Below are 72,089 nucleotides of genomic sequence, written 5' to 3'. Positions count from 1 at the left end.
TATCCTGGATGTGAATTATTTTTCAGACATAGTTATTTGGTCTATCTATCACAGTCTGGTGCATCTTTTCATTCTTTCCCAAGAGTCTTTTGAAGAGAAGTTTTAAAATTTCAATTATAGCCCAATTTATTAATGTTTTTCTTTTATAATTTTCAATTTCTGAGACTGACTAGTCTAAGACAAGTCAGTTTCAGAAATAGTTGCAAGGTGTTTACCCTAACCTCTGGCCCCTCAAATTTAGGCTTTCACTTCTGGTCATGGTGTAGGAATCCAAAGCAGGCCAACATGCCCACTGCGAGAACCAGAAAATCCAGTTACCAAAGACCTATGTTTGAAGATATTGGGGAGCTACAGAACTAATGAGGACTAGATAACCTGGAATTCAGATGGGGGTTAAAGGGACTTCTGATGGGAGCTGAGAATCACTAGTAAATTTTCTTCCTGGGATATTTGCTGATATAGGCTCCAGAGAGGCTAAGATTTAACCCAGAGAGAGAAATTCTACTTGAGCAAAGAGTAAACTTGAACATTTTTTTTTTTTTTCGGTGAGCACTTGATCCTGGCTGATGGAAGCAGGCTCACAGATGGCCCAGATATGGGAATTACCAAATTATGATTCTAAAATAGCTATGATGAGTAAGGGAAAATGGATACAGTGGACAAAAAGATTTATAATTTCAGTAGAAATTAGGAAAATCATCCAATATCCTAGAAATTAAAATAAGTCAATTACACAGAAACTGAACAGGCTTAATAGCAGATGAGAGAGAACAAATAAGAATAGTGAACTTGAAAATGACTCAATAAAAATTGTCCAAACTGAAGCCTAGAGAGAAAACATAATTAGAAGAAAAAAAAAAAAAAAAAGCTTAAGAGATGTGAGGGACACAGCTAAAGTCTAAACATACATTTGGAGCATTAGAAAATATTAGAGGGGGAGACAAGAATGGGTCATAGAAAACAGCTGAAGAAAGACTAGTAATTTTTCAAAATTAGTGAAGAAGCTCATTTCAGTTTCTATAAACGCAAAGACTCGCAAACAAGATAAATAAAGAATATTTTGGGACCTATTATTGTCAGATTGTTGAATGTTGAAGAAAAAAATCTTGAAATCATCCAGAAACACACACACACACACACACACACACACACACAACTTTTAGAAGACAAACAATAAGACTAAGTGCTAATTTTTTAAAAAAGTTTTTATTTATGTATTTTGAGAGAAAGAGAACAAGTGGAGGAGGGGCAGACAGAGGTGGGGAACAGAGGATTGGAAGTCGTCTTTGTGCTGATAGAGAGTCTGATGTGGGGCTCAAACTCACAAATTGTGAGACCATGATCTGAGCCAAAGTCAGATGCTTAACTGAATGAGCCACCCAGGTGCCTCAGAGCCAACTTTTTAATAGAGACTATTAATCCTTAAGAAATGAGGAAAATTGCAACAACCCCACTGATCAGCATTTTCCAATTTGGCAGGATTTTTCAAATTGAAAGTGCTCAGGTCTTTCCACTGAGCAATTCCATCCTTCCTTTGAATCACATATGTGAATGAGACCAAAAAATTGTCAACAAATTATCATCAATAGGAGAATGAATAGTATTATATACTGTGATATAAACACTCAGCATCAGTAAATCTAAGTTGCATAAACAAAAGTGCAATTACCCTGAATATTCATTTATATATATAATTTATATATGAAACAGTATAACTTATACAGTACATAATGCACTACTATATTGTATTTTATATATTATATTAACACATTTATATAATTTATAGAATATGTATTTTGTATAAAATATATATATGAAAATATAGGAGTTAATGTAAAGATTATAGATACGTGAAATATGTGTCATATAATTTATAAAATCTGTATTTATATATAATGTTGTAAAATGTCAGAATACTTTGTAATGTTTATCAATATAAAATCTTCAGTCTAATTACAGAAAACATACATGGATCAGAGAGGAATTCACAGTGAAAGCTCAACTGTATCTTTTTAAAGTTTATTTTGAGAGACAGAGATAGAGAGCAGGGGAAGGGCAGAGAGAGAAGGAGGCCAGAGAGAGAGAGAACCTCAAGCAGGCTCTGAATTGTCAGTGCAGAGATCATGACCTGAGCCAGAATCAAGAGTCAGATGCTTAACCGACTGAACCACCCAGGTGCCTCTTTATCTTGTCTAATTATTTAAAATAATGAAGAAATGAAATAACTTGACAATGCTGATTGGTGGAACACAGGCATTCTTTTTCATTTTATTTATCCTTACCAGTATGTTTGAACTATTTCACTCTAACATCATTTAAACATAATTAAGAAGCCTTAGAACACAGAGGAAATTAAACACAGAGTGTTTCCAGAGATTTTTTAAAAATTTTTGAATGTTGAAAAGGAATGGTGTAATTTAGGGCATTTCTAGTTTTTTGCAAATCCATCATAAACTCAGACCACTACCTGTTCAGTAGAGCCATCTATACCAGTGAAACTTGGCTGCAAAAATGAAACATAGTATTTCTGTTTCTACTTGATCTAAAAAGCAAGCAAAATATGTGAAATACTCACCTGAGAAGAAAAAAAACTGTACCCAAATAAATTCCTTGAAAACTTATGGGTTATTTGTTTATGTATTTATTTATGTATTTGTGTGTGTGTGTGTGTGTGTGTGTGTGTGTGTGTGTGTGTGTGTGTAACATTCCAGAATCCAGTTACTTTTTCCTTTGGACTCTGTTATGAAAGGAAATTTCTTCTTATTTACTGCATGACATTTCTGCACAGCTTATCAGCCAATGCCCTCTTTACTCAGAAATGTTTAGGTATTACAAGAAAAGGCCGCTTACTGGGTGTCATAAAACCCATTTTCAGATGTGTTCTTTCCAGATGCCTTAGCTTAACCTGACTGCATGGGACTGTTTAGCATGATGGATGGCACCTTGTAACATCTGCAGGCTGCAATGATTATCTGAAGTTACGGTCAAAGCCAAACCCCATACCAAAAAATGAGTAACTTGTATTCATGAAAGTGGTTTTACTTCTTGCACAAATGGCCAACAAGCTGTTATGCTAAAGGGTTTTGTGTATAAACTCATGAAGGGGAAAAGGTCACTTAAAAGAAAAAACCCATCCTATAAACTTGGAAATCTAAGTACGAGTAAGGGAAGAGCAAGAATTAAAATATACTATAAATCAAGCAGCTTTTGAATTTACATTCCATGCTAAAGACTTCTACAGTTCTCCTTTTATCAATAGTGTTTCCAAAATTTAAATTATTACCTATCCAAGTTTTAAGTAAAAGGTAGCGAGATTACCTATTTTAAACGAGCGGAGAGAAATTCTATCATTCATTTGTGATCTCTCAAGGAATGAGATTAAATATTTTAATGATTTTAACAGGAAATCAAATAAGATTATGCTGCATTTATCACATCTCTCAGCGAAAACAGACTAGAGGTACCTAACTTTTTCTTTCCTTCTCTTTTTTCCTGCCTAGAAAGAAAATTTTATAGTGAAAATTTATAGGTGAAGACATAAAGTTGCAACCTAAGCAGATGGCATGATAGTTTGACCTTAACTTTCATTTTAAATCAAGCTCAGATCACTTGCATTCCAAAAAATAGTAAATTGCATTTTTTTTCCCTGCTTGTAACAGTGGTTCACACATACATCTCCGAGTAGTTTCATTTCCTTGGGACACAAGGACAAGCATGTATGGATTGCTATTTCCTTCTTGACTTTGAGAACAAAATGGATGGCATTCTTATTATGGAAAAATCATCACCAAATGTCACCAGAAATCCATCAGAGAGGTACGTTCTATCTCACTGGGCCAACCAAGCACTTCTTCCTATCAACAAATAACCAGTTGGACAACACGGGGCAAAGAACCAGTGGACTTTATCAAATCAAAGGTAGCCTATATCAAAAACAATGGGCTCTTTGATACCTTCAGTTGATGATACCACAGGAGGCAGAGATGAAGGAAAATGAACCCTCTCAGTCCATGCTGGAAGATACCAAATTATAAATAAGAAATTTGCTACCAGAACTTGAAAGATGCCTAGAACTTAAAGTCCTAGAATTTAATTTTCACATCTACTTCTCAAAAGCCTTACAATGTGGATACACTTTGAGCCAGCCTCCTCATTCCTGATGGTGTTAACAATACTGTTTTAATACATACGCAAAGGTATGCATTCAAAGATCACTTTCACAGCACTGATTATGATACTGAAAGATGTGGACCCACCTGAATATCTACCAATATAAGACAGATGAAATCATTGCATAGCCTTCCAAGAGAATGTCATAGTTATCAAATTGATGCAGATCTGTATTTCTAAAAACCTCATTAAGTTCATAAAACTAAGCTACCTAATAAAAAGTACAAAAGTAAATAAAATGCAAACCCATTTTTGTAAGTATTAACCCTCTGTGCAAAATCATGGGGAGAATGGATTTCAATTTAAGTAAGTCAGGAGAAAGTCTAAGTACTTAGAACAAAATTTGTGGGGCGCCTGGGTGGCTTAGTCGGTTAAGCGTCCGACTTTCGCTTAGGTCACGATCTCGCGGTTTGTGGGTTCGAGCCCCGCGTCGGGCTCTGTGCTGACTGCCAGCTCAGAGCCTGGAGCCTGTTTCAGTCTGTGACTCCCTCTCTCTCTGACCCTCCCCTGCCCACGCTCTCTCTCTCTCTCTCTCCTAGAAATAAAAAAAAAAAAAAAAAAGAACAAAATTTGTGTAGGAGTAGATATCCATGTAAAATAATAGAAGGGACCTTGGCCAGCACTTCACACCAAACACAAAAATCAATCCTAGATTGATGGTTGATCTAAGTGTCTATGATAAAACAATTATTTAGAAAAATAAAATAGAATATCTTCTGGCCTGGAGTAGATAAAGATTTATTGGGTAGAACACAAGAAGTACTTTTATAAAAGAAAAAGTGATTTGCATTACATTTAAAGAACTTTATCAAAAGTATTTTTTTCCAAAAAAAATACCATACAGAGGGTGAAAACATAACTCACAAAATGGGGGAAGAGATACACAAAACATAAATAAAAGATTAGGAACCAGAACATACAAAGGCACTTGATAGATCAATAAAGGAAAAGGCAGATTACCTAGTAGAAAATGAGGCAAAAACATTTGAACAGGCAACTGGCAAAGAGAGTGAGAGAGATCAAAACATAAGAAAAGGTACTCAGCTTCAACAGTTATCAAAGCAACTTAATTCCTAATGAGATATTATTTCATACCACCAGAATGGCTAAACTAAAAAGAAAGACAATACTAAATATTAGTAAAGGTAGGGAATTCATGGACTGCCAGAACAGTACCATTAATTTCAAAATGATCTATATTTACTATAGCTAAATCTAAGCCTATCCTATGACCCAGTGATTTATTTTAAGGTGTGCAACCAAAAGAAATGCATAAATTTGTGCACCAGAAGACTTGTGGTCAATATTCACAGTAGCGCTATTCATAACCCTAAACCAGAAGCCGTCCAAATGACCACTCATATAGTGGATTAATACTGCCATAGCTCTACAACAGAATCTGAGAAAGCAATGAAAATAAATAAATGTAATGACATGGGAAAGTCTCAACATGATGTTGAATAAAAGCCAGGCACAAAAGAACACCAATTGTAGGAGTCTGTTGAGGAAGAGTTCAGAAACAGGTGGAGAAAATCTCTGGTGTTATAAATCAATGGTTACCTGTTGGAGGACACTACTTCCTTGAACAAGCTTGAGCAGGCATTCTGGTGCTGATATTATCTTATTTCTTGATCTGAAGGATACTTCTAATGTCCATTACATGGACACATCCACTCTTAAAAAAACGAGTGAGCCCTATACTTAGATTGTGTGCACTTTTCTGGTACGTATCCTGTACTCCTATGAAAGGTTTCTTTTAAAAAGTGGGTGTAAAGCATTAAAATGTTGCATTGAAGTACTGCTGCCCACAAACTGAAGTATTGTTAGTCCTAAGATAGCAGATAATATATATAGCTTACATGTTAGCATACATTAATTCAAAGAAAGTAAATGCAGCCCTTAAAAAAACAAAACCAGAGAAACATTTCTCACTATTCTAAAGTCCTCATATTGAAGAACATGTATACAGTGAGATCTAATATACATTCTCATTCTTGCCTTTTGTCAATTGCAAGCTCATTTGAGTATTTTTCAGCTTTCCACTTTAGTTTTTTCCCCATAGATCTTTTTCTTCAAGGAAACATTTGACATTTAAGATGATTTCACAAGTTGGGAAATCTCAGATGACAAAGCATTAGCAAAGAAATAGAAAGAGATTAAGGTCTCTCACCACATCCTGGATTTCTTACATTTCTAGGTTTCTTTGCAGTTTTTAAGGGTGATGTCCTATATCCCAGAGGCAGTGCCCGAAATCTAATACTCTGCTCAGTGATTAGCTGCATTAATTACTGGCCTGTGTCAGTATTCCAGTGGGCATCAGAGGAAGCTTTATGGTTTAACACATCAGGGGTCCAAGTACTGAGGAGTCTGAGAATGCAATTAGGCAACAGATAATTCCAGCCAGTTAGAGGGCCAATGACCTCGATTATGACATATAAGAACAAAATTGCAGACAGGGATCAGTGGTTTGCCAAAATGAATAAATAATATTGTATTTCCAAAAATGGCCAGTCAAATTTAGCCATGTAGAGAAAATGATGGTGCTGATGTAGAGACATTTTAAGTAATCTCTTCCTCCTCCTGCAACATTTTCAGCTGTGAGCCATCAGAAAAGAAGGTGGTCATTCAGACAATATGTTTTGGTGGTGCTAATTAGAATTATCTTGCAAGCTTAATGGTCCATGAGAAGCAAATTTGTATTTCAGGGGTCTGCTGGTCTGGCAAACATTTTAAGTGCAGACTTTCTTTTTGATAGGAATAATTATGGGAGAGAAAAAAAAAACTTTCAAGTAAACAGACCTATGCTGAAGTTGTTATTTTTGATATCAGTAAGTCATTTCTTCACTTAGCCAGTATCTCATCTTCCTCTGGTACAAAGGATTATAACATACACAGGGATGTCTTCAGTCTTCCAAGTCTAGATACATGGCCACGGCCGTGAGGTTAATTACAATAGCTATTTTTAAAATTGTCTACTATGGTCCAGGTTCTTTATATACAGATCTCATTTAATTCTCCAACAACCCTGAAACTCAACAGTGGCGGGAGCAGCTTTAAAATGACCGCTCCCCATTACTGAGTGCTTAAGCTATGCCACGCACTGTGCTGAAGATATAATTCAATACACTCTGAAGGTGTGATGGCTATTTTCCAGAGGACAATGTATTGGAATCCCATCATTAATGTGTTTAACAGCCATGAATGAAACTACAGCCCCTTGGCAAAATGAGAGAGGAAGAGAAAGAAGCCAGGAGAAGAGGGGAAAGAAGATGACTCTCCCAATGTGCGTGACTTTGCATTGCATTTACAGAAGGATCTCTCATCCAGGAATTGGCATAGAGAGGAAGATGTAGACTTGCCATTTCTTCCCCTAGTCTGTTTCTTTGTTCTCCTCAGTGGGTGAGAATCACACTGGGGTGAAGTCAAGTGTTTAAAGATTCACTTATCTCCCCACACACAAGACCACTGAAACAAAAAGTTTTAATTTACAACTGAAGAAGCAGATATCTTCCGATGCCTGGCAATTCAAACAATTTTCATTTCAGGAATAATTTTAGGGGTGCCTCGGTGGCTCAGCTGGTCAAGCGTCCAACTCTTGGTTTCAGCTCAGGTCATGATCTCACAGTTTCTTGAGTTAGAGACCCAAGTGGGAGTCTGCGCGCTCGCTTGCGCTCTAGCGCGCCCTCTCTCCCCCGCTCCCCCCACCTCTTCCATTGCGCTGCTTCTCTCAAAAATTTAAAAAAAAAAAAAAACTTTTTTAAAAGAATTATTTTAAATACCACTGAATTTGGTTTTATATTCTTATTCTTACTTCAAAACTTCTCTATTCATCACTACTCCACCTCCAACCCACCCCCAGTCTCCTAGCAGGAAGATGCTACCCCACTCACTGTACTAGTTTTAGTGCCCAAGGGGAGAAAGTTACCAAGTGGTGGCAATGAGCCTCTGATGATCTGCTCCAAGCCCCGCAGGTACCACACATTGATCCCTATTATGAGGTCCTCTCCTAGTGGCACCATAGCTGAGAGCAACCGGAGCGCAGCGCTTCTCCAAATTAGCGCCCACCCTCAGCACTTGCTGGAGAGGGATACGCCTCCTGGGGGAAGGGGGGAGTTCTTAATGAGGGCTCTGGAGAAGCTGGTGTGTGGGATAAAGTAACGGCGCTGGGAGGAACATGGAATTCAGGATACCAGAGTCAAGTTTATTAAACTAAGAAAAGATCTCATCATCTAAGGAATACAAACATGTTATTTTGAACACTCCCTTCCCAACTATCAAGGCACCACACTCCACAGAGATTCTGATTTTTCCTCCTACCTCCGGGGGGGCGGGGGGGGGGATGTCGGAGCAGAATCTGCTTTTCCTAACGGAACTACAACAAATTGTCTTTCTATTCATCTAGTGATACCATAGTTTTAGTACACTGTCATTAAGACAGTGATGCTAAGGAAAAATTCCTTCTGAATTAAATCTTCCTTCATCAAAAAAGTGTGAAGCCAGGCATGAAACACAGGAGGCATGTCTGTTTTTCACCTGCCTTGTGCTGTAACATACTGAGAGGTATTTAAAGGTGGACAGATTGCAGTTTGGAGTCAGGTAGTGTGAGCTGCAGAATCTGCACTGCTCTCTACTACTTGTATGACCTGGGGAGGTGACTCAACCTCTCCTTGATACTTCTGGCCCCATCATTCCAACCTCTGCCTCGGTATTAAACGCCTCTCTGTGTATCGAAGTAAGGACATTTGCCACTCAAGTTAGAGCCTGCTGGTGTAGCCTAGAATGATCTCATCTTGAAATCTTACTTTAATTATATCTGCAAATATTGTTTTTTCCAGTAAGGTCATATTCACAGGTCTGGATATTAGGACATGAACACATATTTTAGGGGGCTGGCTTTCAACTCACTGCACAGCATATGTTTGTAATAGAGGCATTAAAAAACTTTCATGTATGTTATTTCATTTCAAATTTATGAGGAATATGAGTAAACACTAGTAATCCAATGAAGACTGAAACAGCTATAAGGGAGGGGGAGAGGAAGAAAAAGGGGAGTGAGAGTTTGCATCATCTATGCAGACAGTGAGTCAAGCTTCATGGAACAAGTCAAAGCATAAACAGAGTTTGGAGGAAAGGTGTAATTTTGAAACTTCAATTTCTTCTTGACCTTAACACTGATATTAATTCACATTATAGGCTTGCACTGAGGATTAAGAGACAGAATCCACATAAAGCAATTAACACATAGCCTGTAATATAGTTAGCATTCGATACTCATTTATAATAATTATGATTAAATGTTGTTGCTTTTTCATGACCTGCCAAATAAATCATCCAAATTGCTAATAACTTTCCTTTTGCTGTGCTGAATGTTGTGCCCATTATAATTTTAAATGTTTCCCTCTATTTTTCTTTGACACACAAACTCATTTTGATTATTCCTTCTGAATGGTGTCAATCATTTCACAAGACAAACATGGACGGTAACTTTTATGCTAGAACATTCTGCCACCTGCAGGTAATCAAGGGCTGCTGCAATTTTCACAAAAACTAGCTTCATCTGTTAACATTAATTAAATGGCTTTTGATGTAGTGACCCTTGCTCAGAATCTAGGAAGGCTCAGGAAGTATTTGTCTTCTTGTTAGTATATTATTTTCTGTGGATGCTAGCCAACAACACTCCTTTAAGTAAGACATTAAAAAATATTTATTCTTTACTCCCATGCCCCTAACTTTTGAATTTCAGAAAAGGCACAAACTCAGCTCTTAATAGATTGATCACCTAAATCAGTGGTTTTCCAAGTTCTCTTCCTGGATCAGCAGCAGTACCTGGGGTCTTTTTAGAAATGCACCACCCCAGGGGCACCTGGATGGCTCAGTCGGTTGAGTGTCCGACTTTGGCTCAGGTCATGATCTCATAGTTCGTGGGTTCAAGCCCCGCGTAGGGCTCTGTGCTGACAGCTCAGAGCCTGGAGCCTGTCTTCGGATTCTGTGTCTCTCTCTTTCTCTGACCCTCCGCTGCTCAAGCTGTCTCTCTCTCTCTCTCTCAAAAATACATAAAACATTTAAAAAATTAAAAAACAAAAAAAGAAATGCACCACCCCAGCCTTGGGAATCAAATACTGGGGATAGGGTTCAGGAATCTGTTTCAACAGGCTTGCCAGCTGGTTCTGAGACACGCAGTTCTAGAACCAGGCATCTGGGTGTTTGGATGTGGGGTTTCGATGGAATGGGGGATACAAAGGCAAACAAGGGAAGGAGAGGAGGAAAAAGAAGCAGAGACAAAAGCCTGACCCAACTGCATGGCTTTATAAATGGGCGAACAGAAAATATGTTTATCTGATAAAAACCGATCTTACATATTAGCAACATTAGGACCCGAATACTATTTTTTCTTCTAGCTAGGGGTTTTTTTTCTGTCAAAAGTTTAAAGAAAATGTTGGCTTTTATTGTTTTTCATTTTCTGACATTAAAGTCATTTGAGATTAAACTAAATCTCTTAAATAACTAAAATTTTATTCACATGCATAGTTAAGCCCAAACTGCAAATCCTTTTGAGTTAAAAAAGACATATTAGTCCACCCTGCCTCATTTAAAGTTAGAAAAAAATATACATGGGTCACTATTATCAAATACATGAAAGTATACAAGGACGTGGGAATATTCTTATTTGCACATGTGGATTTGAAGTCATTGCCCCCTTTTTGGCAGAATGTTAAAATTTTTTCATACTAAAAATATATTTGGGTGTTTAATTCTCTTTAACTACAAAGCATCACAAGAATGACTCTCCTACCCGGTCACGGCTCCAGTGGAGTAAGAACACAGTTCAGTAACACTTATATGCTTCCTTCTGAAGAAGTCAGGAGGGACTGTGGACAAACAGGTGAGGGCTCCCAAGTCAAGCTGGAATCCCATTGTGACCATGGACTTGCTGGCTGAGGGACTGGAGCACATGCTTAACCTGCCCTAAACTTAGTTTCTCCTCTGTAAAATGTGCTAACAGCAAACCCATCTCGCGAGGAGGTAGAGGAGCATCTCAAACTAGTGAGGGACCCAACACCAGTTCTCAAACTTGGCTGAGCAATGGAATCACCTGAGGGTCTTTAAAGACTCTTCCAATAAGGGAGGTCACGAGGAAAGCGCTTAGCCTAACACCTGCCCTAATAAAGGAGTGTGATCCCCATTGGCAATTGCTATGGCCGCACATGAAAGGTATTCTTATCAGGGGCTGCAAGCCTGGCTGCACATTAAAATCACCTGGAAAACATTGACACCCGGGACCCACATGAGGCATTTTAATGTCCTCGATCTGGAGTAGGACCTAAACATTTTCTCAAGCTCTCTAGTGTGGAACCAAGGTGGAGACCAGAACAGCTGTGTTATTTATTGGAAGACAATTAAATTTGGAACTTTCCTCAGAATGTGTCCACAGTCTCATGAGGGAAACAGACAAAACTAAATGGACTATGATCACAGTAGCCTAAGACTTCAACATGTAACTCAGTGCTAGGTATCGCATCTCTTTATGATAACCTTTTTTTTCTAATGGACATTCCATGAAAATATTGAAGTTGAGATCTACCTTCTGCCTTATATTGCTAATTTACCTAATTAATAATCCAAATGAATATATTATGTATCATATTTTAGGTGTCACATGTCTATGACATTATATTCTAGATATCACATTTCTTTTCGATAACACCACAAGGTGGGTACTATCACTGATACAAAAAACTAATTTCTCTATTACTTTCTAAGAAGCCAAAGAATCCCTTGTCTCATAGAAATGGGAATCCAGAATGGCTTGGATGGATGCCAGAATCACAGAGCAGGAAGCTTCTCTGCATAATGGTGGCTGAGCCATATAAAATGTGGGCAGAGAGGAAGAGAGAAGAAACTGGAGTGGAGAGTTGAAGACTTGAGTGAGTGGGTGAGAAGAGCTGTAGGAGGACGGAGAAGCAGCTTCAGCAAGGCGGTGCTGGGCGGAGGGCAGAGAGGGGAGGAGGAAAAAGTTTAAAGAAAACACACATACAAATTCAATAGAAGTATAAACTTTTACTGTTCCATAAAAAGTATAAACTTCTAAAATGCATGGCGTCACCCTAGTTCTTGTAGAAACCAGTTGGTGACCTACTTGATGTGGAGCTTAAATGATCCACTTCCATGGACAAAGAGGCACTGGCATGTAGGTGACAGATTCTTTGGAAAGGTGTGGAAGCTGACCTTTGAGCAGGTTAAACCCATTGCCCAGTGCTAAGTGCTAGTGCATGGTGGAACTGATACCCGGGCCTGAATGCTTAGCCGCTTCACTTCATCAGGTAGATGGTGGCGGCGCTGTATTCAAATGCTGTGGATAAACATCTGCTCTGGGAGAAATCAGGGAAAAATGAAAAAGAAGGCATTTGAGAGAGGAGGATGCCTGGCTTGGGACAAGACAGGGTAGGAGAGAACATTATGGTTGCCGATAGCAACTGGACAAAGATGCAGGCCTGGCAAGTACAAGGCATTAGGCAATATGAAGCAATTTAATGGGGCTGAAATCTAGAACTTCCATCAGAGGACGCTGAGAAATCAGGAGAAAGGGGTGGTTTGAGCCAAATTTTAGAGTTCTGCATGTTTTGCAGCTTGGGCTTAATTTGCAGAGCAGTAGAGAACTCTGAGTGGGGGGTGGCTCAGTCATGATCTCACGGTTCATGGGTTTGAGCCCCGCGTCAGGCTCTGTGCTGACTACCAGCTCAGAGCCTAGAGCCTGTTTCATGTTCTGTGTCTCCCTCTCTCTCTGACCCTCCTCTGTTCATGCTGTCTCTCTCTCTCTCTCTCTTTCAGAGATAAATAAAACATTAAAATAAAAAGAACTCTGAGTGGGGGAAATGACTGTATGTTAAGAACATGTCAAGGAGCAATGAGTTTTCTTACTAAAAAAGCAACCAAAGAGCTTTTAAACTGAAAGAAACTTTAGAATTTATTTGTCCATTGGTTTCAAGCAAGTGGTCCGGGAGTCAGAGCCCAGAGGTGTTTTGGATTTGGTTTGGACCCCATCGTGTGTCTTGCTTTTGCTTTTCTTTTAGCTTTGAGCTGGAACACACAATCTCCGATGTCTAGATTCTTCTCCTGGTGTGCCAATGAAACTCTGAAATAGCCAGGTGGAGCTCAGAGACCAGGAGAATGCTTTGCTAAATAAAGCAAAGTTCTGACCAAAGACAAAGGGTTCTATTTCAAAGGGTGGTCTTTTTTTTTTTTCTTTTTTTTTTTTGGTTGTTGTTGTTGTTGTTGTTGTTGTTTTAACAGCCATGAATCCTGTGTAACTTTGGTCAGTAGGACTCCCACTCTAAGTAACATGCATACCAACTGAGAACCATCTTAAAAACCCGAGACTATGAGTCTTGGAAATTGGTGATGTGTCATCTACCATTTATAACTGTCCATCCTTTGTCCACAATGCACATTGAACAGTAAATGCAGAGCTTGCCAGCGCCACTTTGTAATTATGTCAATCAATGAATACTGGCAAGTTCTTATTTCCTCAAGAGATGGCTGGCTTTCCCACAAGAGTTTCCTATGTTTTCAGAGATGTAAAGCATAGAAGTGGCATGACTATGATGAAAAACACTTTCTTGGCTGTCTTCTTTCCTGAGCCTCTGCCACACCTTGTCTTCTTCCTGTTCATAAGTAAGCCACAGACTAATTGGCCAAAATGTGCATGTAACCCTTCATTTCAGAACACAAAGTACTTTGAAGGAGGGAAAAATAATCATCCACATTTTTAAAATTGAAAGCACTTTCTTAATGATTTTTCCATGGTGAGAGGTTGAAAACCCACAACTTAATTATGTGGAGCAAAGTAAAAAAGAAAGAAAGAAAGAAAGAAAAAGAAAGAAAGAAAAAGAAAGAAAGAAAGAAAGAAAGAAAGAAAGAAAGAAAGAAAGAAAGAAAGAAAGAAAGAAAGAAAAAGTATATATATATATTGGGTTTTTCAGCCTAGGTGCTGTTGTCATTTGAGGCCAGATAATTCCATTATTGGAACTGTCCTGTGCCTTGTAAGACATGTAGCAGCATAATGTTCTTCTTACGCACTGGATGCCAGCCAGTAACACCAACAGCCCCAGTGGTGACAACCAGAAATATCTCCAGTTATTGTCAAATGTGCCCCAGGCAGCAAAATCTCCCCTGATTGAGAACCACTGTTTGATATCAATTGTAATTTTACTTTTCTGTTTGTTACCCCACACTGTCTAGGAAGCACAGTTGACAGAAATATAAAATTTGGCAATAGGTGAATTAATTAAAAGAAACATATTTTAATCTTTTAAAATGAAAAGCTTGAGAGCACTAAAATGAGCTTTCCCAAAGTTGTAAATTGATGAGAAAATGTACTTAACTTCTGTTCATCCTGAATATTCATAGGGGCTGAAAGGGGAAAGTAAAGGTAAAGAAAATATTTTGAAACTGGGAAATTCAATCTCTAAAGGAATTAATGGTTATTTTTAATGTGACTGTGATATTAATATAGCATGGAACATGTGAGTAACAGCACACTCTTTCTTCCTGCCTATAGTAATTACATAGAATGTCCAAATATTAAATCTAGAAAAGGTTTCTAAGCATGATTTAGGAACTAGTAACTAATAAGATGCAAAAAGAGAACATAAAAGTGACAAAGACTATGTATATTTTTGCTCTTACAATGATATTTTTGGAATAAGCAGAACGAAATTTATCTCTAAATTCTCTCACGGCTATTAAAAAGAAGGCATATAAATAAGTACTTTAGGTTCTTATGTGCTGTGTTTCACTGTGTTTTAATATATACTAGTTGTATTGTGGACATAATTTTTATGTAGTAGCTATCTACACATGTAGGCTGGAGTCATGTAAAAGTCAATGATTTTGGAATCATGGCACTGTCATAATGACTTGAATCTAGACAACACTTTGTCTAACAGTTCTTGACCCAGGTTGTGGATTTCATATACTTCAAGAGTTTTTAAAAATACATAGATGTCCAGACCCTATGGACACTTAGACTCTGATTTAATTGGTATGAGCGGAAGCTTCACTATAATTTGTAAACACTTCCTAGGCAATGCTAATGTTAGGAACCACTGGTCTAATCCATGTGTTGCAAACGTAAATCATTACGGCGATGAAGAAATTAAAGCAAATTCATTAGTGGTCCCTGGGTAAGAACAGAGGGTCTGGTGGGGACTTTGATAAACCAGAGACTGGATAATTTGCCTAAAATCATTCTGTTGCACTGTTGTAGCCATTTGGAAATGCTGCCCTGATTTTCGTTAGAAACCAGACATCTATGTATCTTAGAGAAATTTCTCCAACTTTTTAAACTCCCGTTGGGGCGCCTGGGTGGCTTTGTCGGTTAAGCGTCCGACTTTCGCTTAGGTCATGATCTCGCAGTTCGTGGGTTCGAGCCCCGCGTCGGGCTCTGTGCTGACTGCCAGCTCAGAGCCTGGAGCCTGTTTCAGAGTCTGTGTCTCCCTCTTTCTCTGACCCTCCCCTGCTCACGCTGTTTCTCTCTCTCCTAGAAATAAATTTAAAAACAAAAATAAAATAAAATAAACTCCCGTCAAGGGGCCAAATGAAATTTATCTGTGGGCTGCCTGTTTGTAACCCTACACCCAGTCCACTTTATTTACTTCACCAATGAAGAAGCTGAGAACCAGAAATTACACAACTGTCCACAATGATATAATTAGTGGCAGAGACTGATACCAATTGCAGCGTTTGGCTTTTCCAATTATTCCAGATTGCTATGCTACAACTGTTCATGACAATGAGAACATTTTTTAAGTGCCTACAATATGCCAAGCACTGTGCTAAGTGCAACCTATATACATCATTTTTTTAAAAAGTTTATTGATTTATTTTGAGAGAGACGCAGAAAGAACAAGCAGGGGAAGGACAGAGAGAGGAACAGAGAGAATCCTAAGCAGGCTCTGCACTGTCAGCACAGAGCCAGTCACAGGGCTCGATCTCACAACTGGGAGATCATGACCTGAGCCAAAATCAAGAGTTGGGTACTTAACCAACTGAGGCACCCAGGTGCCCCATCTTTCTAAAACCTCTTAGGGAATCTATGGAACAGGGGTTAATATTATTCCCACCTTACAGATGAGGGAAGTGAGGCTGAGAGACATTGACTGCAGAGGTCCAGTAGAGCCAGGCATTGAATTCAAGTTCATCTGATTGCAAAGCTTCCTCTGTTAACTCTTTACACCCTGTTTTCCTGGAGGTTTCTTTCGACGTTGTGTGAGGAGCCTCTCAGTTGATTGCACTTGGAAGATACGCACATAAGCTTTAGTCTGTGGGGCATAAACCAAGGGCCAGCTCACTGGTGCTCTTCCTGTGCTGTGCCCATCTTTCATGTTTATTATTAAAGTTGACCTTGCCTGAGGTAGGAGGTCAGTTCTTCTCCAGGTCTGCTGGAAGCCTAGGAAAAATGACAGCCCTAATGAAATGTGCTCGAAGTGAGACAGTGTCAGGCTTGCTCTAGTTATGCACAATTTACCTGTCTCAGAAGAGATGGGATAAATTGAACATTGGCCTCTCTGTCCCTCCCTGGACTGTCAGTCAGACTGTGTACAAAGACAAAGGCTTCCAGTGAAAGGTACCATAAGGACATACCTGCTTTGCGATGGGAAAAAAATGTTTAAGAAGAATGGAGAAGAAAAATGAAGATGGTTTGCCATTAAAAGCCAGTCAGAATCAATGACCATATTTGCATAACCGAGTCAGCATTTACTTCCCTCTTCTTTCTGACCTCAATCCAACATTATTCCAAAGTCTGACAGTCCCAAAGTGTACAAATATCCTTCCAATTTTGTCCACATTTTAAATGAGGACTAAAATATTCATCATCCTCAACTTATAAGTGTAAGAGTTCAAATTACAAACAGAAATGGAGAATTCATTCATTTAGTATCTTATCTCTGATCTGCAGAGCCCTGTGCTCAGTGCTAAGGAACTGACACTTTAGGGCATGATATGATCTGACCTCAAGGAACACTGGGTGAATTGGCAGTATGTATGTACTGAGTGGTAAAGCAATAGTAGTCACACTTATTGCTGCGGGTTCAGTATTGCTATCTTAGGTTTTAAGTTGTTATTTCATCAGAAATACAGTTTAGATATAGGGGGAAAAAAACAAAAGTAGATCTAGAAAGCTTAGAAGTTCTCCATTATTCATCCATTCCAGATATCCACCATTATCAATCTGGCATTTCTCTTACATACATATATGAAAGTTTCCCTTTCAATGCCAGTAGGGTCATGTAATGGACAGGGTTTCATAACTTGCCTTGTTGCCCATTAGGATGGTATAGAGAACAGTGAAAAGGGTAGCGGAGGAGCAAGGTTCTTCCTTGCCTGTGGCTAATCCACGAGGAAGGAGATGAATTAGAAGCCATTTTGTTTGGGCTGGACCTCCAAGTACTCAAACCATGCATGTGCATGCAAACAGCAGGAGAGCCATAGTTGCAGGGAGTGTGGGTTCTAGAGACAACACAGAGGATCGAGGAGGAACTATCATGTCATCTCCTTCTTCCTTCAGTGGAGATATGGGAGGTTCAGACTAAATTTACCATTGTATTTTAGATTATTTATTCCAGTTAGATCAATAACTGGCATCTAAATTGACAGACAGCAAGCACTCTGGTGGTCATTATTTACCTTTACTTTGATTATCTTAGACTCTTCTTGGGTAAATGGGTATGCAGCGCCTTCACTCACTGCTTTCATCATTTTTTTAAATTTACTTTTTTCGAGCGGGGGGGGGTGGTGGGGAGAGGCGGAGAGGGAGAGAGACAGAGAATCCTAGTCATGCTCCACATTCATGGAACCTGGTGTGGGGCTTGATTACATGCCTGTGAGATCATGACCTGAGCCGAAACGAAGAGTTGGACACTTAATTAATTGACTGTGACACCCAGGAGCCCCTGCTTTTATCATTTATAGATCCATCAACCAATGGGTCCATCCATTTTTCCACATACCCCCACATTCAACAGACACTGAGTATTGACAGTAAACCAGCCACTGGTGAGATTACAGAAAACAAGAGATCATCGTTGGCTTCAAGAAGCCTGTATAGTTTAGTGGGAGCAAGTTAAGGCAGCAATTACCATAGACAGTGATTGAAGTTATTCTAACAGAAGAAACTGGATACTATGGGAAAACAAAGGAGTAAAGCTAAAACAAGCCCTCAGGAGGGGCATCATTTTAGTTTGGCTATCTATAAGATACCTTTGAAAGAGACAGCAGTGTAGTGTTTAAAAGCAAGGACTTGTAGTCAGATGCGAATTTGGATCATACATCTAAATGGCTGAATCCTCACACTGCTACTGGATCATGCCTCTAAGTTCATTTTGCAGTTTTTAACAGGACCACTTGTCTGTCTGCTCCACCTGCCTGAAGTGTATATTCCATGTACCGTTTCCCTTCAGTTTTCCATCATACTCAATTTTATTTCCACACTCCAGTCCCAGGATGCCTACTGTGCTTCCAGACACCTCTTCCTGCCTTGTTTCTCTTGAATAAAAGCATCCCAAATGGTCTCAGTGAACTTGTAGTAATTCCTTTCTAATACTACAGTGTCTGAGATGCTTCAGTTACTAAATGGACAGATAGTTGAAAAGTAAGTGTATCTTATGTGAGTCTCTTGAGCTGAAGAGTTTTATAGATACAATTACCCTTCAAAAATGATTCCTTGAAATCCCAGATTTACCATTCATTATTGCTTCATCAGTCATGAAATGGCATCCCCCCACCAAAGGCAGAATCTTGATATTTTTCTTGTCTATTCCTGGATAAATTAAGTAATGTAAACTTGTACTAGTGACAAGCCTCTGAATATCTTAACAGACCATGGCAATACTTGTTTCTTATTATAATATAGATGATAAAGCTAAAGCTTAAAGGGATTAATTACTCAAGGACATAAGGCTAGTAAGAGAAAGAACTAGGATTCAAATGTAAATCTGAATTTATATCTTAGTTTGCTTTTCATGTGAGAGCTTTCAGATATGGTTTGTAGAAATAAAATATGAGCTTACTATTTAAAGAGTATGCGTTTTAACTTAAATTAATAATAATTATATCCTCACCACTGCACATTTTTTTATTTCCCATTTTAAAGGTAAGGGAAGTAACTGATGATTGGGGACATTGAGATGCCGAAGTTCTCATAGGCATCAAACACAGATCCAGAAAGGTCTGACCTTTGTACCTAGATCTGCCCAAGCTCTTAATCTGCACATTTTTGCTGCTTTTCTTATTTTCTGTTCTGCCTGCTTCTTCACTGAGCTTGGGGCTTATACTCTAATTCCTGAGTATCAGGGAGACAGCTGTTGCACCAAGAAAGTTAATAAAAGGTAAAACTCAGCTACCACTGTTTACAAGCATCTCTAAAATATAAATTAGGAGAGAATCTTTCAAAAACTTCAACGGATCAGGTTCTTTTTCTTTTAAGCTTTTCATCTGGGTACTCCTTTGATAAATGCCACTATGGGTGGGGATGTTTGTCAAGAGCCTTAGTTGGCAATAAAAGAGGTTAAGGTTCTTGAAAGGGGAATAGTGAAGCCTAGAAACAGAATTTTTATGTGTTGTATACAACAAATGCCCCAGAGAGGCTGAAATATGCCAATCCACATCAACTGAAATAATGGCATCTTTACTGTTAAGACCTGTTAGATCTTCAGGATGAACTGTGAGTTAAACTAAGCTATATGCATATTAGAACCACTGCTATAAGGGAAATGCCACCATGGCAGAGTCTAGTGATGTTTCAGGATGGGGAAGGGAACGGTTGGGAAGGGTCCTTTAAAAGGTTGGGAAGGGTCCTTAAAAGGGCCCAGGCTAGAGGCTTTTAAGATGGGTCTTGCAAGGTGAGGAATGGTTGGGATTGAGCATATTCTATGATATATTCTCTGTCATCAGTAGACAGCAAGAGGAGATCTTAAATTAAGTCTTAATGACTTAATTAAATCTTAATAAATAACCTATTTTATGTGGTAGGCAGTCCTATCTTCCATGAGAAAGTATTTCCTTCCAGGAACAAGTAGGTATTTATTTTTGCTTGTTCTCAGTATTGTTTAACATATACTTGGCAAAATATGGCTGATCTTAATTGTTTCAAGGGACAGGCAATCAGGCTGGTTCAGTTCTCAAAAAAAAATATCAGCCATGTTCAAAAGTAAGCCAAGCCTATATTAACCTGTATTCCCCACAGTCCTCTATACAGGGCCAACAGTCCTTCCTTTAATAATTACCTGAGGAGGGGCGCCTGGGTGGCTAAATTAGTTAAGTGCCTGACTCTTGATTTTGGCTCATGTCATGATCTCATGGTTGGTAAATTTGAGCCCTGAGTTGGGCTCTGCACTGATAGCGTGAAGCCTGCTTGGGAATCTCTCCTTCCCCCTCTCTCTGCCTATCCCCTGCTTGCTTGCTTTCTCAAAAATAAACATTAAAACCTTAAAAAATAATTACCTGATGATTAAGCAGGTCTTAATTTGCCTTTTCTTTTCCTAAGAGCTCTGATGAGATATGATATTCCTCCAGATGTTCAACAGTCCTTTTCCTTCCCTTACAATGTAAGCACTTCTAAGCTAAAAGAGGTATCTAGGCTGAAAGGGATGCTCTTCCCCTTTAAAAAACATTTACTCTCAAACTTTTGTCTTTATAACAATCCATCAGGGAACCTCTTTAACATGAAAATTCTGGACCCCACCAAGATATAATTGTGGAGTAGGGCCCAAAACTCCAACTTTTATTTATTATTTTTTTTAAAAGCTTATTTATTTTTGAGAGAGAGAGAGGCAGAGAGAGGGAGAGGGAGAGAGAATTCCAAGCAGCCTCCACGCTGTCATCACAGAGACCAGCTTGGGGCTCAAACTCACAAACTGTGAGATCATGACCTGAGCTGAAATCCAGAGTGGGACACTTAACTGACTGAGCCACCCAGGTGCTCCCCCAAAACTCCAACTTTTAAATGGAGCGCCTTGGTGGCTTAGTCGGTTAAGCGTCCGACTTTCACTTAGGTCATGATCTCGCGGTTCGTGGGTTCGAGCCCCGCGTCGGGCTCTGTGCTGACAGCCAGCTCAGAGCCTGGAGCCTGTTTCAGTCTGTGACTCCCTCTCTCTCTCTGACCCTCCCCTGCTCACGCTCTCTCTGTCTCCTAGAAATAAATAAAAAACAAAACAAAACAAAAAAACAAATAAATGGACATCTCCTCCCCTGCCCCCACACACCATTACCACCATCACCAAATGATGCTTATATAGAAGTCTCAGGACCTCTCTTTTTGGCAAACAACAAATTTGAGTTTTTCCAAGTAGTGTAGCATCTGGAATTGCCACGTGCAATTAATTGGTAGGTGATCTCTGTTGAATGTGGAATTTCCTGTTGGTGCACTGACATCTCTGGGCATTTTAGCATGGCCATGTGATAAGGAAGGATTTCGGTTTACCTTAGTTGTCTGATAGATTATACAAAAAATCAGTGTCCCAGAATCTACAGGATTTGTTTACAAAGGTAATTCGTTCTGTTCATTCTACTAATTATCTTACCCCTTGTCAACTCACTTCTGATGTTTCAGGTGGAAGATTATCATACTGATGGCAACTTTTAACAGGCTATTTTTTCATTTGCATATTTTGGGGGAAAACAATCTCCCTCTTTTGCCTAAATAAATTTATTTATAGACTATTTTTGAAGACCAATACTACAGAGAAGAAAGAAGCATGTAAAAAAAAAAAAACACTGAAAATTCTACCTTTTATTAGGGATCCTAACATTTGTGGCTAAGATTTTGAAACTTTTTTCTCTGCAAATTCAAAATTTTTATAAAACTTGGGTTATACTATAATACCTTTTTTTGCTTCTTTAAAAAAGTTACTCTGTCATGAATAGTGTTTATGTAAATAAATTTAGTTGAATATTTAGGAAGTTTTTGTTATGAGGAATATTCTTCAGGGAACACATACACATTCTTGTACACTTATTTTGGCACAACAGTTCTAATAATTACTTAACATGGAATGACTACAAGTAAAATTAGTGATCCACGCTTAACATTTAAACACATGCTATCCAATTGTCCTCAGGGAAAGCTTACAGGGAAAGTGTCTGTTTTATAGACTCTCAAGTATTGCCTACACAGAGAAGCCTTCCATGATGACATCAGCATAATTGAATGTGTATCACCTTCACTCCAATGCTCTTGATACTATTATCATTGTTCATTGCCTTTTTTTTTTTTTTACTATTTTACATGTCATATCTTTCTTTCTTTGTTTAAATTCTCTCTTCCCCATAGACTATATGCCCCAGAAGTGGCAGGAATTTTGTTTCTTTTGTTTGTTCACTCTCGCATGTCCAGCTCTTAGAACCATGTCTAGAAGATACCGGGTGCTCAATAAATATATGCTGACTGAAATAATGATCTGTTTCTAACATGAGACATCTTTTTGACTCTCCTTTGTAAAAAGCCATATTCCAGTTGAACAGGAATGTAAAGTACAGTCATATGAAAGCATCTTAGCCAATTAGTGTGTTCTGCTACACCTGCTCCCCGTCTGTTCAGCCAGCTCATCTTCAAAAGTCCCAGATTTGCTTACTTCAACTACGAAAACATTACTGCTGTCAAAGTGACAACATTTTTATCCTGCCCATTTAGACCTACCTTTAGATCTGGGGTTGACAAACTTTTTCTGGGAAAAGGCAGATAATAATATTTTAAGCTTTGCCAGACATGTGATCTTTGTCTTAAGACTCAACTTGGTGGTTGTATCATGACAACAGGTAAAAAAATAAGTGTGACTGTGCCCTTACAAAACTTGATTTACAAAAATATGTCTTACCAGGTTGTGCTCACAGGTCCCTGCTTTAGAGTCAAACTCTTTTTATTTATTTATTTAATTTTTTTGAGAGAAAGAGAGACCACATGCATGAGCAGAGAAAGGGTGGAGGGAGAGGGAGAGAGGGAATCCCAAGTAGGCTCCGTGCCCAGTGCAGAGCCCAACACAGAACTCGATCTCATGACAGTGAGATCATGACCTGAGTTGAAATCAAGAGTCAAATGCCCAACAAACTGAGTCAGCCACCCAGATGCCCCTGGAGCCAAACTCAATCATTTCTCATTGAGTCAATGTTATATAGAATCTCGGAAAGCTCTGTCAAATGAAAATGTTATATGAGCCAAAATTTAAATGTAATTTAAATGTTTCCAAAAACACATAAAAAAAAAGTAAAAAGAAACAGGGAAATTAGTTTTAATAATACATTTAAGTAGCCAAATATAGTATATTCAAAATATTATTATAACATGTAAAATTATTAATGACATAATTCACATTTTTATATGAGGTTTTGGGAATCAGGTGTGCATTCTTCACTTACAGCTCATCTCAATTGGTTCTGGACACATTTCAAGAGCTCAATAGCCATATGTGGCTGGTGCCCATTGTGCTGGACAGAACAGGTCTGGAGCAGGTTTTCTTGACCTTGGCCCTACTGACACTTTCAACAGGAACATACTTGGTTGAGGTGCTGTAACAATTCATGATAGGATATTCAGCAGACATCCTTGGCCTTGACCCACCAGCTTCCAGTATTGCCTTGTCAATTGTGCCAATAGAAACTGTCTCCAGGCCTCACTAAATATCTCCTCAAGGGCAAAGCTGCCCTAGTTGAAAATCACTGCTTTAGAATCTGTATTCTAAAGCCAGGTCAATAAATTCCCTGGAACTGAACAGGATAGTTAGTACTAGTGCTCACATTTGAGGGAAGGAGGTGAAAGGGGGAAGGAGGAGATCTCTTTCTTTCTATAGCTTCCTGAAGGTGTCCCTGCCCCAAAACAGATTAAAAATCATTGATCTGATGGGAAGACATGTTGAATTCTGCAGTTAGGTGCATACCACCAGTATGAAGTCACACCACAAATCCCAGCTTTTGCCTGTGCCCTTTTAAAATGAAATCAATTCCCATGACCAACCTAAGCACTTCAGTCTTCTTTAACTGTACTGTTGTTTTGTCATTTTGATCCTCTGGTGTTGGGATACTGATTCTGAACAATTTCCAGCATTATTTAGCAAGAAGATCCATGAAGGGGCAGGTTCTGGTGAAGATATTACAGGAATGGAGAGGGATCGTATGTACCATTTTAGCAAACAGAGAATCATTGTTATTGAAACTCCAAGTCAGCAAAATGGACAGGTCATGAGATGAAGAGTTACATGTACATGCTCTAAACAGCTCTGTGACCTTAGACAGAGGGCGACTGGCCTGCGTGCTTTCTCAGACTGCATGGGAATAGGAGGAGAAGATATTAACATTATTGTATCCTTAGAACAGTAGTTATGATTGATGCTTTAAACTCTGCTTGACTACTTATATCTATCTGCAAACACCTACCAGGGTGGGGGTGGGGAGGTTCTACTATGAAGGTAAAGTCTAATTAGCTTCTCCTATTTCCTCTAGATGCTATAAAATATTGGAGAGAGTTGATACAATTATTAGAATATGAACTATTCTAATAGCAGATATGGGCATCCAAACAGGATTTCTCCATCATCAGCTTCCATTCTTGGTAACGTACCAAGTCTGTGGGGCAGGAAGAGGGGGACTCCAGTATTTTTCATGCAGTGAAAATTCATATGCTTTGAATCTGAATCATCTGAGGATTTTGTGCATGGTGTTCCTAAGAGACCAACTCCCTTCCTTCATGGAAATACTTTCCTCAATTCTGACTTGTTTTCATGTCTGAACTCACTTCTGTGTTTATTTGCACAGCACTAGTCATTCACTTTTTGAGAGAAGGCTGAGCCATCATTTGGTCCACATGTCACATGCAGGGCTGAGATTTTTGATGTTATATAATTTTAGACTTTTGATGCTATCATTTTATCGTTCAGTGAATTTATACTTATTGTTGAAGACATGTATTGACAACACTTACAGATCTTGGAGAGGGCAAGATGGCGGAGAAGTAAGGAGCTCCGTACTTGCACTCGTGCCCATACATCACACAGAAAAGATCTGAAGCCATTGGAAATCTTAAAAAACCTGAGAGATTGGAAGAAAAAAGACACAGAATCCGCTGAGAGAGCCTTCTAACGGCTACCTCAAGAAACAAGCTAGAGTACACAAGGTGGAGAGTCCCAAATATCACTAAGAAAAGGAAAATAAAATAACCAAGGTCCCAACAAGAGAGACCAAGAGATACCATTCAAAAAACACTCTCTGAAAGGATAGGCCCTGGACAGTCAAAGAGTCTTCTTGGATATAGCAGCACTCATAGACAACACTTACAGAGGATGGTGTTCTTCATGCACCTTTTTTTACAGTTTATTTATTTTGAGAAGGGGGGAGCGAGTGGGGGAGGGGCAGAGAGAAATAGGGAGAGAAAGAGACTGCAGCATGGAGCGCAACACGGGGCTTGAACTCATGAACCATGAGATCATGACCTGAGCTGAAATCAAAAGTCGGATGCTTAGCCAACTGAGCCGCCCAGGTGCCTCTCTTCATGCATCTTTAAATTTATGAGTATGTACTAGATCACACTTTCATAGTTCACTTGGAGACAAATTATTTTAAATATTACCTGTAATTATCTTACAAGTAATACAATCATATGGCATTTTTGTTAAAATGATTTATAGGAAGATATAATCCAATTTTTGAAACATTAATGTATGCCACAATTCTGTTAAATCTGCCTAGACATTTCCTTATGTTTTAATATACCAAGATACTCAAGAGTAGAGTTGCTTCAGGCCACTCTTGATGTCTGAGAGGCTTTTGCACTTGCTCAAACCCAGCAGGAAGTGAAGACACCAACACCTGCTGAAAGGAAGACTCTGGAGAAGGGTGGAGGAAGCCAACAGGAGATCAGAAAGGAAACAGAGAGGACCCAGAGACATCCTGAGGAAGGTGAGGCAAGACTTTAAAAGAAAGGAAATAAATGACCTAGAGCTTGGCTAGAAACCCAAAGCTAGACATTTGTCCAGTGAAAGGGTGGCTATCAGCTTCCTCTTGAAACAGCCACCACTGCAGGCAAGGTTGTTGATGCCTCTAGCAAGAAGCAAAGGTTTGTATCCTCATGTGAGGACCTGCTCACTCCCGGAAGGGTGACTCCTTCAAGCAAAAGGAGGTGTCCTAAAGGAATGTGAAAAAGGGGGGGCATTCAGCCTGAAGATTCTAAAATGCCTTCCCAATATCTTCCTGCTAAGTCCATTGAAATTGAAATTGAGCACCTGTGGCTCTCCGTCTTTTGCAAGCATGTGAGGACATCATATTAAAGGTAAACAAGCAACTTCCTTCACTGGCATCTCAGGGCTGTGTGACATAAAGTCCGTTCCAAAGCCTTTTTGGCTTGATTCATAACTGTTAGACTTTCTTAAAGGTTTGGGCTCATTTGTTCAAAAACTGGAGACTTGCAGTAGAAGACACTGAATTTTACTTAACTAAAAACATCCTCAAGTTCTGCCACTGGAGGGCACTAGTCGACAATATTATTCACCCACCTTTTTTCTGGTCTCATTTTTTCTTCCTTAACTTGACCAAGAACTCTAAATAAATTCCTGTTTCACAGATTAAATTGGAACTGCTTTATCCTTCCATAATTCAGAATTTCAAAGACCAATTTTTTAGAATAATTGGAAATCACGACATTTCCTACTCATTTCTGGAATCAATATTTTTAGCCCAGTTCACATTAACCTAGCACGGTTGCTCTCAGAAGACACAGCAGGGAAATATTCACTCAAAACCAGTAGGCAGTTCTTGTTTATCCAATGACTTGATCTGCAGGATCTAACCACTGAAAATGCCTAGCTTATTAGCATTTAAAGAAAGACAAAATCCAATACAGATATTTAAGTTCACTTTAAAAATGTTATTTTCAGGGTGACTGAGTGGGTCAGTCAGTTAAGCATCTGATTTTGGTTCAGGTCATGACCTCATGGTTCCTGAGTTCGAGCCCCGCATCAGGCTCTGTGCTGACAGCTCCGAGCCTGGAGCCTGCTTCAGGTTCTTTGTCTCCCTCTCTCTCTGCCCCTTTCCTGCTCACGCTTTGTCTCTCTCTCTTTCTCTCAAAAATAAATAAACATTAAAAATGTTATTTTCAACTTGTTGCAGAAATACTTTGAGAGATCTTGAGCCATATATATCTGAATAGACATTTCTCCCTCGGTTTTGGCACCGTTAGGCAAGTCACTCATGTACAGTAATTTTCTTAAAGGAACAATCAATTATCAATAAATACTCTTTCTCTACAGTAGACACCATGAATTTCTCTTACCACCAGATACTACTGAAGCTAATGTGTCTGAACCAAGGAAAAATTACTATTGTGGGGAAAGCTGTCTTTCAGAACTCTGCTTTGAACCGGAAGAATCCGTTCTCCTGACACTGCTGAAGAGAAGGTAGGCTGAACAACCCACTTTGGAAGGCAAGTTACACAAATTTGTTTTTTCCCTTATTTTATTCTGCACCTCACTCCATTTTCTCAGATGTCTTTCTCTTGGTTCTGCTTATTATTTCTGCTTTCCAGTCTTCTTAACTATTGATAGTTTTCTCTATTCACCCCACTCAAAACTGCTATAAGACTTAGAAAGACTAAAATTGCACAGTGGGATCATTTTATTCTCATGAGTTTGCCAACACTTGGGTATTAACTGGCAAAGGTGGCTCAAGATGGGGATTTTGGTATTATAGGCAGAGGCTGTGTGTAAAGCTTTTGTTGATAACATTGGCTCTTATATAACTCAGTTTCCTCCCATGTGAGAAATTTCTCTGGGTTTACACTCAAGAACTTTGTCTTCAAAGGAAAAAAAAAATTCTATCATCTCTCAGATACCTCACAGGGATGTTTTGACATTAAATTATGTTAAATAATCAATGCCAGGAGAGTGCCAGGCACAGAGAAGCTCAATCAATATGAGTATCTTCTCTACCTTCCTACTTCTGTTTCTTCTTTCTCTTAGAGCCTAGAGCCAGATTTTATATCAATCAAAGGAACTGTGTTGACCAATTTCATAACTTATTTGCTTTCCTCTTATTTTCTCAAGCTTGCTATTTTACTATATATATCTTCTCAAATGTACCTATAAGAGGTGAGCCTAAATTTTAAAAAACCATCTAAACAACTTTGGGTCAGAAATAAGTATGTGAAGGAGTGTAGGTAGTTCCTCCTGGGAAGTGATAATGCTGAATAACCTCCAACATCAGATATGTTTAATCTGAGACAGGGTTACCTCTTATTAGTGTTCTAGGGATTTCTGTTGGTAAGTTAGGGTAGAGACAGTAGGCTGTGTTTGAAAACATATAAGCTCATATAGCACAAAACAAAGTTCAAATACTTGCCGTGGCATTTATGAGTTAGGTAAACATGAGTAAGAGAGAACTAAGAATTTTCTCTCAGCTATAAAATGGGGATTAATAATCCTTAGCCAGTGGTATTGGTATAAAGATCAAATAAGATTATGAAAATAAATGTGTTCAATATCATATTGTCGCTGTTGTTACTCACCTAGATGGTTTCCTAAGGACCTTCTGATTCTGAAGATTTTATAAATTAGATTGCACGAGGTCACAGGTTTCCACTTGTGATACCTTACACAACTGTGTAAGGCTCTGCTTCATCCAACCACTCATCTCCCAGTGCACACACTCTATGCTCTCTTACACTAGTACTTCAGTTCACGCCATTCCTATGCATTGGAATCTACTCCACCATTCACCCACATCTTGCCTATCTTGCAAGGTCCAAATTATATCACGCTTCTATGAAGTATCCTTGGAACAGAGCAAGAGGGCGTGATCTCTCCCTCCTCCAAATACTTATTGTTCTTAACTATTTCTTTCTCACTGGGTACAGCTTCCCTTGTTGCCTAGAAGCCAGGTTGGTTATTTCACTCTTGTTGTTTGTGACTCCCAGTGAAACACGTATCACAAGATTGAACTCCTTAAGGGTAGATAGTCTCTGTGCATCAAGTGCCTAATTCCATGCTTAGCAGAGATTAGCCAGTCAACAAGTACTGCGGGAATGAGTTAGGAGACCACTTATTTGATATTAGTAGTACATTTTTGTACATTTTTATGCTCTGATAGGAGACTTAAAAGTTCTTTGAAGTCAAGGATCTACACAGAGCATTGATGCTAAAAAGCAAGACTGGGGAGAGATTAAAAAGCAGAAATTATGTGTTTGCACATGGAAGAATACACCAACATCCCTGAAGTAGACTTTTAAGAGAATTGATTCTGAATCCGATCAAGTCTTTAGATCCAAACACAATTTATAGAGAATGCAAAGAATAGAGGAACACGTTAATTACACCACGAGGTTGCAATCAGCAAAATCCAGATTGTGAGCCGTTCTGTCATAGAAAGCAGAAAACTACAGCCTGTTCCTTGCCTGCTTTTGTACACCCTCAAGCTTAGGTCGCTTTACATTTTTAAAACTTGAAAAAAAAAAGGAGACAAAGAAGAAAATGTGACACAGATGCCTCCTGTAGAGGACTGTTGACCCAGGTTTTTCTCCAAAAATAAATTGCAAAAATAAAACTGAGAGAGATTAACTGAGGCCGAAGTCATATATGAACTGTTTATAATGAATTGGTATATAGTCTGATTTAAACAGACTATAAAATAGCAAAGGAACATTCACAGCAATTACAATGCAATTGATATTTAATTTTAATATTTTAAGATGTGACAATGGTCATGTTTTTTAAAAACAGTTCTTAGCTTTTGGTATACATCCTGAAATATTTATGGATAATGCTATGTGGAATTTGCCATATAGTACTAAGTGGAGGAGGAAGTTGATGGGGTCACACATATAACAAGATTGTCCATGAAGTGTCCACAAAGTCCATATAATTGTTGTACTGGATGACTGATTCATGAGGGTTATTATACTCTTTTACTTTTAAATATATTTGAAGATTTATACAGTATAAAAGTTAAATAGTAAAGAAATAAACCAACAAAGTTTGGAGTTCCATCTGGGGCCGATTGTAGTCAAACGATCTCTCTCAAAGTACTTAGCTTTTTTATTTTTCCAACTTCAGTTTCCTTATCTCTAAAATGGAAATTAAAATGATGTCTACTTCATAGTTATGGTGATGACTATGTGAGCTACTGCGTACAGAGAGCTTAATTAATGCCCTGTGCATAATGAAGTGTTCAATTATTGCTTCATAATGTTGCTGTTACTGCTATTGTTATTTTCTCATTATGTGCTGATATTTGTGGGCATTTGTTGATGAGATGGCAGAGGACAGCATGACAGTAGATGAATGTACTGGTATAGGGATAGATGGGCACAGAGAAGAACAGCAGCAAAAGAAAATGGCGCAATAACCTGTATGTTGCAATGGCTGCTCTGGATGGAGCTGTACTAGACCTTAGACTTGGTATGACGTGGAACAGGCTGTCTTGCCAGGCCCTGAGCTTTTCACTCCAGAATACCATCTTACAATCTGAAGGTCAGGGAGTGAGCAATCCGATCTGACACTTATGCCAAACCTTAAAGCCATTTCTAAAGCTCTGCTTGACAATAATTTTCTGTCACTGATGAGAGGTGCTTTGCCAGAATAAACACTGCCTAATACAGGCTTAAGAGGAAAACAACTTTAAAAATATTGATTTATTAAGTCTTCATTGAATATCACCAGGTCATGAAGGCAATATGCCACAGTGATTTATGGCAACCCTATCCATAGTGCTGATCTTTGAAGAGATAAAGCGCTGGCCCCAGAATGAAAATCCACACATTACCACTTTCACTGAAAAAGTTTTGCTATTGGGGAAAAAAAAGGCAAAGTAAACAGTATGCTTAGTGACAGAATTAATTTGCATTCTGGCACAAGTTTCTTATGTTTGCAGTCTGATAACCAGAGCATGCTTCACATTTCTGAGTCAACTAGTTTAGGGTAGTAGTACTTAATGGGGGAAAATTTTGCAAATCTCTCCCCACCCCTGGTCCCTGGAGTCATTTGGCAATATATGGAGACATTTGTGGTTGTCAGACCTGAATGGGAAGGGTGCTGCTGACTTTTAGTGGTAGAAACCAAGAGTTCTACTAAATATCCTACAGTGTACAGAACAACCCCCACAACAAAGAATCATCTGGACCAAAACTGACGAGAGTGCCAAGGCTGAGAAACTCTTTTGAGAACATGGCTTTAGAATCAGACAGAGGTGGGACTCTACCTCCTGCTTTGCCACTTATTGCACCTGAGACCTTGAGCACAATGTTTCATCCCTATAAGCACCAGTTTCTTTTATAAAACATTGAGCTGGCAGTGCTGTTTTGCAAGGCAAGTGGGCAAATGCAGATAGACTCTTTGAGATAGACCCAGAGAAAAGCAAATGCTCATGGAAAGCAGATATTATTATACTTTTTAGATACAGCTGTTATCCTGGTGACCCATAAACTGCCCAAGGATTCATTAGCTTAAAAGCCAAGGTATCACTTTTTTGGTTTTGTTTCTTCCTTTTTCCCTCTCTCCCTCCTCCCTACTCCTCCTTTCCTTCTTCCCTTTCTTTTTGGGATAAAAAAATGCAATAGGTTCTTTGCAAACTTTGAGGTTGAGTGCCTAAAATGTAAATTTGTTTTATTTCTTGTTGAAAATGAAATGCAAAACAAAATAAAACAAAACCCTGAGTGTGATTCCATAAAAGATAAACCGTACTGTCAGAAAGAGCCACTCCATAGACAGAGCTGGGAAATTCGTTTGAAATTCCTCTTTTGTCCCTTAGGATGAAGTATGATGCATGCCCGGGAGCTTAATGGTTTACAAGTTGGGACTCCCACTGTGTCTTTTTTTGCTGGTGATTTTATGATTCTCCTACACACAACATGATGGATTCTTGTGTATATAGAGCTTTGAATCTGTACTTTTTTTTTTTTTTCAGCTTGAATGAAACCCTTCAAGGCAGAGCTGTGAAGATGTGGTTCTTAAATAAAATATTTTTCTACTGTGCTAATAATTCACAGTTTCTCCACATTTCTCTTCTATACTCAGCGTCAGTGGGATACATCCATTTTTCTTAATTCTATCTGCCCTGTTTTTCTCTGGCTTCCAACAGCTTTTTATGAAAGCACAGCATGGGTTATCCAGGTGCTGGTATTTGGGGAGGGTGCAGAATTATGAAGGGGAAGGGGATACTTTCTTATTATTTTCCCATTACTCCATTAACAATGGCCTTATAATAATTTGAAAACTCCTTGTAAGTGACCTGATATGAAATATTGCATTATAAATCCACATAGGAGACACAACTCAAACAATAGAAGCAATAACACACTTGCATCCTGCTTCTAAGTTATAATGAAATGTTATAATGAAATGAGAGCCAATATACTTTTTCCCCACTAAAGAAGCCATTTGCTTGCTGGATTTCTAAATCTCTATAGAGTTGACATTCTTCATTTTAAAAAACTGGATATTTGGATTTCTGGGTCAGGTGGAAAGATTGCAGTGTCATAAGTGAAAATAGTACAAATTTCAAATGTGAGTATGTGATTTAATTCATGTACATATGCCATCAGGGTCTACTGCTACCAGTTGTGTGGTCAAGTCAGCAATAACAGTGAGCCTATTTAAACCTTCGGCTTTCCATAAGGCCTTTGAACAATATGATGTGACCCACCTAATATTATGCTTTAAAGTACAAAAATTGTATTTGAGTGAGTAACTAAATAATCCAAAATTGGCATATTAAAAAAAATTACTTCAGAGACTCAAGTCATATAAGACTCTCCAAACATGATCTAATGCCTATTTTTCTTAACATATACATTGTTTCTTAAAGATTTGACATTAAAACCATAGGAAGTTGGAAGAATTGGGCTCTCTTCCTTCTGAATTCTCATTTACTTGTGGCTGAATGATTTCATTTAGTTTTTATGGCCTATGCTTCTGAGCGTCATTTGTAGGGAATATCCTTGTCCATTTCTTCCTGTGTTTCTTCCTGGTCTTGTCAAGCAGGAAATACTTCTTTCTCTTCCTGTTCCTTTCTTATTCTGTTGGTGAGTCTGAATGAAGGTCACTGCTGATGTCTTGCCTGGGTTTTGATTCATTTTTTTTAAAGTTTATTTATTTATTGAGAGGCAGAGACAGAGAAAGGGAGAGCGGGGGAGAGACAAAGAAAGAGAGAGAGAGAGAGAGAGAGAATCCCAAGCAGGATCCACAGTGTTAGTGCAGAGCCCAACGCGGGGCTCAAACCCAGGAGCCATGTGATCATGACTTGAGCCAAAACCAAGAGTTGACACTTAACTGACTGAGTCACCCAGGAGCCCATTATTCATTCTGTCTCAAGACTGTTCCAAGTATTGTGTGCTCTGCTCTCCACTCAGGCCACTGTGTTGGAGCCTCACCAGGTAAGGGCTCACCCCCACTGCCAGCTGCCATGTCTGTGACTGCTTGGGCACACTCTATTCCAGAGCCATATTGGAGGAACATCCATTGTAGCCTTCGATCCAAATTACCCTTTCCAGAAAGTCCAGCCAAATCACTCATAAAAATAATCATAGGAACTCTATTTCTGGGTCAGTGTCCCAATTAAGTTAGTATTTGGAAGAGAGTAGTGAGAAGTGGTTAGGTTTCCTAAAATCAGGATATCTTCTTAAAGACCTTAGTACAGATCTTTACTTCTTGTGTGCCATAGATCACCTAGTCTTGTAATATGCTTAAAAATCAATACTTTTCATTCATTATGATTTATTATTATTATTATCTTTAAGGACTTACTAAGGGCCAGGCACTCTGTTAAATTACCTAGGATAATATATTTGAGCCATGGATCAAGTCATCCAAAAAGTACAATCTCCTAAGGGACTTAAAATACATATGTTGATAAAAAGAATGCAAAATTTTTTAAAAAGTAAATTAAGACAGGCATGGGGACATCAAAATATGGGCTCTAACTTCTATCTGGGAAGGGCAAGAAGTCATTTAGAGAGTTTAGAGTATTTATGTTGCACTCTGTATGATGAGTAAAATTTGGAGATGCAGATAAAGGAATAATGATTTAAAAGAAAAAAGGTGTAGAGTGCCTGGGAGGCTCAGTTGGTTAAGCATCTGACCCCTGATTTTGTCTCAGGTCATTATCCCACGGTTTGTGAGTTCAAGCCCCATGTCAGGCTCTGCACTGACATGTGAAACATACTTGGGATTCTTTCTCTTCCACTCTCTTTGCCCCTTTCCTGCTCATTCTCTCTCTCTCTCTCTCTCTCTCTCTCTCTCTCTGTCTCTCTCTCTCTCTCTCTCTGTCTCTCTCTCAATAAATAAGAAAACTTAAAAAAAAAGGCTTTATTGGTAGTTGGAACAGTGAGCATGCATGTGTGAAGGAGGAAAACATGGTTTATTTGGGGAATATTCATCAAGTGTAACTTGAGGAGATGTGGTAGGAAAGGTCAACAAAGCGTGGTGCAGCAGGTGTAAACTGATAAGCAGCTCTATTCTAGGATGCAGACTACACGGTAGAATAGTTCTGGAAGCTAGAGGACAGAAATGAGATTCCTTCAGTGTTTGGTCTTTTGGTAAGTCCCGGTTATGGTATTAGTGCCCTTTGTCACTAAAGAAAATCTCCAGGGATTTAACAAAATTGTTCATTAAAAAAAAAAAGTTTACAGTACCTCATTAAAGCACAAGAACAAGAACAACAACAACAAAGAACTCCAGCATGGGAAGGAAGTTTAGAGAGTTTTCTGGGCACACAGAATTTCTTCTTGACTCTGGTTATCAATCCCTAACAGGCAGAATAGAATAGGATGGATTATGCTGCAGTAAAACCAACTCCCAAATCTCAGTGGCTTAGGGAAACAAAAGTTTACTTCTTATTCACACCACATGTCCACTGAAGGTGAACAAAGAGCTTCTGCCTAGCATGAGAATTTCAGAGAAGTGAGTATTGACAACTAAGTTTTTCTATGTAGAAATAAGAAGTTATCTTGGCTTACATTTCATTGGCCAAAGCAAACTTCTTGGATGTGCTTAACTTGAAAAGGGGAGAAAAATGCAATCCTTTCTTGTGCTAAAACAATGGAGAATGGTTCCAATGTCTGCTACAGTCTCTTCGTGTGGCTACCACAAGAGTACATCCTCATTTTAGTACTATTATCCATAATCCTCTGAAGTATTCCCAATGATTATTTCACTCACTGGATGTTTAACCTGTGCCAGCTACTGTGCTGGCTATTTCACATGAACTTTCTCTTTGAATTCCTACAAAACTTCTGCGATGTTGGGTTTAGTTATTTTACTGGCCGTGCAATTCCTGGCATTTGTGTTCTTCCTCCCAGGATGCATAAGGCCGCCTCTGAATGATCACTAGATGCAGTTTTTCAGGAGATTCTGAAAGATTACTGGATGAGCCAGGGAAGGCAGACACTGGACCTCCACCTGCTGTTGCTGCCCACCATGGCCACCATCTGTAGACTCATGAATCTCCTCATGTTTACTGAACACTCTCTACATGTCAGACATGGTGCTCTAAACCTGTGAGGCAGGTACAACTATTTTGCCCATTTTACAAATGAGAAATTGAGGTTCAGAGAGACTGTATTATGGCCCAAGATCACACAGGTAGCAAGTAACAGAAATGGGGATTCAACTTGAATACAGCTTACACCAGAACTGGTATTTAACAACCATGCTATTCTACTAAAGGGGCTAGATAGGAAGGAAAAGTAGATGAGAATTTGGGTTATAAACTGAGGTTTAGGATGAATGGAAATAAATGTGGAAAACACTAGAGAAATGAATGCCAATCTAGAATATTAGAATTGAGACTGGGAAAAAAGATTTAAAATGTTTTATAGGGGGCGCCTGGGTGTCTCAGTCGGTTGAGCGTCCAACTTCGGCTCAGGTCACGATCTTGCGGTTTGTGGGTTCAAGCCCCATGTAGGGCTCTGCGCTGACAGCTAGCTCAGAGACTGGAGCCTGCTTCTGATTCTGTGTGTGTGTCTTTCTCTGGCCCTCCCCTGCTCACACTGCCTGTTTCTCTCTCTCTCAAAAAAAAAAAATTAAAAAAAATAAAAATAAATAAAATGTTTTATAGGTATGAAATTCAAAACACTAGGAAATTAATAGAGTGTAAGAGAAAGAGAGGAAATGAAAATGATTATTGGTGTGATGCCTAGAGGGAAAAAATGAAAGGAAGATATGGCTTATGGGTATAGGTGGAGAAATGCATTCAGTGTTGGATTTACTGAACTTTCTACACAAGTGGGAGTTTTTTTTTGTAAAAAATAGCTATTTATCTAGTGTGTAAAAGCACAGATCTATGATAGGTATTATAGATATGTAATAAATAAATCCATTTCCATATATGTTTAAGAATGCATGGATCTAAAAGATTAAGACTTGAGCTTCATTCATTTATTCATTAAAGCATGTATTTAGGACCTTCCAAAGCATGTGATAGGTAAAGCAAAGAGGGTAGAATAATTCAGAAAAATAAATATGATCATGAAGAGAATTAGAGAAGGTAAAAGATCATATTTGAAAGCATGCTTATGTAAAAGGATATGGAAGGGAGAAAGAAATTTGAAAAGGAGTGGTTGTCAAGGAAAAAAGAGACTAAAACAACACAAAGTCCCAAAATTCTGTGTATGAGAAAGATTTTAGGAAGAAAATTATGAGTGCCCAACAGGAACAAATACCACTGAGATGTCAGAAATGTATTTACAGATGTGTTGGGAAGGAAGGAGAGAGGGGTGGATGTAGAGAAAGCACATATGTTTATTCTTTTAAGAAGTGTGGCAAGAGAAAGAAACCAGGAAAGTGGTTCCTCAGAGGTAGTAGGAACACAGGAGGATTTTTAAAGGTAAGTTTAAAATAAAGGGGGGGCTAGTGAAGAGAGAGAGAATCTAGAAGTAAGGAGTAGGATTGGGGGAGGTTGGTATTTGGTTGATGTGAGATGGTGTGTCAGGTGGGAAAAATGTGTTGAAGGCCAAGGACAGGTCTTTGTGTTACTTTTTCCAGCAACCTTTTCAAATGAAGAGAACCAGCTTCAAATATTGGAAAGGACTCAGAATTAGAGATGAAAATCATGACCATTATTAGGGGAACAGGTGGTGAGGGACTCAGAGAGTGTATTTGTTGCCTAAGTGGGAAACATGCCTTAACAAATGTGGTTAAACGATATAAATTTATTCTCTCTTAGTGCTGGGTACTGAAGTATGAAATCAAGGTGTTAGCAGGGCCATGCTCACTCTAAAGACCCAAGACAAGGATCCTTCCTTGCCTCTATCTTCCAGAGATTGCCAGCCATCCTTAATATTCCTTTGTTTGTTGCAGCATAACTCAAATATCTGCCTCTGTGTTTACCTGGCCTTCCCTGTATGCCTGTTTGCATCTCTGTATTTCTCTCTTATAACGACATCAGCCATTGGATTTATGGTCCATCCTAATTCAATATGACCTCATTTTAACTTGATTACATCTGCAAAGACCCTATTTCCAAGTAAGGTCATGATCTGAGACTTCATGTGGACATGATTTTAGAGGGACATTAGTCAACCCAGTACAGGTAGTAAGAGCATCCTTGAAATGACAATTGTAGAATACAGCCTGAGGAGTCAAGAAGTGACAAAAGTGATGATGAATAATAATATCCCAGTGGGGTTAAAAGACCAATGAGGAGTCTAAGGTTAGAAGCAGAGGTATGCAGGTTTTACTCACTGAAGGAAATTTCAGGATTGGATACTCTGGAAGTTAGACATTTAGGCAAAGGTACAGAATAGAAGGACTTAGGTTCTTCATGGATTTCTTATAGTTTCCTTATCCTGCTCAGTAGAAAGATAACAGGCAAAGACCAAAGCTTCATGAAGAAGAACCAAAGCAGGTCAGAATGTTCACTTTTGTGCTAACCACCACACTCAAATAGCACATATTCATTTATTCGTTCATTTAACAAACATCTCTGGAGTGCTTACCATTCAACGTTAATTATTCCAAGTTCTGGACTTATAGTAGTGAAACAAACAAGCAAATGAAGAAACCAAATACCTTTGTCCCTGCCCTTCTAAATATTGCATTCTGTAGGGGAAAAGATAATAAGCAAATGTATAAATATATAAATAGAGAATATGTGTCATGTTCTCTCACAGAGAAAACATACATCAGCCCTGAGGCTGAGCAACCTCCTTAATCTTGTATATATGAATAAGCTCTTGTCTTTGTAGAACAGTAGATTTTGAGAAATCTTTGTGTCATTCTTTTCTGTGTCCAGAGAGAGTTAAAATATGGCTGGTATTACAATGAATATACTGTTCAAGAAATCCTTCAGAAATATGCATACACAGAGAGGTACAGGAGTAAGGAAAGCAAGACAAAAATGTTAGTAATTTTCTTATGGAATCGTATCCTTTAATATTTTGCCTCTTAGGTCCACTTTCTTTGCATGGAATCAAAGCATTAAAATAGCAACAGGTGTATTTGAATACAATGAATGATTGTTTTTCTTTTTGGACAAATGACATTGGCCAATTGACCCTTCCTGTGTTTGTTAGGAAAATTTCCTTCTATGGATACTGGGGGACAACAGCTGCTGGCTCACACCCCAGATACTGGGCATCCCCTTGCAGGGAGGGCACAGGCATGTGACATAGGCAGACGGAACCACGCATGGTTTGATGGTTGTTTCAGGATCAAATTCTGAGAGCAGATGTTGCAATGATACAAACACTCTGTTACAGTTAGTGGTGGTACCAGTTCTCCCTCTGATCCATCTCCAGTGTGCATCTGAGTGTTGCCCTGGTGGCTTGATCCCAAGTCTAGTTCCTTCATGCTCCCAATAATTTTCTAATTTACTGTGTGTTAACCTTTTAGAAAAAATTATTTTCCTGCTTTGATCCATTCACTATCAGCTTCAGTGCCTAGGGGCTAAGAAAACTGACAAACAAAATTTCTAGGAACATTTTTCAGCTTTTTTATGTTTAGTGTTTCATTTGTTTGGATAGTTATTGAGCACTTAGTATATGCTAGGTACTTTGATGAAAATTGGGGATGTCATGGTAAGTAAGGCATATCTTGTCCCAGCTCTTGGAACATTCAGTTTGGGATAGAAGGCAGACAAGAAAGTGAACAGTTTCAGTAAGATGAACACCATGACACGATAGGGCAAGAGAACACAAAAGGTGGGCTGCTGGTTCTCATCCTAATCCATACTTGGTGGTCAAGAAGGAGGGTAGCCCAATTAGGCCTGGGTTTGGAGAAAGCAGGGTCCATACTTTCCAAAGAGGCAAAGAAATTTTGAGAACTTGGTGGTGAGGAGAGTGTCTCAACCTAGCAAAGAAATGAAGTACTGTGAGTCATACTGGAACTTCAAGCAAACAAGTACCTTATATGGAGTCTGGACCCACAGACATCAGAATGTCGACTAATTCCAGATCCCTTTTCTAGCAGGGCAGAAAGCTCTAATGTCCTGCCAGAGGGGGTCTTGTTAATGCTTGGACTCAGTCTGTTCCTAGTCTGTTTTCACCCTAACATTTATGTTTATCAGATACTACTACAACTATTAGTACTGTGGGTTTACATGTACTAAACATTAACCACCATGTACGGGGACATGTGTGATTTTATTTAATCATCTGAGGATTCTGAGATAGTCTCTGTTAGACTTCTAGCTTCCCACCTTAATCTGTCCTTTGTATTCATGAGTCCACGCAAGACGACATTTCCCAGCCTCCCTTGTGGCTATGTGTGGTCATGTGATTAAGTTCAGTCTCATGGAGTATGAGAGGAAATACCATGTGCAGTCAAACCTGCAGCCATAAGACCGTGGGCAAGCTTCCTTGATATTTTGTATCCCTTTCAACAAGCCATAACCCATGGAAGCCTAGCCTGTGCTCTACAGAGAAAAACAAAGTTCTAGGGGATAGCAGAGCAACATGAATGAAGACCCCTGGGTGACTGTATTGAATAGGGCCACCCACCAATCTGGAATGTTTCCTTCAGACTCTGATATATAGAAGATACAAACTTCGATAGTAGTTAAGTAAGCCACTGGGTTCATGCCAGGTCGGTGTGATAGTTGCCTCAACTCAGGTTAAATTGATAGCCTGCCTGCATTCTGGTTCTGACAGGTGTCACCGCTGCTCTGTGGTAAAGGAGGGTGCTGGGCTCAAAGAGAGACGGACTCACTCTCCTCGATTCACACACATAACAAACAGACAATTCAGATCTGCTTGTCTGCAGGTTTCATGCTCTCGAACACTCTGCTGTCATTGCCTTAGGACTGGCCAGACCACCCAGACTAAGTGTTGTAGTGTTTGCTATTGTGTGAAATCCCACAGAGGCTAGAGACAAACGTCCTCTTCACTACTGCTCACCTGAAGAATACATACAGTTATGAAGTTAGGCTCCAGTCAACAGGCTAAGTAAAAGGAAAAGATGTTTGAAAATGTTCCTGTGAGAAATGGAAGAGGGCTCATTAATAATAACATGTGCCATTTGTTGAGCAGAACAAACAAACAGATTTTTGGCAACGAGATTTACTTCAGAGAAGAAAGGAAGTGCCTGAGGCGGTGAGGTGGGGGGCAGACTGCTGACACACAGATGTGAGAACAAGATGCTTACACCAGCTGTGCACTAAAGAAAGTTATCGCAACTATCAATTTTCTATTTTTGTTTTAGTAATTTATCAGTTAGAATTATCGCACTGTGAGAGCCTCGTAATGGAGACTGCACTTTTGAAAATGCGAGAACCAGTTTTAGCAAATGTTCTGAATATGCACACAGGCTCACACTCGATATGTGAGGAGAAACCATACAAAGGACAAAAGTCAGCTCTGTGTGTTTTGTGCATCCGTGGGCCCCCATTATTTTGGCTCCGAATTATGCCTGTTCATGAAGAACAGGTGCTCGAAATAAAATCAAGGGGAAAACCACTATGAATTCAGCCCCTCTAAAGACACTGCAAGAATTTCTAAAATTACTCTTCTTAGACAAATTGTTCCCACAAGCCCAGACAATTTTTTATCTTGAGGGTGCACAGGGGATACTAAATCTTCCTGTCCACATAAACTCATTTTCAGATGGGTCGGAGATTCCATTTATCATATATGTAGGGCTGGGGCTTCTCACATCACATTAAAGGTTAAAGCTGAGAAAGTGAGGGAGACACTGCCCTGCCCTAGTGGGGGGAGGCTGTGTCCACAGACACTGGGGGTGCTTCTGTATGTAGCAATGCATGAAGATGAGCAACCTTATCATTGGCTTACATTAAATTGCCTAGAATTCAAGTGAAAACGTTTAAACTCATTTGTGTAAATGGAGTCTTTCAAGATGAAGAGATTAAAGGATTTAAGGGCTAGTGAGTTCCAAGGGAGTGTGTGTGTGTGTGTGTGTGTGTGTGTGTGTGTGTTTAAATATATTTTTATGTATACATATATTTTTACATATATACATATTTGTTAGATATGTACAAGTGATTTAAATGACTTAAAAATGTAGAAACATTTTTCAATGGCTTCTGATCCAAAATATAATTTAATAAATATATTTCTCAGTGCCAGATGCCAGCGGCTGGCACCTGCTTAGGCTGATATCAAGTTTACTTTGTGGAATGGAGTTTTCTTTGGAGCCAAGGGAATTCTCTGTGCAAGAAAATCTTTCCCAGTTCTTCATAAATATGCCAAGAGAGCTTTCTGCTGGACCAAGGAAATCAGAGTGAGGCAGACCTCAAGGAAGAAAGCCAAGTTCATTCATTAGCAACTTCATAAACACTTTAAATGACAAATTTGTAGCTGGCGTTTTGTCACAAAAGATTTTGGAAGTGTGTTCTTTCCCCACAATTAGAGCTGGTGTCATTGGTCTTAGCCTTCAGCTGATCAGATGAGAGAATGTAATCAACTCCTCAAACCTGGCTTTAGTCAAATCTAGACAACATAAATTATGGGATAAAGACATCATCTTAGATTACCGTTCAAAAATTGACAATCAAGACAGGGAAGATTAGAATTTTATCTACCAAATTAGTTGCATTCATCTCTTGAACTGAGGCTGCCAATGTGTCAGAAATCAAACTGATCACAGCCAAGAGATATTGAAAGAAGTAAAACCCAGGGGAGAATGAAATGTATTCAGCCAAAGGAAGCAAATACAAACAATAATGGAAACAGACGTCTTTTAGTTAATTTCTAGTAGGGAATTGCTTTTTTGCCAGGGTACTAGGTACATGCACATTTGTGTCACGTTCAAAGATTCTGAATTCAGAGATACTAAATCCTCAGTGCTTTTGGTGTGGACAAAATGGAATTTTAGTGTAGGGTCAGAATCTTTAAGCGATGGTGCATCTCTTACTTCCACTCAAGGAAGACACTGGAGATGGTTGCAATTTTTATCCTTACACCAAGAAGTACCCAGAAAAGAAATTTAGAACTCGATAAAATGGATGAGAGAATGGCTCATCACCTGATTTTTACAATCAAGCCAGCCAAATCCAGGAGAATGCAAACTATCCTTCAATTTTTAACTTTAGTTAAAGTTAAAATACATGAAAGAGCCACTATACCACTGTAAGTTATTAATTGCATCATGATAAAATTATGGTAAAATTTTTGCTTGTTCCTAGTCACAAGGACCAATGAGTTGCATTCACTTTATTGTCCTTCTTGCCCAAACTGGAGCCACTTCACTAGCTAGGGATAGGGAGAGCTAGGCCATAAAATGTAATGATTATGGTGAATTCTACTGGCCACATTTCTGGGTGCACTAGAGGGAGGCTTTGTTTATTCTTGCCTCTTTTCTAGGGGACACCCATATGTAGGAAATAAACTAATGTTAGTGACTTCTTGTATTAGCATGCTAGGGCTTCTGTGAAAAATTACCACAGATATGGTGGCTTAGACAAAAGAAATTTATTGTCTCATGGTTCTGGATTGTAGAAGTCCGAGATCAAGGTGTTGTCAGGACTTGTTCTTTCTAAGGTCCCTGAGTGAAGGTCTATTCCATGCATCTCTCTTGGCTTGTAGATGGCCATTCTCTCCCTTTATCTTCACATTGCCTCCCATCTATGTGAATCTCTGTGTCCAAAATTCCCATTTTTATGAGAATATCGGTCATATTGGATTAGTACCCCTTCTCCCAATGACCCCAAGTTAAGTTGATTACTTCTGTAAAAATTGTCTCCAAATTATGGAAAGAGCACAAATGTCCATCAACTGATGAATGGATAAAAAAGATGTGGTTTATGCATACAATGGCATAAAGGCATAGCCTTTCCACTCATCTACTTGGCAATGAGAAAGAATGAAATCCTGCCATTTGCAACAATATAGATGGAATTGGAGGGTATTATACTAAGTAAAATAAGCCAGTCAGAGAAATACAGATATCATATGTTTTCATTCATATGTAGAAACTTAATAGAAACTTAATAGAAGACCATGGGGGAAAAGGAAATAATAGTTTCAAACAGAGAGGGAGGGAAACCATAAGAGACTCTTAAATATAGAGAACAAACTGAGGGTTGATGGTGGAGGGAGAGGGGAAAATGGTTGATGACTATTGAGGAGGGCATTTGTTGGGATGAGCACTGGGTATTGCATGAAAGCGATGAATCACAGGCATCTACCCAATGCCAAGAGCACACCGAATATACTCTATGTTAGCTAACTGGACAATAAATTATATTTAAAAAATTCTGTCTCCAAATAAGCTCACTGTCTGAGGCACTGGGGTTAGGACTTGCACATATGAATTCTGAGGGGATGCAATTCAACTCATAAACTTATTATATATTTATCATTGTCTGGGTTTTCCCCCGCTCCTATATAATTTCAAATCCTCAGAATGATTCTGCAAAGCTGGTGTCATTGATTCATTTTGTCTACATTTAAGGCTCAGAAGGAAGAAAAGGAAATTCCTCCAAGTCACCAGGCTAGTAAGTGAAGTAGGAAGAATTTAAAGCCAAGTCTTAGTAATTCTAAGACCATAGCCTTTCCACTCATCGATATTGTTCAAGCAGTGTTCAGTGAACACCAGTGAGTGTCAGATACTGCACTAGGCACCGAGAAATTCAGAGATCATGAAAACGCCTCTTGAAGGACTACATATTCACACTAGGAAACATTTTATTCCACAAAAGCCCAAGGAGTAGTCCAGCTCTTTCATAAAGTCTGTAATTATAAAGCATGCTTGGAAACAACACAGGACATTTTTGGTGGGCCAACATGTTTGATGTTTTTGGTATCTTCTCCACTGCTAGAGTTCAACCCCACTGGAATGCATACAAATTCTAGTGCAGATTACACAATTGGCAAAACTGACAGGTATATATTTATGAGACCCCTAAAATAGGAAGACCAGGGAAAAGGTAAACATGCAGTTTTGATGAGCTTATCGGAAATTTTATGATAAGAAAATCTAGAATTAATCTATTTTTAATTTCAGTAGATAGGAATGTTTTGTGTTTATGGTGTAGTATTTTTTAATGTATTGCTTTAGTGTTTATGGCCTCAAACACTCAGTCAAAAGCTCTGGGGAACTCTTTCTCTCCTTCCATTTTTATTTCCAACTGCCAAAGCCGTGGAGACTGAGTGAGGATTGTTTTTATGAATAGATGCAATGAATTAGAAACAATGAATTGAGAACAATGACTTATATCTAGTGACTTTTTCATCCTTTGCTTTCATGAAATAAACCACCGTGTATAGTATCACACTTATTCTTTCATGTTATTAAATTTCTTGTCAAAATCTTCCTTAAACCACAGAGACGAAGATGAATTCTCCCTCTGAGTCTGAGCAGTTAAATTTACTTCTCCGACACACTGCAAGTTGATTTAGAGCTAATCTGTCTGCTTTTTATTGGCTCCGTGTAAAACATTGTTCTTCTTGGTTTGTTTTCTTTCACTCTTCATTGTCTTGTAGAAATATGTAATTTCAATTTATACCCTAAGAAATTAGTCTCTCTGAGAAAAATCCACGAAGACTTTTATAAGAAAAGAGAAACATGCATTACTTACATGCTCTTGGATGTCCTCTGTGTAACAACAGGCTGGAATGATGACAATCTGAGGGAGAAAAGGGGTAATAATCAATATTTGGATAGTAACTCTAATGAACAGGAAAAGCCATGATCCAGATACAGTTAGCAACAGGGGAAACTGCTCCATTGACTATTTATTTGTGTTAAAGTCTGGCCCTCCATTCCATCAGAGGTATGAATATTCAGTTTAAATTCATGACACCACATTTGATTCTTCTATTGGTTTTATTACTAAGCAGATATGTTGTAGATGTTTAGGAATAAAATGAAAGAAAAGTATCAGTAGTCTTGGAAAACCAATCTGGGTTATAAAGAACCAGTCCCAGAAATGAATTTCATTTTCTCATAGTCGCTAAGTGTGTGATGTGGGCAAATGATAGCCTGTTTCAGTGAAAGTTCAGTCTTAGACTTCCAGGATCTCCCTTTGAAGACATTTGAATTGGATGATAGTACAGTGAGGTTAAGTTGCCACTGCTTTGGAAAATTATATTTAAAGTTGGTTTATTAATTTATGTCAACTTGTAAGATTTCTAGTGGTACGACCACAGAATTTAGAAGTCATTTTTTTTTAATTCAACATTTTAATTCAGTAAGTATTTATTGACAACCTACCATGTGACACGCACTTGGGCTACGCATTGGTGATGACATAAGCATCAAAACATAGTCTTGAACTTATAGTTTAGTGAGCAAAAACCAAGGAAAAAGAGAGCACCAACCATAGGGAGTGCTGTATTCTATGCCCTGCTCTGCTCAGTTACATCATACATACTATATGACAGGATTAAGGTTCTATATAATGCTCTAAGGGCACTGATGACAGAATGTCTGTGTAATAGAAGCTTGGGGAAAATATTATGGAGAAAAATGGCATCTTGAATGAGAGATAAAAGATAACTAAAACTGAACCAGATACAATGCAAGAGTGAGTGTGGCAGAACATCCTCAAGGAAAGGTGTTCCAGATAGAAGGATAGGCATATACAAAATTCCTGAGTCACATCAGTGACCTGGATATGGAATAAGCCAGTATAGTGGAAGCTGGTATTGGCTTCCTAATATTCACTGTAAATCAATTCCACTGCGAAAGACTGAGGGTTTTGTATAATGACTACATTTCTAGGAGTTGGACTTGATTCGTTAAATCAATCCTAGCCATCATTTGCCAATGATTGGTTTGGAGTCTAGGTTTACATCCTTTGGTTCATGGCATTTTTCTAATTGAGGGTTTGAGAGGAAGTGGGACAGTGGGGGTACAATGGGACATTTTCTGGGGATTTCAAGGAAATAATCACTGGAACAGAAGGTATATCCTGTCTTATATGTGACTTTGGGAGCATTTAGTCTCAACTGCTCTGGCAAACATCTTATGACTATAAGGAGGAACAGTCTTAGAAGAAGCTGACATGATTGCTGAGCGAAGAGTGGAGAGTCCGAGTCCTTCATAACACAGTGAAACATTCAACTCCAAGCATGCTCTTCCTCTGCAGTTGTTGTTATGAGCCAATAGTCTCCTTTGTTGCTTCCAAGTTTGACTTAGACTGTCATGCCCAGATCGCAAAACGCCAAAAACCACTAAGGAGCCGATTCCAACGCAAACACACAAGGGTCATTGTTTAAGCTCGAGCAGAGACTCCAACACACTTCTGCGCAGCAGTGATGGTATGGAGCCCCGAACTCAGGGTCACAGGGCTTTTTATTGCGGTTACAGTGGGATTCGGGGGCTTTCCAGCGTGGCAGTCCCTGATAGGTTGATTTTTAGTACAGGCTGTCTTGTCAGTACCCGATTGGCTCGGCCCACCTGGCCTGACTGCAAACTGCCAACAGGAACGTCTTGGGACATAGGCGCCTCTTTTAAACTGATTGGCTGCTGCTATTGCTAGGGAAGTAACTAAGGGCAGGCTGCCTAAGCACTTCCTGTGCTTTTTCCTGGGACGGGGTTCAGGCCTAGTTCACCCTCAAGATGGAGGCTTTTTTTCTAAAATGGAGTTAGTTAGATTTAAGTCTCAAAAGACTTGTGTTTCTTGCAGTTGAAATATCTTTAAAAATATTTGATAATCATAATGACAGATAAATGAAAATTAGGAAAGACAGAAATAATTCCGATGAAAATGATAGGATTCAAAGGGATTTTAAGGGGAGAGGTAATGGGCTTGAACAAATAAGGAGAGATTCAATAGGGATAAGTATAAGGCTTTTGGATTATATATATAAATTTGTAAAAAATGGCAGAGAGGAAGCTCCGGTGTTATCTGCAGTTTGTATGAAGAATACAGGTTTAGTGTCATAATTTCTATGACAAATTATTTGTATGACAAATTAATTGTATGACATGGATACCAAAACATTAATCAAGGTTGAATACTACACAGATCAAAACACCTAAAGTATTTTGAAACAAATTAGACTTGAAATAGAAATTCTTTAACACATGTAATTCAAAAGTGACAGTGATGTATTTGGGGCTTTTAGGGTCTCCACGATCAATGATATTAAAACTATAAATAATGATATATACTTTATACTTTTGCAAATAATTTCTAAAGACATGTTTGAGTTCCAAATTTTTATTCATAGTCAAGCTTCATTCATTAAGGACCTATTTACACGAGTCTTCTATAAAGGACATTTACCTTGACCAACCAATTTTATTCCCTATTCAAGTTATGAATGAATCTATAAATGGTTTGCTCTACTTGTGTTTGCTCTAAAATCTCAAATCCTCTCCAGTAATATTCAGAGGCACTTCTCTGAACCCCCGATAAACTTCAGAATAACTAAATTTTAAGTATAGGTGTTTAAGCCTTACCCCTAGAAGTTCCAATTCAACAAACTGTTAATACTGTTGAAAAGCCCCTAAGTGATTCTAGTGTATAGTCCAGTAGAAAATAGTGGTCCATCCAGTTTAACCCCATTAGCATATTTCTTGGTTTTCAAAATAGGTTCAAATTCAAGCTTCAGAGGCCACTGCCCTTTTTCCTGTATATCTTATGCTCAGTTATTATGTTTTAAAAATATATTTGTCATAACAATATCTTGAGTAATCTCTCAGGTTTTCTTTTCAATCCTGAAGTAGGTACAAACTGGAAACGTGCAGATCCATTACTGCAAAATCACTCCCAGTCCTACTCATCTTTGCTGTTAGTAAACAGACAAGCACACCAAATTATTCAATTTCCTGACTCTGATTGGGTTTTAAGTTGGCCATGTTTTATTGTTTTGCTAATGAAGTCAGAGTTCCTGGGAAGATATTCCCTTCCAGAAATGAAGGCAAAATCTCACCAAGACATAAAAATAACTTGTCTCTTTGCATTTCCCTGAAATATACCCTGAAATACACACATGAAGCCTAGTAATGCAGCAGCCAGCTTGTGATCATGAGGTAAACAATGTGAAGATGAAAGCCTACAGATTAAAGTTGGAAAGACAGAAGAGCCTGTATACCTATTGATATCAATGAACTGCTATGTTATTGCTGAACCACAAAACCACTGTCATATCAAAATATATTTTTAAGCCACTATAGTAGGCTTTTCTGTGATTTGCAGCAAAATGCATTCCTAAATAAAATTACTATGATTATATTTTGAACTCTTTGATTTGTGAGATAATTGAAAATAAATCCAATCACTTTTAAATAGGGACTATCCATGGCAATTTTGGTTTTAGAATTGAACAAAAACAATACGCTACACACAATGATTATTTTATAATGAGTTGAAATTATACTTATCAGCTGGGTAGGAGAAACACTGGAATCACAATTTGGGTATGTCCAGCAAAATTTTGATTGTCTGGTTGTTAAAAATGGCTTTAGAAACATACTTTTCTTTAGTGTCCATATTTTTCACATTTTGCCACACCTCGATCAACCTTTTCACCTCTTCATTCGTTTATGGAACCAATGTGTCTCCTCAGGTCTATAAAATGGTGGTATCTAAATAATTCATTCAGGATTAATAAGCCTTTGGGGTGCCTGGGTGGTTTAGTTGGTTAAGCGTCCGACTTTCGCTTAGGTCATGATCTCGCGGTTCGTGGGTTCGAGCCCCGCGTCGGGCTCTGTGCTGACTGCCAGCTCAGAGCCTGGAGCCTGTTTCAGTCTGTGACTCCCTCTCTCTCTGACCCTCCCCTGCTCACGTTGTCTCTCTCTCTCCTAGAAATAAATAAAAAAAAACATTTTTAAAAAGGATTAATAAGCCTTTTAAATGAACATGATTTTGATTATTCATGGGTTGCATAAATTCATAAATGGGTACAAGGTCTTTCTTGCAAAGGATGCACATTGTATTTGCCATTCAGGAATATTCTTCTGATGAATTCAATTAAATTTTACTCAGTTTTCAGGGTTTATTTAATAATGAGAAAATTCATTCCAGAAAATATAGATATTTGGTGTGGAATAATGTATATTTAAAATGTTTTTATTATGCATGTCTACTTTAAAATCCAATGGCTAAATTCTATAATCTCATGGATTTTTGAAGCCCAAGTATGCCTTTTTTTAAGTAATGAAAATGGGTCTATAAAGCATTTATGACAAAGTTCAAAATCTAAGGTTAATACAAAAGGATTTGAAAGCAATCACCAGATAAGTAGAAATTTAGCGTAGGAAATGAAAGGCAAAGATGGGGAAATAAAATGAAGAGGAGCAGTGGGCAGAAAGGGATTTGAAAGGAACATTAATACTTCGCATAATGAAAAAGAATATAGGTAGATGATAGTGAATATGGTAATGGTGAAGAATAACTGATGGAGTTACTTCAGTCTACACTAGAGAAAATTGATAATAAATAAAAGTCAGTTGGCAGATCTGTGGGTGTTCTGGACTTTTAAAAGACCAATAAATCAAGTGCTTGTAATGTAAATTTCAGGAGGAGAAAGGCACGTGGGGCCTGCATCTAATTTCCCAGTCTTCAGGAAAATGCATGTCATGTCTATTGCAAAACAAAAACAAATCCAGGAGAGCTATTTAACATACACCAGTGAAAATAAAGATCAACAGAAATTGCCTTCTAAAAATATTTTTAGAAGAATTTAAAAGCGACGAGGCTCTCATTATTTTCATTTCTCTACAGATTGCCAATGTGCATCTATTATTTTATGCTCTTTTCCTTTCAGTAAATGCTAATGAGGAAACTATATGCATATGCATAATCTGGGCAGAGTTACATATGCGAGATGATGCTCTGTGCATTAATTTGCCAGCTTCATTTCTGTCAGACTCACATATTTGAAGAGCTGGAAGAAAGTTCTGGAGGAGGAGATTTTACCCAATCACCATGAGGACTCAAGAAGTCAGGTCATTTTTTAGGATAAGTACTACCACAAAATTATGGAACTGGCCAGAAGTCTGAAAACCTGTTCATTGTTCCTTTGCTAATCATGCCACTCTCAAAAACCAACATTGTTTTTGGTCAGGTCTCCATATGACAGCTGGACCGCATGTTCTCCTCTCATTATCTCTAAGAATTTTGCCCACTGATTGCACACAAATAAACATTTCGAGTAACAAGCTCCAATATATCAGTGTGACGAAATCCATGCCAGAGAGAAGAAAGATGTACCTGAGACAACCCTGAACAGGCAGTTTTGGCAAATAAATTTGGCCATAATTTTATGGAATATATTATCAAATGTAATTGAGTTCCATTTTTGAAGAGCTACCCAGTATTCATAGTATTCAATATCAACTAATTTCTCAAATTCCCTGCATGTGTCATTTCCCCAAGTAGTTCCATTTCTTGGACAAATTGGGTTCAAATCCCAGGTCCCCCGTGTACTAGACATCTGACCTCAGGCAAATGAATTGACAAAGAGTTTTCTCTTCTGCGAAATGAAAGTAATAATGCAGTGTGGCTACAGGGTTTGAATGATGTGATGAGTTTATGGCACCTGCACTCTAACATTTTCCCAGTACACTAAATCCTGTGTTAGTTCACGTGATACAGATGAGTGGTTGGTGATGAAAGATATAGCCTGTACCTGTAAATGATGCGACAGATTATATTGGTTTTTTTCCCTTATAATATTCAGCTACATGGACTGAATTGGATGTATATATATATGTATATGTATATGTATATACATCCATATATAAGATTGAAATCTGGTCTGGGTGAAGTTATCCTTGGTCACATATGTTTGGTAGTGACTACTTCATGAGGAGAGAATCTATGAGATCCTGAAGGGGAAAAGCACAGGACTGTGAGAGATAAGGGTAGGACCTGAGACCATTGCACCCAAGAGGATTTGATTTTTTAGGTAATTTCAATTTTAATGGCCACTTGTTTTTACTACTCTTCCAGTGTATTGAGAATGATAAAGACAGTAAAATTTTAGAGTTTGTGGTAAGGCTTTGCATAATTCACAAACAAAGAAAACCAATAAGTGTGTTTTTCTATCACTTGATAGGTAAGTTGGCATGTCCCAGATGAGAACATAATTGGCATGAGAACATCACTGACCTCAGCTCTAAGAGGGCATTGAGGAAATTTCGGGGAAGTTTTAGAAAAATCAATCTAGAATCTAAGTTCTGCTCTAGTTATTTTTGCCAAGTGTGAGGAATGCTTTGCCTATGGAGTTTCTGGAAACCTAGCCAATACCACAAGTGTCTTCTGAATCATATACAATGTAGGCATATTACTACCCACAGTAGCAGTAACTTTCATAATGTGCAGGAGAATTTTCTTCAGCTTCTAAAAATAATCCTTCTGTAGTATGTTTTATCTGGAAGTTCCATTTGCTAAGTAGATTAATACCTATTACCTCTGCAGAAGCTGGGTCACAGAAGAGAAAGAAGTGTTTTTCTAATAAGAGTCCCAAAGTAACAATTTTAAGTTGGGACAGTAAAAGGACTTAGGAATATTAGAAATTCCTACTATTTGAGTGGCTTGAGTGCTCTGAGGGATTTGATCTGCTATGGCAGAGGGACTGAAGGTATGCAGAGTGGCATTGTGTCAATAAGAAAGGTGTGTTGTTGTTCATTTGTACTGGTAGACAATTCACCATGGAGTTTAAAGAAAGAACACAAAGTACTGGATTCTTCTATTTCCCTTGAAACAGCATCATTAAATAGATTTGGACAGCTGGCTTTTTGTTTTTCAACCACTAAGTGATGCTGGCTCTTCCAAGGACTCTTGTTTGTAATATCTACAAGTGTCCTTATTTATAGTTTCTTGGCTCTTGGAGAACAGAGAACCCTTTGTTTTATTTGGGTGACCAGTTTTATCTGTAGAGCCAGATGTTTGTTTTGATTTCCAGTGTGTTTACTTTATAGGGATTTTTGAAAATATTTAGCCACATGTTGGAGACCTTCTAAATCAGTAATTTCCCACTCCAGTTATTTTTCTGACTATGGTCCCTTTTCAGGCCTTCATTTTGAGTCCGTTACCAAAGAGAAAACAAGGCTCCTTTAACTTCCACTGTTGAATCTATCCTAGTATAATGGGGGAATGTTACCAAATGTCTATTTTTAAATTTCCTTATTTGCTTGTCTTCATTTTTATTTATAATTTTGAGTCTTTGACCAACTACTCTTAAGGAAAAGGCTTTTGGACTTTGTATAGTGTATTCTCTATTTTTCTGATGTTTTAAGACCAATTTGCAAATTGTGTACAATGGGAGCATTTAAATATTCTCCCAGTCTTTCCTCTCTTTTAAACCATTTTCTCTGTTCTCGGAGTTTGCAATTTAGTGAACTAGTTTATTCAGATATAGTAGCCCAGAGAAGCACCTATCCTAAAAATTTGGAATTCTATACCAGTATTTTTGGTGTATCTTCTTGAGGTGTAGTAACTAGAGCCCTTAACTCAGCTCTGAACTGGGCTTTATATTCCACCTGTAAAGATACTCCTTCTTGTTTGGCAATTTTGAGGAAATATTGGCAATGTGATTATTTTTAAAGTCCAGAGTCTGCCTTCTATAGTGGGCTATTTAAGTGGTATTTCTTCTACAGTTCTCAGTAGACTTTAGTCATAGGCTTAGCACGGGGTCTAGGTTGTGAGGAATAGTGATGTTTTCCCCACAGTATACTCTTATTTCTTCCATGTGTCATAAGTTTCCTATTTCTTGGTAAATTGAATTACCTCAAATTGTGTCAGTTTGGGGAAGATAAAAATGACCTGTTAATCAACTGAATTAGCTTTTCTAATTTACCAATTTTGAACCCAATCACCATCTCTTATTCAAGAGGCTTTCTCTATTTCTGTTCCTGGAGTGTAACAGTCTAAGAAGTTGAGGGCAAATCAATTTTCTCCCTGTTTATCTCAATGATGATCTCTTTTCTGAACAGATTTCCAGCCTCATATTGAGGACTGGCAATGGGAATGGGGAAAATTCCTTTAAAAAATCTATAAACTGTAAATCTTTCTGAAAATCAATAAAATTAATCTAAAGTATATGTCAAGGTTCTAAATAATTGTTAAAATATACAATCATAAATGTGGTCAAATCTGCTGGTCACTCTCTCCCCCAGACCTCTTGATACCTTCTACTGAGAGGCAGAAAGGAAAACAGTTGACTTGAGCTAAATTACAAGTTTGAGAGCACTTGACTTATGACTGGAGGGCTCTAATTCTCTGTAAGAGTTTTTAGGAAAATGGCTTTAGCCATAGGTTCCTTCTAGGGATTGCTGACTGCTGAAATGTGTATTAATGTTCCATACCTTTTCTGCTTCCCTTCCTCAGACAATACAATTATTTAGAATTTGGAATTTTCCTTCTATCTATGGCTTCAAATGTGCTTTTCCCTGTTTGGGAACATTTCCATTCTCTTCCCCCTATCTTTCACCCCATTGGTCCAGTGAATATAGTTCAAGTGTCAGATCTCATCTTCAGTAGACTCTCCTTAGTTATTGAGACTCTAAGAACCTGTTCTCTGAGCTTGTTCTCTGTGACCTCTGCAGTGATATCCCAGCATCTTGGGTGTAATGAATGCTCCAAAAGTATGCACTGAATAATAACTAATACTATATGTAATGAGGGCTAAGGTAAAAAACAGAAGTTGAGAGTTTATCTATGGGTATTGCCATTTTAAACTTTTTGTCAACTGTGAAATATCACTAAAATGGCTTTAAAAGGAAAAATGTCACCCAATACCCTCATTCAAATTTAATAGTGTATTACAACTTAGATTCTAAAGAGGAACAGGTGTATTTAAAATAATGAGTCGGTAGTATATAGGTTAGGGGGTGTCTATTTAAGGAGTTTCTACATATTTAAACCAGAAAGGGAATACTTTTTAAATTTACCTGTATATATTTATGGAGCATAATTTATTTATATGATACCATAGAAAGAACTAGAATAATTAAACAAATATTTTAAACTATTTGCATGCTTACTATGTGCCAGACATTATGTAAGAATTGGAGACAGAATGGTAAATGGATGAATGCAATGGGTAATCCAGCAACTGGTTACTATGAAAACATTTTAAACTCTACCACCATCAACCAATTGTTTTGCACAGCAAGTACAAGTCACAGACCACAAAGTAAGTAAATGTAAGAACTGGGAATGTTTTCAGCTTTTAGAAATTTAGTGTTTTAGGACTTAATGTCTATTAAACATTCTATTTTTTAAGAGGAAAAAATTAATTTCAACAAATTCAGGAATCCCTTATTCCCTTCTTTTCTGGGGTTGTATCTGAGTTCCATTGGGCTTATGTAATGGTAAGGCATGTTCTTTAAGGTGGAGGTGAGCACAAGCTTGTTTGGGTCAACAGTCTACCAACACTGGGATTTGCTGATAAGTTCTCATTCCTATCTTGGTTTGGCCATCAGTCCTTGTGGCTATTAAGAGTCTCCTTTCTGTTCAACTGCCGGGCATTTTCAAATCCTCCTGCTGTCAGATAGGTGCACATGGTAAACCATCCACCATTCCTGCACTATAGTGAGTGGTGAGAATCTCTATTCCTATGCTCCCTGGCCCTCCCAAACTCTGCTGTAGCCAGGGAAGCTATCTGAGGAGGTCTCGGTTTCATGTGCCTAGATATATCTTGCAGAAATTTTGTCTATACCCACGCCAACGCTGAGTGGAGAAAAACAACATCTGGCCATCTTTAGGGATTTACTTACTATGTTAGGACAGAGCTGAGCTCTTTTCTCAAACATCAAAATAATGTCACTTGAATAAGATAGAAATTCATTTCTCCTTTATGCAAAAATATGGAAGGTGGTTCTGTGCTAGTTTCATGGTTGAAGGTTGATATAGTGCATTCAATGTATCATTACCTAGACTTCTTTTACTTTCTTGCTCTGTTATGCTCAACCTGGGACTTCTATCTTGTGGTCAAGTTTTTGCCATTGTTTTTTCCTTGCATCCAAGAAAGGGAAAAGCCACACTTACCATCAAACTTCATTTTATAGAAGGAAAAATAGTATTTTACATAGAGGGCCATGTGGCCATTTATACTTGCCATTTCTGTTACTAAAAAAAAAAAAAAAAAAAAAGAACAAACAGATATGGTTTTGTGTGCAGGGAGTAACCAGGAGAATCTGGTTTACCATGCATGGGGGCCTTATCACCCTCTTCTAGGTTTTCAATGTCCCCATCTTGGGACCCAGTCTCAGGGTCCCTTCTTAAAACCCATGGCCATCCAAGTTCTTTTTTACTACCTAGCTTTCCTCCCGTTTCAACAACTCATGTTATTGTGATTGTGACAGTAGATAGGTAGAGGGAAGGATCAGTCAGGAAGCCTTCTCTCTTAGAGCAGTTGTCTTCTGTCATAACAATGATTATGTATCTTCAAAGCCAAAAGTTAAAAATCAATTGTCTTAGGTTGTTCTGAGTCATCCCTTTCTGAAGTCTTCAGCATAAAATTCTTAGGCTAGAGCCTTAATAGGAGATGACCATGAAGTAACAAGAAATACTAGAAACGAAAAACATATTGGTCAAGACAACAAAACAAAAACGTGATCTGATTGCAAATACGTAACCTGAACTCTCATTTTTTATAACCTCAATTCTAAATTCTGGTCCTGTTGCTGTCAATTAACTTTGACAACTTGCTGTGTTTTCAGTATTTTCTTAGATAATTGTTTGTATAAACAGAGGATGGAGGGGCTATTTAAAAAAGTGACTAAGTATGTTGTATGAGAGCAAAACAGACAGCTACCAGAAAAGAGCTGTTTAACTAATTGCAGAGTTTCCCTGGGAGAGATTTTTTTTTTTTCCCCACATGGACTGACAGTCTTTCCCTTAAAGTCTAGGCAATACTTGGGGCACCTGAGTTGCTCAGTCAGATTAAGCATCTGACTTTGCTCAGGTCATGCTCTCATGGTTCCTGAGTTTGAGCCCTGTGTTGGGCTCTATTCTGACAGCTCAGAGCCTGGAGCCTGCTTCGGACTCTGTGTCTCTCTCTCTCTACCCCTCGCCAGCTCATTCTCTCTTTCTCTCTCTCAAATAAATAAGCACTAAATAATAACAATAACAAAAAAATGTAGGCAATGCCTAAATCTGGGTTAAAATGTAAACTTTCATAATAGGAATATAATTTGAAACACTTCAGTTAGTTTATATATTACTATGTCCCAGAGATATTTCTTGTTACTCACTTTTTATCAAATATCTAATTACAGTAGCAGAATATGTGAAACAAAAGTTTGTCTTCCTTATGTCAAGATGGGTCTGGTAGGGTTAAGTTCCCAGTGCTTGTCGAGTATAATCAGAAATCATACTTTATTACTATATTCCTCTTGTATTTATTGCAGTGGAATTTCAAATGTGCCCAATAAGTGCTTTGGATGTAGAAAACTGCCGTAAATAGTTATTTTTCTAACATGTCCTCAAATTAAATCCTTGGTCATAAATGGTAGTTGGTTTTTTAATCAAAAATGATTACAAGGGCTAATCTCATAGACTACAGGCTTTTGACTCAAGAGTAATTTAATAAAGGTATTTCTCTATTTGCTGATTGTGCAGGCATTGTGCTCGAGATGTTAGTCCTTTCTTTTTACCTAAGAACTGCTGTCAAGGGACAACTCATAAAAATAGAATCTCATTAGTATTAATCGTAACAATTCACTCAGCGAGCTCATATGCCCAATTCTGTCTGACTATTCTCCATGTCACAAAATGGCTTCCCAGCTCTGATTTTTATAACAAAGCTTTAACCAAATCATCTCCCAGTTAGATTATTCTGCATACAAAGTGGGATTTAATGCATTTTGAGTGAGAATAATATTACTGGAAGGGGCATTAGTGATCAAAAAGTCCCACCTGCTGGTTTTACAGATGACAAAACAGAATTTATATGATTAGTTGAAGGTTATGCAGCTATGCTATGTGTGTTTCAAATTCAATTATAATGAAAATGAGAAGGTATGTGTCAATAAGTACAATCGTTCAAAGCTTGGATTTAAAATAATATCTTAAATGTGATGGAGTTGCATCTCCCTTGGGTGTTATAATATAAAAATATTAAGTAAGATGAAAATTATATACAGTCAATTACCATTATCTTGCATCCTACTTCTCAGCATTGTACTCAGTGGAGTGCTTTGTGCCATGGCCTCATAATTTCTGTTCTGTATATTCTTGGTAGCATGCCGCAAGGTTTGCTGTGGCCACATTTATGCACCGCACTGGAAACTGATAAGGAAACTCTCAACAAGCCTAACACAGCCAGTTTTCTTCCAAAACTGAAATAGACCTTGATTTCCTCAGTTGAGCACCAGATGGTGGAGCTGACTCATGTTGAGGGGCCATAGTGTATGAACCATGCATATAATGAGTCCTCTGGTTGACACGCAGCATGATGCAATTACTACACTATGAGTATGAGTTCCCATAGGGACTGAAATATACTTAGGGCACAGCAGTCTCACATCTCTCACGCTCACTCACTTTAAGGCATGTGCTTCTTGAATGAAATTGTTTGCATTATTGAAATGACTTCTCTTTTGCATCATGTAAATTATTTCTCTCTTTTGCTTTGTTTTTCTCCTGTAGGAGAAATAAAAATATTTAAGTTGATAAGATTAAATGAGATGTCACAATTCCAGTGTATATCTGTGAAACCACAGTATTATTGGGTCACGTTGTATTCAGTTCAATAAGCATTTATTAGGGGCCTATTGTATGTTGGCAGACATGCATCATTTATGTAAAATCTCAAGACTAGTCAGGGAAAGACTCAGGGAAAGTAGTGCATCAAGTATAAGCCCTCACCTTTCTGCCTCTGATTCTCGTATCCAATTCTTCTATCCTTTAGGGTACATTAAAGAGTGATGTATTATTTGAAGGACAGTGATGGTGAGTGTGAAGGCAGAAATGTAGAGGTCCTTTTGGTGAAAATATAGAAGACCAAAGGGATTTACAGTCTGTCTTTCATGTTTTATCCTTGATTATATTTAGTCATTTGTATTCTTTCATTGTTGTGATATAGACCCTTCTCGCAATCATTTTCTAACATTTTGAGTGAGACAGTGCTGTCACTCCAGCCCCACAAACATGAAGAGATGTGTAACCTCCTTTTCAACATATCCAAGGGAATATAAATCTTGGATATTGCTGCTTAGACTGCAGTGGGGACTTCACAACCTTATAGAGGAGTAGGGAGACCTTTTGGAGTGAGAGATGACCAAGTATCTGACACCTCATACTAAAGGATCAGATCAACTGGGATCTGGCCATAGCTAAATAGTAGGAAAAGCACAGAGGCACATGAAAAATAATTCAGTGTTAAGGCAGAAGGAGATAGGATTAGTGGATTCACTTTTCCCAAAACTATCCAATATGGAAGTGAAACTTGGTGCTTGCTCAGAGAGATTATTTCCTAACCCTGTCACTGTAGAGAAAAGGCTATGTCAATGATTCTAAAAGTTATATCATTATGAGTGGTAAAAATAGACAATGAGTCTCCTTTACTGAGTATAATTTCACCTACGTCTGACACCAAGAGGTGATGAAGCAGTAACAGTAGCAATAGCATTCAGTTTCAGAGATTGCAAGCATTGACAGTGATTGTCTTTTGGCCTCAAGAGATCACATCTTAGCAATATAATAATAGTAGGGGACTCGGATACCCTACTTTCAACAATGGATATATCATTCTGACAGAAAATCAGTAAGGAAACAGTGGATCTAACAGACAACAAATGGATCTAACAGACTAATCTAGACAACAAATGGATCTAACAGACTAATACAAAACATTCTATCCAACAGGAGGAGAATATACATTCTTTACAAGCACATACAAAATATTCTTGAGGACAGATCATAAGTTAGGGTACAAAACACATCTTAATGAATTTAAGAAAACAAAAAATAACAAGTATCTTTTCTGACTGCCATGGTACGAAATGAGAAGTTGGTAACAGCAGGAAAATTGGAAAATTCACAAGTATATGGAAATTAAACAATACACTCCTGAACAGCCAATGGTTCAAAGAAAAAGTCAAAAGGGAAATAAAAAAATATCTTGAGACAAATGAAAAAAGAAACACAATATATAGAATTTAAGGGATATTGCAAAATCATTCCTGAGAGGGAAGTTTATAGTGCTAAATACCCACATTAAGAAACAAGAAATATCTCAAATAAACACTCTAATGATATACCTCCCAGGAACTAGAAAAAGAACAAACTAAGCTCAAAGTTGGCAGAAAGAAGGAAAGAGCAAAGAGCAGAGCAGAAGTAAATGAAATAGAAAGTAGAAAAACGGCAGAAAAGATGAATGAAACTAAGAGTTGGTTTGTAAAAAAAAAAAAAGAGAAATCTTTAGCGAGACTAGGAGAAGAAGAGCAGACTCACCATTATCAACGGAACAGAAAACACTGTAGCTGATATCAGAGAAAGATAAGGATCATAAGAAACTACTGTAAGTAGTTATATACCAACAAACCAGATTACCTAGAAGAAACGGACAAATTCTGAGAAACATATAATACAACCTACCACAGCCGAATCATGAATAAAGAGAAAATCTGAAGAGACCAAATACTAGTAAAAAGATTGATTCAATAATAAAAAAATCTCCCAACAAAGAAACGCTTCAGGACCTAATGGTTTCATTGGTTAGTTTCATCAAACATTCAAAGATGAATTAGTGCCAATCCATTTCAAATTCATGACCACGTGGAACATAAGGATGGCTTATCATTGAAAACTAATTAATACAATGCAATGTATTAATAGAAGGAAAAAAAAACATAAAATTGTCCTTATACACAGAAAAGGTAATATACACAATTCATCACCTCATAGTAACTGAAAATCTAATAAACTTTGAATAGAAGTGAACTTGTACAACTTGATAAAGGGCATCTATGGAAAACATACATTAAAAAAAGACAGATGGTTCCAGCATAAAAATAGACATGCAGACCAATGACACAGAATAGAGAACACAGAAATGAATCCAAGCATTTACAGTCAGTTGATCATCTACCAAGGTACCAAGAACACACAATGGGGTAGGAGGAGTCTCTTCAATAAACGGTGCTAGGAAAAATGAATATTCACATGCTGAAGGACGAAAGTGGACCCTTATCTCACACCACATACAAATATCAACTCAAAATGTATTAAAGACAAACATCAGACTTAAAACTGTAAAGCGGCTAGAAGAAAACAGACAAAAATCTTGATGTTGGACAGGGCAATAATTTTTTTTGGCTATTACCACAAAAACACAGGCAACAGAAGAAAAAGTAGATAAATGGAATTGCATCAAAGTAAAAACTTCTGCAAAAGAAAGCAGAAGAAACCATCAACAGATTAATGAGGCAACCTGTGGAATGAGATAAAATATTTACAAACCATAATCTGATAAGGGGTTAATATCTAAAATATAAGGAGCTCAAACAACTCAATAGTAAGGACACAAATAATTTGATTAAAAGTGGGTAAAGGATTTGAATAGACATTTTTCCTAAAGATAAAATGCAAAAGATGAAACAGGCATATGAAAATATGCTCAATATGACTAGTCATCAGAGAAATTCAAACCAAAGCCACAATGAAATATCACCTCATATTTTTTAAAATGACTATTATCAAAAAGATCAAAGATAGCAAATGTTGACAAGAATGTGGAGAAAAAACGGTCTTTGTACATTGGTGGTGGGGAATGTAAATTAATATAAGTACTGTGGGACAAAATATGGAGTTTCCTCAAGTAATTAAAAATAAAACTATGATATGATCCCACAATCTCACTTCTGAGTCTATAGCAACGGAAATGAAATTGGTATCTGGAAGAGATAGCCACACTCCTAGGTTCATTGCTATTATTCACCATAGATATGGAAACAACCCAGTGCCTGTTCAACGAACACATAAATAAAATGTGCAAAATATGCATAGTGGAATTCAGCCTTGAAAAAGAAGTAAACCTTGTCATTTATGACAGTATGGATGAATTTGGAGTACTGAGTAAAATAATCAAGGTGGAGAAAGACAAACACTGCATGATTTCACTTATTTGTGGAATCTAAAAAAGTTAAACTGTTAGAAGCAGGGTAGAATGGTGATTATCAGGAGCTGGGGGTGAGTGTTAGGGGAAATGGGGAGATGTTGGTCAAAGGGTACAAAGTTTCAGTTATGCAGCATGAGTAAGCTCTGAAGACCAAATGTACAGCATGGTAATTATAATTAACTATACTGTATTTTATTCTGGAAATTTCCTAAGAGAATAAATCTTAAATGTTATTACCACACACCAAAAAAAGGTAACCATACACTATATTAATTCATTTGATTGTGATAATAATTTTACAGTGCATATCAAAACATCATGGGGTGCCTGGGTGGCTCAGTCAGTTAAGCATCTGACTCCTGACTTCAGCTCAGGTCATGATCTCACAGTTCATGAGTTTGAGCCCTGCTTTGGGCTCTGTGCTGACAGCGTGGATCCTGCTTGGGATTCTCTCTCTCTCTCTCTCTCTCTCTCTGTCTCTCTGTCTCTCTGCCCCTCCCCTGCCCTCTCTCTCTCTCTGTCTCTCTGCCCCTCCCCTGCCCTCTCTCTCTCTCTCTTTCTCAAAATAAATAAATACAACTTAAAACAAAACAAAAAAGCCCATCACATTTTATGCCTTAAATATATGCAATTTCCATTTGAAATCTGTACCTCAATAAAGCTAGAAAAAAGTGCCCCAAAAGGGGTTGTATCTCCATTTCTCATATACTCAGCAAACATACATAGCAGCTAAGACTGATCTTTGAAGACTGAGCCATACTTACATTTTTTGACAGACCCCAGAGAAAGAAAGTAACTGAAAAAGAATGGATTCCATCTGATAATATGGAGGATGTCAATGTGGGATATCTGAAGCCACTAGAATGGAATATGTTGGCTATGTTTTTTATTGAGAAGATATTTATGGTGCTTGTCCATCTCCTTAGACTAAAAGCCACATGATAGCAGGGGCTGTGTGCTTCTCATTCCCCAGTACTCATTCTATTTCCTGGTAGACGGTACATAGCCATTCAGTAATCTTCTGAGAAATGCATAAAATGACAGGATGGCTGTATACTGTATACAATTAGACTGTGAAGTCTTAACTTCACAGATGCTTCTCTGCTGTGATGTGTTATTTCTCCTAGCCTTTGGCACAAGGGTCAGTACATGGTAAGCACTCAATGAAGGCACCATGGATGCATTAGGGCAGTTAGCACACTTCCCCTTTGAAGCCTCTACTATAGTAGAAGAATATAAGTATTATATATAATATATGTATTTTTTTTCCTGAGCTGATCTCCAAGTACTTCTGGCCTTATCCCTTGCCTTCTCTTTTCCTAGATGCTCTCAGAAAACACTGAATCTTCTAGCTCCTTTAGCAACCTAATGAGCCAGACCACTTCTTACTCTATCCCCACATTTCAAGTAGTGGATTCACGTCTCTTGTGTGAAAAGAGAAGCAAGTTATACAAAGCACTGTTCAAATGTAATGTTTTGCTATTGTTAAAGCATCCTATTACAACGCCAGCTTCACAATTCCTTAGCAACAACACAAGGTCTGAAAAAAGGTGATAATTTTATAGCAAAAGGGATAGTTCATCTCTGTAGAGAATAAAACTGTCATTGATCTTCATGACAAATTGAATCTCAGGGTCTGAAAATATAGACCTTGTTTTCCTTCTTTTATTTTTTTTTCATTATAAGGATGACCTTACCTCTATTGTAAATCAAAAGTAACTAGTGCTTTGTGGCTTTTATAGAGTTACAAGGGACAAAAAAGGGCCCATGGCACCAGTCCATTACTATGCACCTTATCTGTGGAGGCTTCATAGGTATGTTCTTTAGTTTCTGTGTGTTGACATTTGCTCTTGAGCCTCCTGGTTAAACAGAGAAGACACAAACTAAATTTCTTCATTGTGAGGGACCAATTATTTTCAGGAAAATTTCACAACTGTAAAAGACAAAGACAAAAAGCAGTAGTAATAGCTCAAACAAATGCCAATTTTACTTTTATTTTAATGTAATAAGGATTTCAAAAGAAAGAGGAAAAATACCAGATTAAATTTCCATTTGATAATTTAAACAAGCAAGGTGAACAACATAGTTAAAATTGCTTTCTAATTTTTAACTATATTTTCCATTTTAAGGATAGAGATTAAAGGTAGACTGAATAAATATGCATTTAATTTTACTAAAGGCAGTGTGCCTTTAAGAAGCTTATACAACAAATCCACCTGTAGAACAAATTATGGATGTGACAAGCAAAACAGTACTATTAGACTATGGTAGGGAGTTTAATGTTAATTTTTAAAAATCACAGAAAACCTAATATAGGAGATAGCATCTGAAAGATGAAGGTTTTTGAACATGCATAAAATGGGAGTTATATTAAAAGTGGGAGAATAGCATAAGCAAAACATAAAAATAATAAAATACAGGAAATGTTCACAAATCATGGAATATACCCCTCTATAGTAGGAGTAGTGTAGGAGATAAAGCCAGAAAGATAGCATCAAATCTTGTCATGGAAAATATTGGATGATAGATTAAGAAGCTTAATATCGATTCTGTAGGCAAGAAAGCATGGTGGATATAAGTGTGGGGCTCTGAAATCTGGCAAAGTCGAGTTTAATATCTGGTGATGACATTTAGTAGCTGTGTGGCCTACTAGGTGTCTCTGAGAGTCATTGGTAATATGGATTTGAGAATAGTTCTTACCTCATTGAACGCTGAGAAGGACAAACAACCTAATGCATGTAAATACTTAGCACTGCACCAATACTATACCAGTGCAGGAAAAGTATTAGCAATTATTATTATAGACAATGGGGAGCTACGAATAGCCTTCAAACTGGAGGATATTGTTCTATGTCTTGGATGAGAAGAGAGTCAAAGGCAACCTAATGTATGGGTTTGGTGTATATTAACAATCAAGACAGGGGGGTCACTTTTAGAGATACTATGACAATCTAGAGCAATAGGGAGCAAGATCAGGTGCTGGAGGCAATGTCTGGAGAAGGATTATGAGTTTGGATAGGCTTGAGACAAATTAGAAAGTTTTCAGCTTTTTCTTTTTTTTTTTTTTTTTTATAGTACATTTACTTTTGAGACAGAGAGAGACAGAGCATGAGTTGGGGAGGGGCAGAGAGAAAAGGAGACACAGAATCTGAAACAGGCTCTAGGCTCTGAGCTGTCAGCACAGAGCCCAATGTGGGGCTCGAAACCCATGAACCTCAAGATCTGACCTGAGCCGAAGTCAGATGCTTTACTGACAGAGCCACCCAGGTGCCCCAAAAGTTTTCAGCTTTTCACAAGAAGCCATCAACCAAAAATACACAAAATTATATGCTAATGACCCAAACAATATTTATCTTTTTAAAAACCAGTATCATACATTGAGAGCACAACTATTCTTGAGATGAAATTAATGATCATATTCTAGAATGTTGCAATTGAAATGGTGTTTAGTTACACTAGACTGGCTTTGTACCATGCCCAAGAAAATGCCAACAAAGTTTCACAGAAGATATCCAAATCTCTTAACCTTTTAAATATTTTATAACAAAAGGGTAGCAAACCACATGCATATTTGTAATAAAACTAATAAGACTTGACCACTCTGAGGGTTCCCATTAATTCTAGTGAGTCTGCATCTAACAAGCAGGTAAAAGCGACATTTTGAGATAACCTCACTTCTGATCAACCTGCTTACCCCAAGGTGGACTTTGCAAATCAGTGCATTATACTGAAAATCTTTGGGAAAATCACAGAATTCAGAGTATGCTTGAGGCAAAGGGGATTTTCTATGTAGACCAGAGTTGGTGTGAACTAAAAGAGAGTCTGCTGACCCTGCCTGACACCCTCTGTGAGTTGTAAAATATTTGCCTGTTGGAATAAGTTTAAATTGAACTATATAGTCATGTTTTGTGATTAGGCAATTAAAAAACATTTTACAAAATTCAAGGTTTCTTTAAGTGAAAAATTCCAACTACTTTGACAACAGTCTCCAAGCTATTATCTGTATTTAAAATACTGCCTTATGAACTTGAGATAGTCAATATGCATACTTTGAATTCAGGGAGAAAAAAAAATCATAGATTTAATAAATAACTTGGGTGTGATGTAATGTAAAGATAGACAAAAAATTAAGGTAAAATCAGTGGGTTAGGAGAGCATATGGATCAGGACCGAGGGTCACAAGTTAGTGTGAAGCAACCTTTTTTTGGTTATATCACTGATCATAGTTAAGCTAGCATGACAGTAATCAGAGATTCAAAGTTTGGATTGGTATCCATGACTTTATGAGAATTGATTGCTCTTGGACAGCTGACTTTGCTAAGTGAAAAGAGAGAGGCGTGGGAGGGAGAGGGAGAGAAAGAGAGACAGGGAGAAAGAGAGGGGAGAGAGAGGGAGAGGGAGAAAGCGAGAGAGGAAGGGAGAAGGGAGGAGAAAGAGAGGGAGAGAGGGAGGAATAGAGAGAATGAGAAAGAGAAGGAGACAAAGAGGGAGAGAAGGAGGAAGAGACTTCACAAGCTGGGCCTAAAATCAATCAGTAACTCAAAAACACCTTGTTTGGGGGCGCCTGGGTGGCTTAGTCGGTTAAGCGTCCGACTTTCGCTTGGGTCATGAACTCGCGGTTCGTGGGTTCGAGCCCCGCGTCGGGCTCTGTGCTGACTGCCAGCTCGGAGCCTGGAGCCAATTTCAGAGTCTGTCACTCTCTCTCTCTCTCTGACCCTCCCCTGCTCATGCTGTCTCTCTCTCTCCTAGAAATAAGTAAAACATTAAAAAAAAAACAAAAAAAAACACCTTGTTTGTCTGAAAAGCTTTTCCTATCAAGGTGACTAAAGGAAATAGGAGAGTTCTCTTACAACCAAAGGAAGGGAAAGATAAGCGACACAACACACAATATTTGTTGAGGAAAAATAACACTGCTACAAGAATACAATTTTATTGATTGTTGCTATGTACTGAACGCTAGGTCTGCTTCATGCTGAGAGCTAGGTTTCTCAAGTAGACTATCTCCCTATTTTTTTTTTAATGTTTTATTTATTTCTAGGAGAGAGCGAGAGAGAAAGCGTGAGCAGGGGAGGGTCAGAGAGAGAGGGAGTCACAGACTGAAACAGGCTCCAGGCTCTGAGCTGGCAGTCAGCACAGAGCCCGACGCGGGGCTCGAACCCACGAACCGCGAGATCATGACCTGAGCGAAAGTCGGAAGCTTAACCGACTAAGCTACCCAGGGGCCCCACTATCTCCCTATTTTTTGTGCTCCACAGGAGAGGAAATTCTTCCTGCTGTTGAGAACAAACCAGTGAGAAGAGAGGGAAGCAAGATGGCCAAGTCCACAATGACAATATGCAGTGGGGAAGAGATGTAAAAGGCTGTCAGCTGACTCCCAGACCACTGTTCTTAACCTTTACATTTCCTTCTTCCTTAAATACCTCTGCAGTATTTAACCAACTTTCACAAGTGGAAACTGCTCCCTAATTTATGAAAAAACATGTATTTTGATTTTGAGAAAGTTTCTTAAGGGCTTTAAATTTGTTGAGAATACTGCTTTCAATTCTATTATATGAACTGGGTCTATGTGAAATCTTAGGTTTTCTTTACATGACACTTTTTTCCCTCCACACATTCCCTAAGTAAAAAGGAGAGACTGAAAGCTGAGGGGTTCAGTAAGATTAAATTATGATAATTATAATTTCTAAACCCTTGAGTGGCTCCTTTTCTCTCCAGGGGAAAATATCAAATAATAGGTTGTTAAGGAGGCTAATTATGGAAGGTTTCTTAGGGGAGAAATAAAAAGATAAAAATAAAACAAAAGATAGTTTAAAAAATTAAGTTCTGTTTCAAGAGAAGTGAGTCAGACTTCCATAAAGCAGGAAGAACTATAACTTCAGGTACAACTTCTGTCAATGAGATGGTATTTCTGCTGAAAAGCACCCATCTCTGCAACTGATAGGAAGTCTCACTTAAAAAGGAAGACACCAAAATATGGAGGTGAAGAGTAAATATTTTAGGACCAAACAGAACTGCATGTGAGACTTAGGCCCACAATTTACCAGCTACAGCTACAGTTTTTGTTACATAAAACTGAAATAAATGAGTACCTACCACAAAGGGTTATCATGAGTGTTTAGTAAGATAATGTGTGTGAAGTGATTAGCATGGTTTTTGGCTTCTCTTTATATTCAATAAATAATAGCAGGTGGTGGTGATGGTGACGGCATTGGTAGAAAACACTGGACATATCGTTTAGAGGAGGCCTTCACAACTTTTATGTGTTTACAAAGCCCCTGGAGTCTTGTTTTTTAATGTTTATTTATTTATTTTTAAGAGAGAGAGAGGGAGAAAGAGTATAAGCAGGGGAGGGACAGACAGAGAGAGACAGAGAATCCCAAGCAAGCTCTGTGCTGTCAGTACAGAGCCTGATGTGAGGCTCAATCTCCCAAACCACCATATGATGACCAGACCCCAAAAAGAACGCTTAACCAAATGAGCCACCCAGGTGCCCCCACCTGGAGTCTTATGAAGATGCAGATTCCAATTCAGCAGGGCTGGGATGGGGCTCAAGATTTTTCACCTCTAACAAACCTAGGTGATGCTAACTTAGGCTGTTGGCCTGAGCATCACACTTGGAGCTTTAGACTGAGGACACTGTGGGAAATGCACACGGAAGACAGTGGGAATGAAGATCATTCCTCAGATGAATTACTGAGTGTAGAGACTTTTACAGTAATCATATTCTTTAGACATGACACTTGCTTTCCATTCCTGTGCTTTGGCCATTGGGCTATTAAATTTATTTCAGTAAGTTCTGAAGAGGAGTGACTCCCTGACCTCCACAGTGGGGTACAGAGATGCAGATGTGGGTCCTCCTGGTGGGGAATTTATAGTTTATCTACAATGACAAGACCCACATGAATAAAATGAAATGGCAATACAAGGATGAACAAAATCAAACACACAGATGTATGGAATGAGAAACCAATAGTTCTACAGGATAGAAAAGGAAGAGAAGCAAACTTTCAGTTGCAAACAGTCAAGATTGCAGAGGCCTTTTTTCTTCTCACAGGCAGGCTGCTCTACAGACAATAACCCATCTCAAGAAGACAGGACAAGCAACTCTTCCTAACTTAAGATATGCCAACTTTCACTTCTATAAGGAAAAATCATCAGAGATCCCTAGTAAAGAAGACAAGTTGTAGGTGGAGGGCAATACTGCCCTCGTTGGTAGTCTAGGTACCCAAACTCAGCATCTCTCATTAGATAGGAAAGTCGCTATCCCTTCAAGGTGTGAACTGACTCTATGGTATTTCAAAGCCAAGAACTGCAGACCTAGTCAAGCACAAAATGGTCATCTATTCTTAATAGTCTGGGGATAGAGTGATAAGAGACATCACTCTCCTTAAGCCTTCGAGAAAAATAAAATAGGGCTAAAGATACCTTATATCAGAAGGTGAAAATCATCTATGATGAAAGTATGTATAGCGCGTGCAACATATATTTCCTTTTCTTTTCTTTTCAAGATTGCCATTGCGCAAAGTCAGTGACAAAGTAGCACTTATAGATGCACACACAACTGTGTATATATATATGCAAACTCACACATGAATCTGACAGAGGCCCAAAGGCAAAAATGCTTTATCATTTCATAAAAATTAATTAAAGAAAGTGAAGAATGGAATCAATTAGAGGTAAAGTGCTGTGTAATAGAAAATACTTTCTAGTCATTACAGCTAATTATAGAAGGAGCAAATCATGACTTTTAAAGGGCCCTAATTATTACAGAAAAAATTAATTAGCAGGAATTCTCAGCTGGACATGTCTTTGGACAAAAGGAATATCCAACTAAAGAGGCTTGGCAGGCCAAAAAAGATCAATGGAATTTCTGAGAATAGAAGCTCTTGAGAACTCTGGGTCCTATAAGTTTGTTTGCTGGTAAGTAGCATGTTTACTGTCCATACTAGGGCCCCAGAAGATACACTAAAATCTGTGACTTGGTGTAGTATGCTATGCGTACTTCTAATAAGTCACCCTAATAAAAAGCCCTGCTTTTATCCTGGGTATGAGAAATGGACTCAAAGAATTAGCTTCATGAATCAATCTATGTTCAACCATCTGAAGGCACTTCAGATTGTCCGGTAGCCTCAGGGTTATATATGTAAACTATTTCTTCCAATGACAGAGTAACACCTGTTGGTCAATGTTGTTCTGGTTAATAACCTGATGGATAACAGCTCTGTCTCTATTTATTCAACCTTCTTCATCTCATATTGTTTTAGTATGATTTCTTTTTTCTTAGAGTATTTATTTTACTTTCTAATTATACAATTATACAAATAACATGTGCTCATTGAAGACACTGTAGAAAACTGAGTAAATGCTAAAAAGGAACAAAAGAAAATCAGGTCATTTTATGTTAAATCAATTTTGGCAAAAAGCCTAGTGTTAGTGCTTTGAAATTTTAGAATATCATACTTGTTTCCTGTGCCCAACGGAATTGTGTTAATCAACTTTGACATTGATTTTGCCATTTCTGTTAAATATTATCCTTAATAGATGTTATTTTTGCTATTGTTTTTAAAAATCAGGTGGAGGAAATGTTTGTATAACCCGTTTGTTGAACAAACCATATTTGTAGAATGTGAGCAGAAAGGAAGCTTATTTTTCAGAAGCACCTTTGCTAAGCCTTTCTCATGGACTTGGCTTTGCCATTTCTTGAATGAAATACCAGGCTAGTGAAAGATTTTATGACCAGTATCATGTAAACAGCTAAGATTCTCAGAGGCTTAAAACCTTTTCCCTCCTCCAGCTCAGACCTGCTTTGGGCTCAGAAGCCTGACATGGGGATGCAATGAGGAGATGGAGAAAGCCACAGCCATGGTCTTCATAATGTTACTATCTTATGTTTTACAGATGGCCCCCATTTACAATGATGCAAAAGTACACACATTCAGTAGAAGCTGTACTTCCAGTTCTGAACTGGGATACTTGTCTAGGCCAGCAATAAGTAGGTGCGATACTCTCTCATGACGCTGGGCAATGGCAGAAGTTGCAGCTCCTGATCAGCCATGTGATCACCAGGGTAAATAACTGATACACTTACAGCCATTCTATACCCAGACAACTACTCTGTTTACTTTTAGTAGAGTATTCAAAAATTACATGAGATATTCAACACTTTAATATAAAATGGGCTTTGTGTTGGATGATACTGCCCAAATGTAGGGTAATGTAAGTTCTCTGAGCATGTTCAAGGTAGGCTAGGTTAAGCTACAAGGCTCGGAAACTTAGGTGTATTAAATGTATTGTCTACTTACAATATTTTCAAATTCTTGACATGTTTATAGAGACAGAACCCCATTCCAGGTCAAAGAAGATCTGCACTTTGAACTGTTGATTTCCCATGTTGCCTCTAGTTTCCTCAGGGGAGGAGTAGGAAGAAGGAGAGAAGGGTCAAAGATGGCCTAATCAAGCTGGTGTAGCTAGCATCTTGCTTTAATGCCCACTAGGTATATCCAATATCCAAAATGGATTATATATTTCCTGGGTAATTTTGTGAGTTCTTTAGACACATTGCCAATTCCCCTGATGAAAGCATCACCAACTGTGCATATTGCCACTACCTCAGCATCTGATTTCTGGAAGACCATCCTTCTTTGAGTTCTCCCCTCCAGGAAGTTCTCTTGGAAAGATGGCATTTAAAATAAGGACCTCTTTCTGGTCGATATCTGTGAGCACTTTGCTCCCTCCAGGCTTCAGTGGAGCTAGATGTTTTCCAGAGAACCCAGATTATGATCTCACGGCAGACAGATCTGTCTGGTGTGTGCCAGGAATCATCCCTACATCCTTCAGTCTTAGTTCCATATTGTAACCTCACTGGTTCTCCCAGGAGCACACACTGAGACAAAAATTTCTGTAGAAGTAATTTACATAAGTAGTGTTCCTAAGGAGCACCATAAAAAGAGTGAGAAAGAGAAGAACAGGAAGCTAACAATGGTCATATTATCCAGCAATTTAGAACACTGAAGGCAACTGGGCTTCATTTCCACTGGGAGCTCTGAGAGACACTAGACAATCTGCCTTACAGTCATCCCATGTGTGGAAAGATGAACTGGGGCATTGAGTTATCAATTCCTTTTTGCCTTTCACCAACAGTTGCTTCCAAGGGGGCATTCTGTCCCCTGCATTTCTTCCTGGCCAGGGCACAGAACACATGACCTCAGGTGACTAGAGCAGGCTCCAGGTAGAGTTCTGAGTGCTTGCATTTAGAATCTGTTGGGTCAGCTACTACTGGGATGGAGAGTGTCCACTGACAGCATCTGCTCTCCTTTACTCCTTTAACTGGAGGTGAGAAGTAAATAATCTGTTTCTTTTATTTCCAGACATTTGTAGCAATTTAAATATTTTTATGTATGTATGTATGCATGTATTCATACGGCAACAAAATGTACATAACATAAATTTTACCATTCTAATCATTTTTTAAGTGTGCAAT

General features: G+C 38.2%; 1 long non-coding RNA gene across 1 annotated transcript; it reads right to left on the bottom strand.

The window, feature by feature from the left end:
• Positions 1-13,445: 13,445 nt before the first annotated feature.
• Positions 13,446-45,939, bottom strand: LOC120230830. The gene is made up of 4 exons (XR_005528175.1): positions 45,908-45,939; positions 45,166-45,213; positions 16,293-16,618; positions 13,446-13,832 (listed from the first exon to the last, which is right to left on the bottom strand). It is a non-coding gene; the product is annotated as an uncharacterized LOC120230830 (long non-coding RNA).
• Between the last annotated feature and the right edge of the window lie 26,150 nt (positions 45,940-72,089).

The sequence above is a fragment of the Hyaena hyaena genome, unplaced genomic scaffold, assembly GCF_003009895.1.
Source record: "Hyaena hyaena isolate Hyena2069 unplaced genomic scaffold, ASM300989v1 scaffold_48, whole genome shotgun sequence".
NCBI lineage: Eukaryota > Metazoa > Chordata > Mammalia > Carnivora > Hyaenidae > Hyaena > Hyaena hyaena.
This window is presented reverse-complemented; position numbering and strand designations above follow the sequence as displayed.